The following is a 72,089-nucleotide window of genomic DNA, read 5'->3' on the forward strand; positions in this document are numbered from 1 at the left end:
TTATTGGATGTTATAAACATGATCCATGATGTTTATTTTGTTCAATTTTGTGCTTTATGAGAAATTGGTAAAATTTCTTTAAAAACATACAAGTGTATCAAAGCGGGTAGCTATTTTATTTTAGATCTTTTGATCTAAGAGCTGATCCTTAACCCCTGTTGTCATGGATAATTTGAAGTGTCTTTCTGATCATGTCTCTGCTTATGCTTCTGTTGATTTTATTGATGCCTGTGAAACTCTCAATAAGGAATTATTGAAATCTATGAAAATTGCTAAGAAATTCAAGTAATAGTTAAAATTGGCTAATCTTGAAAAAGAGGAATTGGCTATTAGATTAGATGAGTCTAATAAAAAGAATGCATTTTTGAGAAATCAAATTTCCTCTCAAGATAAGAAGATGAAAAGCTTGGAACAATAGTTAGTTAATTCTAAAGCTAAAATTAAAAATTTGACTAGTACCAAGCCTGCTGTTGATAACAGAAGTGTTTCTGTTTCTCTTAAACCTAAAACTGAGAAAGTTTATATCCCTCCTTTTAAGAATAATAATAAAGAAAAGGCTTATTTTGCTAGGTTAGACAAAAGTAAAAGTTCTAATTTAGATGCAGAAGTTTCTAAATCTAAGTCTAAACCTATTGTTAGAAAGCATAATAAATCTGTTTTTGTGCCTACCTATCACCTTTGTGGTATTGTTGGTCATATTAGACCAAATTGTTTTTTGTTGAGGCAAAAACCTAAATCTTAGACTAGATTTGCTGTTAGGAATACCGATGTTCCTAAATTTGTTCCTGTTTATCACTTTTGTGATGTCTCTAGTCACATTCGTCTTAATTGTCATAAATTGAAATTTAAGCATTCTGTATGTCAATCTAGGATATGTGATGATATTTCTCCTACCATAAGTCAATATAAATTGTTTCATATTCTCTTGAAAAATTTGAGCTTGTTGGCTTGTGAAAGGAATTTACAGGATTTTAGTCTTTCTCAGAAGATTGGTGTAATCCCTCAAATACATTCTACTTCACATGGATTTTCACCTACAAAGCCGAAGACTCGTGCTAAATGGGTGAGAAAAGATTCTCCAAGGAGAGTGTTGTTGGCTTGTCCCTGATTTAATTCTTTCAACTATTTGTGGACATGTTTTGTTTCTGTTTTTTAGGTTGTTTTGTTTTTTAGGTTGTTTTTTATTTAAAAAAAAAATCCAAAAACATTGAAAATTTTTCAAAAAGACAAAAATATTTTATTTTGTGTCTTTTTTTTTTTTTTTTTTTCTTTGAGGATTACATGAATCATAATATCTCTCTCTTGATTTAGAACATACTTGACATTGTGGAAAAACTTGAATAGCATGTGTTATAAAAGACAAAAATATTTTATTTTGTGTCTTTTTTTTTTTTTTTTTTCTTTGAGGATTACATGAATCATAATATCTCTCTCTTGATTTAGAACATACTTGACATTGTGGAAAAACTTGAATAGCATGTGTTATATAAGTGATAAGCTATTTTTGATTTTGCGTGAGTATGTACTAATTTGTACATGTACTCATGAGTTACTTAAGAAATTGATATTTTTTTGTTTGTGTACCCTCTATAACTTAGTTAAGCACTATCATGCATTGCTTTGCATTGTTCATTTAGCATAATGTGTGCTTTTTGTTTTTGGTCATAAAATTTGTTTTAAACCAAAAAGATTTTTGTGTTTTGTATTATAGATCTTGGATTTGAAATCAAGGTTGGCCACCTTATCTTTACATAACATGTATATGTACCTTGTTTAGCTTGGATGAACTTATATATTGCACTTTACTAGTTGAAATTTTATAGTGCATGTTGTGTGAGAAAGATGTTTATGGTTTTTGATCACTTTGTCTTGATCTTGAAGTCACATGTCTTTGACTGTCGGACTTGAACCTTTTGAGAAAGACATAAATAACCATCTCACCACTGTTCACTAGCCAATCATGAACACCTTAGTACATATCGTAAGATTTTATGCTCGAGAAAGTATAGCACAAGCACAAAATGAACATAAGGTGTAGCCTCGGTTAAAATGCTTAAAATTGGTATGTACATTATTGGACTTAAAACTAAATCAAATAATAAAATTGGTGTGTACAATATGAGGCAAATTCAAGAAACTTACATGATTGAAAACTTATGATCTAAGAGATGTGGGAGTTATATAATGTAACTCTTTAGGTAATAGTCTTTTTTAAATTCTATGTTATGAATTTTGTAGACTTCGGGTTTGATTACTATTCACATATCACCTCACATCTATCTCAAAATTTTGCTAGTTGCACACACTACACAAGTTACTCTTTGCTAAACTTGGTACTTTATATTGTGTGATCTTGTTGTGGCCATCCAAGATTTAAAGTTTCTTGATTTTAATGCAAAATGTGTTTAAAGTTTAAGAAATTGGAAATTCTAGAGCTTGAATATACCTGAATTGGGGATTTTGTTCAAATTAGGTTTAATTGATGAAATTGGCTTGTTGATTTGATGTAATTGATCATTACTATCTGTCCACTAACTTGTGTGATAATCAATTGGTCAATTTTTTATAAAAACAAACGAGTGGTTTTTCAAATTTTGGGGGTTTTGTTAGAAACTCTATGCTTAAGCCAATTTTGTGAATTTGAATTTATATTGAACTTAGTTTCACTACATTAAAGCATGCATCATGACATATTTTTTTCATGCATCATGTATGTTTAGGATTTACATGCATTGCATTGTTTTCTGTATCCATCTTGCAGTTTTGCAATATCTCTCATTGTTTTCACACATGCATACACTTTGTTAAATTTGGTACTCAACCTGATTTAAAAATTGATTTATTAATTTTTGAGTTATGTACTTGTTAGTATATGTTATTTTTATGTGTAAACTACAGAAAATATTTTTCTTAAGGGATATGATGGATAATTAATGTGCAAATATTTTCTCTACTCATGCAACTGTTTATGAGTCACATAGTGTCAAGTTTGCATTTATTGAAAGAGAGAATATTTTTCTTCATGTGTATCCTCACCTTAGTTTTTAACTTTGGTTTGTGTGTTTTTTCCCCCCTCCTAATTTTTTCCCCAAAACTGTTTTTCTTAAAACTTGTTTTGTTTTTCCTATTTTTATAGGGGGAGAAGCTTGTTTTTACCATTTGTTGTTCCTAGGAGGAGTTGTCTCTATTTTTTATAGAGTTGATTTGTTTTGTGTTCCCTTCCCTTGATTGTCTATTTTCTCTTGACCTTTGTCACTCTTTGTTTGTTTGAGTTATCTCTATCAATACGTGACAAAAAGGGGGAGTTTTAGATGAAATGTGAGAATATGTGTGGAATATGTTCTGTTTAGGCGGAGTTAACATTGTTTTTGATGCATCTAACTTAGGGGGAGAGTTAGTTTGCATATTTGTTGATTTACTATTTTTTATCACACATGCGTTTATGCGTTTTGTTTAGTGTTTCAGGAAAAATATAGGTTGATTCAATGAGCTGCTGTCTACACTTGCAACTGATGGATAGTAATTAGGATTGGATTTGATGTAATGAGTGTTTTTTTTTGTAAAAGGCTTTTAATTGTAAACTTTGAGCTTTTAGTTTGTGTTTTGTCATGGATTACCAAATGGGGAGTTTGTTAGGTTCTAAAAATTTAGGAATTTATGTATTTAGAACTCTAATGTGTAATGTTGGCAAACCATGATCAAAACAGGTTGTTTAGTCTTGTTTAGGCTTACTCAAAATTGTGTCTTTTATGTAAAATTAGAATCGAGCTGATGCAAAAGTTACTATGCATTTCGGCCTAGCTCGATTGATCGAAGCTTAGGCTCGATCGATCGAATTTCAAGCATAATGTTTTTTTTCTGCAGAACTCTAGTTCAGCCTAAACTCTACTTAAACATCTTGGGGATCAAGTAAAACACTCCTATATATAAGGGAAACCCTAAAACATTTTTAAGAGCTTTTAGAGAGATTAAAGTGTCATGTGTGCCTCCTTTTATTTTTGGTTTTGTACCCAAAGGCTCTTTAAAGGTTGTTGTTGCTGTTTGTGTGTATCTCTTGTGAGATCTGTGAAGAGCTTTTCTTTACACAAACTTAGGATTATCAAGAGGAGATTTCTTTAAGAACTTGATGATCATTCAGTTGCTACCATAAGAGATTAAAGATACACAAGTGGGAGTGCTTGTACTTGCTAGAGAATCCAAGAAAGAAGGAGTCCGTGGTCCCGAAGCTTGCACGTGGTCGTGTCAGCAAGTTTCTACTAGTAGGTAGTAATAAGATGTTAGTGGTCTAAGTCTTATTGCAAAACTTCGATTCTTTCTATAGTGGATTCAAGTTTACCTTAATGATAGCTAGGTTAAATCCTCCCTAGGTTTTTTACCGGTTTGGTTTTCCTGGGTGATCATATCTTTGTGTTATTTATATTTCCGCTACTATACATGATATGATTGTTTAATTGTGATAACCTAGATCTGAAATTTGGACCAAGTAATCACTTGGCTAATTTACTAGATTAATCCGGTTGTGTTTTAAGGGGTCTAAAAACATACACTCATTATTAGTGTTATCATGATAACTCTTATCAAACACTAATAATATGTTGTATTTCCTTTAGCCTCTAAGTAATAATGACATAGCTCCGTAGGAAGGTTAACATTAAACTTAGTCTAGTGCATACCATTGCTTGAAATCTATGTGAGTCATTAAGTAACTCCACAATAGCATGATCCTTTTTAATGTAAAAACATATAGCATCCATCATTAAGAAGTTTAATCTGTAGTACCATAAATTAAACACCCACCGTTGGGAGCAAGGCATATATGCCAAGGCAAGGTGCTTAATCACACTACTATAAACTAACAATGAAGGCCGTGAGATCCAACCCCTGTATCTCTCTCCCACTTGATGTTTTAAAATAAAGGTTTTTAGTTAGAAAACATTCATAATCTCATTACACATAACCTTGCACTTTATGTATGTGAAAACACTTAGAAAAATTCAAAATTCACAATTTTCGATCGATCGAATGTGTATCTCAATCGATCGAAAAAATTAAAAAACTCGTACTTAACAATCTGCCTAGCTCGATTGGTACTCGATCGATCGAAAAGAACATTCGATCGATCAACTAGCAATCGAATATCAATCGAATTAAACAGTTTGGTCACTGTTTCACTCGATCGATCAGAAGCAATTTTCGATCAATCGAAACTCATGAAACTTGAATTCTCCAAAAATTTTCTGAAGCAATTTTCCATGGTTTTTTGTAAACAAACAACCGTCATATGAACATAATAGACAGAGATTGATATCAAAACTGAATTTCATTGATGCTATAGCCTTAAAGTTCAATTTAACATACTTAATATCAAACTTAAACAACATCATAACATCAATATCAGTTTTCATCAAACAATAATTTCAACAACCATGTAGAAAATTAATTGCATAATCTTTTAACATCATGAAACTATTTTCTCTAATTCTAAAACTCACAAAACATGTTATACAAATTCGAAATTAAAGACTGCTCTAATACCAATTGCTGGAAAAACACATGTTTATATCGCATACAAAACATATGCAGCAGAAAATTAGCAGATCTACTTCATTCGCAATTAATAACATGTACTATGTAAATTTCAGAATATAAGAACAAAAAAGTGTACCTTAGTACGATGAAATTCAAAACCAAAGATTAGAAGTACTTGAAAACACTCTTAATCTTCACTACAATTCCATTTGTACCCAAAAAGTGTGGTCTCTTAATCAGTTTATATGAATGTGTTCAAGAGAGAATAAGAGAGTGTCCAACACTCACATTCATACCATTTTATTCCCTTACAAAATTCTGTATGTTTCTCTCCTTATAACTGATTATCTATTTTGTCTAACCTTTTGAACCATTCCAATTGGGCTTTAGTATGTGGCTTGGAGTGGGACCAAGATGGAACAAATAAGACACTAGCTCCAATGCACCTTGGGCTTTCCTATTAACTCTTGACAAGTCCAAAATTACCATTAATTATATTTAATACCACTCTATAAATATAATTGCAATCTAAGTCTTATTAATAAATTATATCCCAAGAGTTTATTGTACATACAACCCCTTCATAAAATATTTGTAGTAATACAAAGTCATGAATGTCGACTGCCACTTTGAAAATTACTACATCTTAATCCTTGAGTACCAAGTTTAATCATTTAAGTTATTCATCATATATTTATGAAATCCAATTTCATAAATATATACTTTAGTAAATCCTTACTAAAGTGATTATGCCTAACACTCTGAGTAACCGAACCCATTAAACTTATCTCAATGGAATATTTTATATCTCCGTTAAGAGATTATGAATTCCATCTTGAGAATATATGTTCAATCAATACTAAATGTGGCTGCCCAACACATCGAGGTTTTGATTGTAACTTTAGATCTCACTTCTGATATATCAAAGCAACCTACACTTCATGATCAAGTCCATTATTCTCTCAGGATTAAGAGTTCATATAAATAGAAGTCATGAGATTTATTATTCATTTGACAATCGTTAGGAGAATAATAAATCTCACAGCGGTCCAATTCAATATGTCTTAACTCTTAAAACATATCAACATATCAACTAGAAGTCTCCACTTCCGTGATCAAGACAAATCATTTTAGTTAATATGTTATAGTTTTTGCAAATGAAATACCCAATTTCATCAATGACTACGAACTAGAATTCTGAGTTTACAAAGAACTTGTGGTTTATATCTTCTGTGACTAAATCACATAAATCACATACTATGCATCTCTTGGATTATATGATAATGTCCAAATATTTGTTACCATTATTTTAGATAATAATAAAACAACTTTATTAAATACAATATTAAGTCATACATAATGTCATACATAGCATCATATAATAAGATTTAAGGGCACTAATCCTAACATGTTCCACCAGATATTCTGTCTTCTTTTGTGTCTAATTTTCCAAATTATTAATTAATAAAGCTAAAAGTACTTCCTTCTCAAAAAAAAAAAAAAATTGTGGTGGGTCTTGATATAATATTTTATTAATTTATTTTAATCTATAAGCAATTGATAGTCTGATAACTCAACAATTGTAAAAATATTGTAACAACAACAAAACCACCAACTACTTTCTTCCTTCATTGTCAAGAAATGCAAAGAAATAATAAAAACTAAATGCACAACAACAATGCTTGTGCATATTTGCATAAGAACCATAGCTAAAATGAGTTTTCCACAATATATAAATAAGCTGATGTAGGTGACTTTTGGAGTTGGTTGGGCAAAATTTGTCCCTTATGCCATTTTGCATGAGCTAATGTGAATGCTTTGAAAAACATACACTGTAGTTGTGAAAATATTATAACAATAACAAAATGTCACATTTTTACAATACGTTTATTTTAAATTGTGGTATGTCTTGATATGGTAATTTATTGTTTTATTTTATTTTATTTTGGTTTACCTGCTCAGTTGTGCTACAAATTGAATTTTGATGATGCTGTTTTTTCTGCACCAAATAGTTCAAGATATGGGGCCGTGATCAAGAATCATAACGGGGAGGTTATGACAGCCTTCTCTCTTAAAGGGGTTGCTGCTAGTGAAAGTTTTGAGGCCAAATTAATGGCTTGCCATCGTGCTCTTGAATTTTTTGTTTAGTTAGGTTTTCTAATTTGGTAATTGAGGGTGATAATGCTTCTGTCATGCATTCTCTCTTGCCCCCTAGTCCTATTTGTTCTCGTCTTCGCCATGTCCTTGCTGATATCCATGCACTCATTGCCAATCTCAATTGATTCTCCATCTCTAATGTTCGACGTAATGCCAACACTGTAGCTCAGGCTCTAGCCCGCTATGTTAAACATATTCCTTTTGATGTATTTTTGATTGAGGACTTTCCTTGCCTTGCTATGGAGGCTTTTTATTTTGATTTGGTTCATTCACGGTTATAAATGAAAGTACGCTTCGTTTAATAAAGAAAAGATTCCAACCTTTTATAACATCAGTGACCCTATCAAATTAAAGAGATCTACTTGTATATTGACCGTGCAATTCAATTTTCATTTCCAAAAATAACTTTAATTAAGATTCAACCAGACATCAAAATGAACAAATCCCAAAAATGAAGAACAACGAAATTCAAGCGAAAGGAAAAAAAAAAAAAAGATGTCAACATTGAAACATAAGACAATCAATGATATTACAATTAAGAAAAATGCTATGTCCATAACAGTTTCACGAAGAAAATGGGCAAATGCCCCTTTCAAATAAAAAAATCCAGCATTTTTCCTTCTTTTCCAAATTAATTAGGAAAATGCATTTCTTTTGAAACTCGATTTTCTCAAAATCGAGTTATAAAAAAATAAAAAATAAATAAAAAAATTCTAGAACCCTATATTGACCTTTTTAAGGAGCCTATAATGACGTTTTAAGAACCTATAGTGACGTTTTTTAACTCGATCTCTATGAAGTCGAGTTACATGCAATTTTTTTTTCTTTTTTTTACCTATAACTCGATTTCATGGAGATCAACTTACAAAACGCTACTATAGATCCTTAAAACGTCACTATAGGCTTCTTAAAAACGCCACTATAGGGCTTAACTCAATTTTGAGAAAATCGATTTTCAAAAGAGCGACATTTCCCTAATTAGTTTGAGAAAGATGGCAAAATGCTAGATTGTTTTTTTTAAAAAGGCAAAGGCCAATTTTTTCCACAGTTTCACAATCCTTTCAAAAAAAATCATAAATAGTAGGTTGTTACTGGATGTTATTGATAAGTAAAAAAGTAATTTCAGTGGTGGATTTAAATGAGAACTAATAACAACTTACCACATTTAATTTGTTGTGCACGTAGCACCTCTCTGTAGTTAATAACATAAATAGATAGAAGAATGTGAAACGAATAACCAGAAAACGAATAGGAGATAATTATGATTTAATTGGACATCGAAGTGAAGTGAGGGATGAAATTGATTGACGTAAAGATACGAACAAAGAATAATTGCCAAAGGACTAAAAAGGTACATAAATGGTGAAAACAAGAGGAAATACAGAAGAAAATGATAAGACCCTTGCTGGCTTAACCCACATAAGGGATGATACCTTGAACGAGAGGGACACAAACCCTGAACAAGAGGGAAGAAACCTCTCAAAAATTCCCGAGAATTGATGGTTCTATTATTGGAACCCATTAGGATTTAACATTTGATTTTGTAACTGGGTTAGTTTCCTTTTTGCGTGTAATATAATTTTTATAATGCCAGGTTACTATTCTATTAGCCACGTAAGCAATATCACTGATGTAAGTTAACAAAATGACTAATACAACTGAATTTTTAAACTTTAAGGACTAATAGTGCTCACTTGCAACTTGAGGGACCAATTGCGCTCACATAGTAAACTTTAGAGACCAATAATTTTGTTTTGCCATTTTTTTAAAACTATTTAAATATTAGCTACATTCACACTGTGCAAAGCTTGTCTCGTTCATCTTGTTCATTAATGGCTAACCCATGGGCTCCCAAGCTTTGCTCAGCCACCTACTTAAGCCAACAAAACCTATCAAACCACACCCCAAGCAAGACCCAATCCCTAATAGCCAAAGTGCTACCTAAAAACCACCATAATTAGGATCCAACCACCAACTCATCTATCAAAGCCTATCATCATAGAAAATCTTAGTTAATGAAAAATAATTTTTGATGTGGACTATAAATAATCTAAAAAGTGGGGAAAACAAAGTCTAAGAGCCCGTTTAGATAGGTTGTTCACAAAGCCTTATCACACATTATAGCCAAAACGTTATTTTGTTAACCGTTGGCTCCACAAAATCAGGATGCTTGCTTTTTTTAAAACTAGATTTTTCTCATTTTAGAAAACACTGCTTCGCTCTAGTTTTTCAGAAACATGCATTTTACAATTTTAAGTTACTGCCAATTTTCTTTAGAAAATCTAAAATAGCACCAACGATAATCTTAATTACCAAAATATCAGCCTATCCCTTCCATAAACACCTCATTTTGTACCCAGTTAATAAACTTTATTCCCCAGTCCTAATGATAAGTTTGACATGTCTACAAAAGGTAATTAAAGTTATTTTGATAGTTTTGAAGTAATCACAACTTAAAAGTACTCAAATCGCTTTGAAAACAATGCTAAAAAATAACATATGCTCACTATTTTGACCATAAAATTTTACACACAACTAATTTTGGGTGAGGTTTATTTCCTTGCAAAGTAGATATCCTGGGCTTCCATTTGAAGACAAATTTTTCTTACTTTGAATTCATATTGAGTGAGTTATGGCCATTTGAATTTGGACCATCAGAGCTGTCAGTTTTAGGGTTTCTACGAACGCATGCGTACGCATACCCGACCATGCGTACACAGGATCATTTCCAGAAACCTAGAACTTCATTTTTTTTAGGGCCCAAAGCCTCCCTCTTTGATAGGCCTTGGCCCCTAGACCTTGGGATCGTCCAAAACTCTCTAAATGAGTCTGAAAATCTTAGTTTTAACATATAAATACAAGAACACTCTCCTCTCTGAATTTTCTGCACTCTCATCACCCAGTAGGGTTTTTCACTTTGTATAATATTTTTCCCATTAGTCAAAAAATCACCGTATCAAGTTTACTTTTCGCTACACTCTAGAATATATAATGATTTGTTCGTGCCTCCACAATTTTGCATATAATTTGACCTAATTAATCAACTTGAATAATTGAATTAATTAACTGGGGTCAATCTATAACCAAACATTTAGTGATAAAAAGCTTAATGGGTATTCCTTACTATGTGTGTTGTTGGATGGTCATATAGAAATAAGAAAAAGGTGAAATAAGAGGATATTCACCATTGGCCGTATGTGAAACTTCCCAGTAAAGTATGGCTTATTAATTGGTTTTGCAACTGTTGAGAGCAAAATTTTTAATAAACTAACTAAACATGACCTTTCTTTCAATAAGAGGCTTAAGAGCAATAGAGTCCAAGGATTTTTATTGGTACAAATGCCTAAAGATAACCTCTCTGTTCTTTTGTAATTAAGGGATTTCAAAGTTTTAAGAAGTGATAAAGCCTTTCCTTGTGATGAAATTTTGATTGAATAGCAATAATAAAAGTCTACAATATGCACTTAAAATATTCTCATTTCCATGTCCCATATTTACGTCATCTTCAACTGGCAGATTAATATCAGTGTCCTCACCTCTCCTAAGAAAATTTCATCCTATCATTTGTCTGCTAAAGGAAAATTGACTTTTTTTTTTCTTTTCTTTTTTTGCTATAAAAAAGAGGCAATTTGACTTGTAAAAGGGGGGCAGAGGGAAATTATAAATGCACTTCAATATAGTGAGAGTATCAACACAACGTCATTATCATGGTCTAAAGCTTTGGTAATTTCATGTATTTCTGCTTCAACTTGTGGTTATGATAAACATATGCAGTTGAAACTTGAAAGCATGTAGTGGATTCTTTTATACAAATATTATGTTTTGTGTATTTGAAAAAATACATATATCTCTACTGATATACACTAGTTAATGTATAAGCTATAACAATAGCAAAAGGCAAGGTTTAGGTGGGTTTTGTTCAACTTGAGATTGAAAAGTTTGCGTAATTGGAAGTCTGTCTACCAATTATTTTGCGGGCATTTGAATGAGCTTATTTTTATTGATTTATTTTGTTTATTGTATAAAAGTATAGTAATACCTTTTAAAAAGTGATACTTTAAAAAGCTACACATTCTCTTTTCAAGTGAAAATAAGATTATTCAAATAAAACCAATATTCTATATCCAACCTAAAAATAGGGCAAAAAGAATAGCTGTTTTTTTACCCCTTTTTTTTATATATAAGTAATTAGAATAGCTGTTGAGACTATGTATTATATAAATTCTTATGATTGTTACAGAATCAAAACGTTGTAGCAAAGTACTAACTAATTTGAACTTGTTATTGTATTCACAGACTACCAAAAGTTCATTTACTTATCTCTTCTTACAGTAGCTGGAAAAGGTGGTTACCAGGTAAGACCAATATTAATAGAAAATCATTATCCACAACTCTTACATTATATTGATACTACTTGATGTACAGCCCCTTATATTTATATAATTGCTTGCTTGTGTTTCGTTTATTTTTTAGCTTATTTTTCTTCTGTTTCTTGTACAGCTATATTTTGCTTATTTGCAGATGATCATATATATGAGCAGAATAAGTTTGTTTCACATTATTCCATAATGTAATTAATGTAGTTTCTCTCTAAATGCATTGCATGAATACTATCAAGTTTTTATTTTTTCGGTCTTGATGAAGAATAGCTTTTGATATTTTGGAGGTGGTGATTCACTAAATAATTATATAGAATGACACAAACATTTTTTTTTTCACTAGATTGATTAGTAGAGAGGCAACAAGTTTTAGTATATCTATACAAAAAAAAAATTTCTAGCTTATTTTTCCTAATTGTTCATGAATTAGCATGCTACATTATTAACAAACCTATGTTTTGTTTGGATGGGTAAGATAAAGGAGACTTCAAATCCCAACCCTAAACCAACCAAAAATAGCTCAATTGTTAGAGTTATTTGGACATCAAGACAAACAACAATCTTTTGTGAAACTTGTGTGGATGAGGTATTTAAGGATAATCGATCTAATACCCACTTTAGTATAAAGGGTTGGAAGAAAATTATGGCTTCTTTTGAGAAGAATGCTGGAAAGAAATATTCTAGGGAGAAGTATAAGCATAAGTGGGATGGATTAAAGAAAGAATGGATACTTTAGAACAAGTTAATAGGAAGAAGTGAAACTAGATTGGGATGAGATGCAGCCAAAGGAATAATATCTACAACTAATGAGTGATGGGAGAGGAACCACATAGTATGTTTTGTATAACCCACTGTACGTATGTTGTATTAGTAGATAAACAATGCTAATTTGAGTTATTATGAAAATAGTCAAACTTGTAGGAGATACTTGATGCTGCAAAATTTCGAGAGAAGGGTTTGGAGAATGTTGAGTTATTAGACATCATGTTTAAGGACATTGCAGCTATTGGAGAATCAGCATGGGCCTCCACTTCAGGTGTGCTACCTAATGATCTTGAGATACATAAGGAGGATTTAGGTGAAATATAATGATGATGATGATGATGATCTTAAAGAAGTTGAGACTCCTAACCAACACAAGACAAAGGAAAGTAGTGATCATTTCCATTATCTACACAAGGCAAAGAGAAGAAAGGAGGGGCAACATTGAAGATGACACAACAACTTAGTCGTATATGTGATGTTGTGTGGTTAAGGGACTCAGCTTGTTCAGTTGAGCTAAGTAGTACTATTTGTAATGTCATGGAACGTGTGTATACCTTGGATGGCATTGAGAAGAGTTCTGAACTCTACTTCATGGTAGCCCATATTTTTTAAAAACGAGAGAAAAGAGAGATGTTTGTCATGATAAAAGAACCACATTTACAGCTTCAATTTCTAGAAGAGGAAGAAAGATTGTTAGGCGAGCACTACTTTAGCACTTAACTAACAAGTGAAAAGTTTATAAGAAGATAATTATTTTAAAATGTGTTCTTTGTTAGGTTTTTCATTGTTTATTGCTTTTTCCTTTGAATAATGTGTTTGTTAGGGTGGTTTGAACTTGTTCAGATGTTTAAGTAATGTTTTTAATGATTTTTTTTAATCATTTAAGCAATTTTTTTACTACGATTTTTCTAATTGTCATCATTTTTAGGTGTTGATACGCCACAAACTGAATGACCCCTTGTGATTAAACCAATTAATTAATTAGCCAAGTTATTAATTAATTAATTTAACATGCAAATATGTGGAAGCACAAATAAATCACCAAAAACTAAATATGCAGCGGAAATTGAAAGACACGGTGATTTGTTTACGAATGGGGAAAACCCTTACGGCAAAAACCCCACCGGGTGATTTTCAAGTCACCATTCCCGAAACTCCACTATTATCAAATCAACCGGTTACAAGTAAAGGAATCCCAAGTACCTTACCAACCTATAATTGAACCCTTACCCCAATACCCAATTGGACTTGATCTGTAGTGACAGTTCCCCCTTTTGATGCACGGCTCCCAAGTACGTGACTAACCAATGCGCGGATCCTAGTACGCGACTTTAAACACCAACTTAGAAGAAAAGGTTGGCTGCAAAGTTTTTTAGTTCATCCTACACGATGAAGATTAGGAAGATGCTTGGTCACAAAACCCTTTGGTGCAAATACACAGCAACTTCTTCAAAGAAGATGAACTAGGTCAAGAACTTCATCTTTGATCACAAATTACTTGAACAGAGTTTGCTCAATGCTTGTGCAACTTGTGTCCCATTTGACGGCTCTTAAAACAACCATTTTATATGTTTAGGGTTTGGAGAAAAGAGGCCCAAAAGCATATTCACGGATCCCAAGAAACCAGATCAGAAAATTTGATTTTATAAATCTCGACAGATAGCAGGTGTCGAGGAGCTATCGAGCAGGTGTCGAGCTTTAATGAAATTGCACTTGAGCTTGTTTTTCTTGGACAAACTTGATGACTTCAACACTTGATCTTGAAACCTTATTTCTTGAAGTATTAAAACCACCTAGAACTACCCAATTACAAGTAGAGTGTGTTTTGTCAAAGGATTAGCCAATTTACATAAATAAGTGACATATGGTTTTAACAAATGAAAACACATATGTCCTAACAAGTGTCATTCATATGGATTACAATGATTATATTCATAATAGTGATGATGATCATTCTTATGATGTGGAAGATGAAGATGAATGATATGATCTTGTTGTTGCTAGATGTCATGTAGCAATGACATAATATATGAAATACATTGATAAACAACCTTGTAGAGATTCTGATCAAACTTTCTATAAGTGGTTGATGGATTGTTGATTGGTAATGAAGCGAAATGTCATGAAATGTTTAGAATGAAGCTGCATGTTTTCTTCAATTGTGCAATGTTTTACAACATAGATACGGACTTCAACACACAAGGCATATTAGGCTTGAAGAGTCAATAGGTATATGTTTGATGATACTTGGACAAGGAGCATATAACAGATTAGTTCAAGAAAGATTTCAACATTCTGGTGAGACTATTCATAGACATTTTCATAGAGTTCTTAAACACCTTAACATAATTACAATGGATATCCTCAAGCCTTCTAATTGTACATTTAGTAAAGTTACAAGATATATACCAAAATAAAAATTCCATTATACATGCCACATAGGTATTCAATTCATTCATTCTAATTTGCTTATAATTTCTGTTATGATTATTTCATTAGTAACTAAAATTTGAATTCTATTTTAGGATTGTATTAGTGCCATTGAAGGTACACATCCAAGTTGTTATTGGAGGGGAGAAGAAAATTCCATATTATAATAGAAAAGGTGTGACAAGTTTTAATGTGATGGCAACATGTGATTTTGATTTACTTTGCACATTTGTTATGGCTAGATAGGAAGATGCAGGATATGATACACACCTTTTCTTAGATTATATTCCTCGACAATCTATCAATTTTCAAAAACCACCACCAGATATATACTATTTTTATTTATTAAATATGTATGAAGGATGTTATTTATGCACATCTTATATATATATATATATATATATATATATTGGTTAGGAAAATATTATTTGACACCTTATAAGGGAAAATATTATTTGAGGAAAGGATATTTGCCATCTTATAAGGGACGAAAATACCATCTTTCAGACTTTCAACAAGCTGGTCAAGGAAATCACCTAGAAGAGAGGTTTGACTATGTTCACTCGTCACTTAGAAATGTGATTGAGCAAACCTTTGGAGTGTGGAAGAAATAGATGGAGTTTTGTTGAAGCAAATGGCATCTTATGTCATTAAGGACCAAAGAAACATTGTAGTTGCCACTTGTATTTTACATAATTTTATTAGAAAACATGATAGGGAGGATGAGAGATTAAAATGGGATGAGCATAACTTCGACATACCATAAAGTAATAGTAGGGAAGAAAGTAGCAGCAGTTAGGCAAACATTGAGAATATGCATGATATGTAGATGAAATTTATTCGTGACAGGACAACTCTGTCCATTTGTGGGTTGTAGATAGTATTTTCATTATTTCTATTTTGGAAAAATTTTAATGTTTTGGCTAAGAACGTTTTTTATTATTATAATAAATTGTCTAGTATTGATATTGTTGTTCATGAAGATCAATTTTAATATTTTTTATTTTTCTAATTATTTTAATGTCTTTCTCTTGATGATTTTTTTTTTTTTTTGAGAAACTTCTATCTATGAATTTGTTCATCATCATTATCATTGTTGTCATCATCATCAATTGTTAATGTTGATTAGAAATTTTCCTTTATAAAAATCATGATTTCTAGAAAAAAAAATAATAATAATTGACAAGGTAACCTTAACAATATACTTAAGTCATTTTTTGAAATTTACACCAAAATAACAAATTTTAAAACAACATGTCTTTAAAATTATTAAAAAAAAAAAAAAAAAAAAAAAAATATATAGAATGCTGTGGTTTGAGTCCCCCATCTAAGCTTGTGCCCTCCTCAAGAAAAAGAATATCAATTAAAGGAGAGGTCACAATCATTACGACACTGGGAATCTTTTGGCAACAGGAAGTTCATCAACTAAAGTAAGGGTCGTCAATGGGCCAGGTTGGGCCAGCCCGGCCCATTTTTACTTGGCCCATGGGCACAATGGGCTGGGCATAATGGGCTATTAACTAGTTAATGGGCTGGGTCGGGCTGGGCCGAAAGAGGAAACCTTAGCCCATGACCCTGCCCATGGGCAATGCCCATTTTGTCTTTAGCGAGTTGGGCTATCGGGTTGGGCCTAATGGGTCACCCATGGGCTTGTGTTAGCATATTATTTTTATTATTTTTATAAGGAAAGAATCAATTTTTTATAAGGAAATAATCAATCTATTTTTTAAAGGAAAAAATTTAAGAATTTAATACTTAATTACAAATTTTTTACAGTCAAATCTATTTAATTTTTTTGTTTGTTGATGAAAACCTATTTAATTTTTTATTTATTAAGGCTTTAAATAGTTTTTTTTTTAAAATTTTTATCTTTAATAAAAAAATGTCAAATGGTTAATTCAAATTTGATAGACTACTAGAAAAATATATATTTAGTAAACTAAGTTTAGCACAATTACTTTAGATATCTTAGTGGTTGAGGGAGTTCTCTTGAGAAATTCCTCTATGATATCTCAAGATCAATCCTTCATACACTTTCTATATATTTTTGTTATGAATTATGAGTTATTAGGTTGGGCTAATGGGTTAGGCCAACGGGCTGGACTACTGGGCTAGCCCNTTTTTAATACTTAATACTTAAATTTTTTACAGTCAAATCTATTTAATTTTTTGTTTTGTTGATGAAAACCTATTTAATTTTTTATTTATTAAGGCTTTAAATAGTTTTTTTTTTAAAATTTTTATCTTTAATAAAAAAATGTCAAATGGTTAATTCAAATTTGATAGACTACTAGAAAAATATATATTTAGTAAACTAAGTTTAGCACAATTACTTTAGATATCTTAGTGGTTGAGGGAGTTCTCTTGAGAAATTCCTCTATGATATCTCAAGATCAATCCTTCATACACTTTCTATATATTTTTGTTATGAATTATGAGTTATTAGGTTGGGCTAATGGGTTAGGCCAACGGGCTGGACTACTGGGCTAGCCCACCGAGTACCCATGGGCATAAAAACTAGCCCATGGCCTGACCCACTGGGCTAGTGGGCTACCCATGGGCCTCAATAACAACGGGATGGGCCGCCCATTAGCCCGGTGGGCCATCGGGTTTCTGGCTCGGGCTGTGGGCCATGGGCTATTTGATGATCCTTAAACTAAACTGATGATAAACATAGTATTCTCACAAGATATGCTTGCTATGTTTGGTTCCTAAGAAAACTGATCTCAAAAAAGATAACATTTAAACTTTTACAATTTCTGCCCCAGTTATATGTCACTTATAACCAAAAAAATTAAAAAAAGAAATTCTTCTGTTATGCCATACTCCCCTATACAATGCAGACATCACCAAAAGGACTGCAACAAGAAAGAGAATATGGTATATGCAATTTGAGCGTTCAGTCATTCAATAAAGGAGATATGAGGACTAGCATAGGTGGTCATACTGCTACCCCTGCAGTAACATTTCTTGCACCACCACCAACACAAGCAGCAGCATCACCAGCATCACTTGTGCCAACTATGTAAATTGATTCGTGGCTTCCTGCACTACAGCACTCACCTATAAAACTGTCATCCACTTTCTTTCACTGTTATTAATGCCCATTTTTCCGGAGGCCCACACAAAGCAAAGCCCAATTATTTATGGACCCCTTTTTTTCCTTTTGTTTTCTTAATTTTCGCATGCCCAAGCCCATGTAATCTTTAATGGGGAATTTTGAAGAAGTGTGGCATGAAGGGCAAAAAATTAGGGTCTATTTGACCTTACCCTTGGGCCCAAGAGATGGATTTTGTCAAGTGGGCTTGAAACATTTGCAAAATCCATGAGCCCATAAGCAAGCCCGTGTGCAGGCCACAAACGTAGAAAGGAAAACTTGAATAATCTGCTGTATGTGCACAAAATTTCAGACTAATTACCCCAAGCCATGAAAAACATGTTGACCTCATTTTATGTTAACTGACTAGGTTTCTCAAATTTAGCATGCTCTTAAGGGGTTGTTTCCACCAAAAAGGGACAAAAAAGTTGGTTTAGTTAACCAGATTGTCTGCACTGGTAGCAAACCAGATTGTGATAATATCCAAAAAGCCCACAGCTCAAGGATAACATTCTTCCAAAAACCCAGCAACCAAAAGCTTTGATCACCATCCAAAGATGGATATTAGACATGCCCCTGATATATTATAAAGCCTTGATAGTGGACTCACGATGCATTGCTAGTGGAATCATGATGCATTGCCAGCCTCTATTGTTTAAATATTGGAGTGAGTAGCGGGTTCAACTCCCTCTTTTGAACCCAGTATGATAGGTGCGAAAGTCCATTAGCTTGCCATCTCAAATCATCCCCAATAACTGTAAATCATTTATTGGTTTCTTAAGTGCAATAATAAAGGATAGAGAAAAGTTGTGATCTCAAGGCTTCAGATAAGGGCCATAGAGTGGTGTGGGGGTAGGTTCAATTGAGGCTTAACTTAATTGGTTTTGTTCTATAAGTTACCAACCAAGAAGCACCGGTACGGATATGGTATGATATGGGGATACAGCGATACGGCATTTCCTGAAAAACTAGGATACAATCTGGTGGGGATATATTTTTAATTGTTAAATATATTTTTAATTGTATTTTTATATATTGTTAAGCATATATCAATTTATGAGCAATAATGGATAATAAAGTGAATCCATGGCCTTTATCAAAGGTATTTGATACAAATATGCATTGGATACAGATACATGAGGAAAAAGTGGAATATCCGTGCTTCCTATGTTACCAATGAATAATAAAAAATGGGTAGGACCTCCAACTTATCCTTTTCTTGACAAAACAAGTGTAGGGTAAGAGAAAACATAAATTTGGGACACAAAACAAATAACAAAGGAGGAAAACTACCTGGATTCTTTCTGCCAGTATGTTAAGCCCATAAATTTCTGCAGCTCGAGCACTTGCAACAACACCAGCATCCCTCAAGCCATTTGAGGATACATACTAAACCAAAATTGAGTTAAATTAAAATCATTCTATGGAATGATTCAAAAGAGATCATTATAGGTACAAAAGAGACGTCTATCAATCACCTGAGCAGCCCCAGCTGCATCATCAACATTTTCCCTGGAAACACCTAACTTACTCAGGAGAATATCACTCAAGGAAAGTGCCTGTAAACAAGAACTACTCAAATTTTAAACGAGGAAAGGACAAACATTTGGACCATGCAGATTGGTTAACATCAATATAACCAGTTTCAATATGGAGAGAGGAAATAAAATCTTGACCTGTGGATGGCTTAGAACATGTTTCAAGTGCTCTGCTCTGACACCTGGCAGAGCTAGAAGGCAGAGATTACAATCCAACTGCACCTCACCTACTATCTGAAGCCTATGACGAAGGAGTAAATCGTAATTACGATGGATACTTCCACCTGAAGAATTCTCAATTGGAAGAACTGCTTTATCAGCTAGCCATAGTTCAACAGCCTGCAAATAAAATATAAAAATGAATGAAGCAATGATTAAGAGGCCGGGCCATGGTACGATGGCAAGTGCCTTTCACCAAAAGCGACATGTTGCGGCTTCAGTACAACTTAATGAAGCAAGAATTAGTATCAGCTCATTTTAGAAGGTGTTTGGCTATCCATGTTCACCAAAATTTCGCTAATGATTCCATCTCTTGGGATTGAGTCATAACAAAGGTGTCGAATCCAAATGTTCAAAAGTTGTATAAGAAAATATAGAGAATTAAGTTTCTGCTTGATGTCCTAATTTCAGCCTAGAAATTATTACAATATATCACACTAAACCTTAAATGCATCTTCAAAATCATTACAAGGAACTGTTTCACATTTAGGGTAGGCTTTCAGCGCAGCATCCTCGCTGTACGACCCTGGTAAACCCTGCACCATAAATTCAACCAGATAAGGAACAAGAGGACACTAAGTCTTTAGCACCTAGCAATTCATTTTGATCTTATTCTTGGGATTTACAGACTAGCTTCTGCTAAATATATCCCTTACCTTGAATGATATTCGCACCTTTGAACCACCATCAGGAATAGCAGAAAGATCAGATACGGATAATGGTCCTGCGATTGTGACCAAAAATGAAGTTGAGTCAAACTAAACTTGTCAAAGATGGGAGGCAAATGTCTGAGATTGAACATGAATTCAATAAATTCTAGTCCTACCATTTACATCCACCAAAAAAAAAAAAAAAAAAAAAATTGAACTAATCCTCCTATGGTATATATTTCTAAAAGTTAATCACCATCTTTCATTTCCTGGATGGTTCACCATCTTAAATTTGCTCACGTTAAATATAATTTTGACAATTAACCAGCATGAATTCCCTCAATGCTCAATTGCATCAACTATCAAGTCTAGAAACTATTTTGCCAACATGAATTGCAAGTTAAAATTCCAGTTTTACATAACCACATAAGAAGTACATTGAAAGGATAGTGAATCCGATTGTCCCACAAGTTGCCAATAAAATTAATCCTCACTTCATCACTATATGGTATATTCAAAGATTCTTAATTGCTGTCTTTAAAAATAAAATAAAACTACAATGAAATAATCATCTTGAAACAAGCTCTAATCTGTATCCAATCCTAATACATATATAAATTCAAAACTTTAAAAACTCCATAAATTTGATAAATTGCCATTAAAGAAACAAAACCCCACTTGGAAGAGAGTTCAAATCCTTTTGCAATCTCCTTGAAACATCGTTCCCCGTCTGATCAACTATTTGTTGCAACTTGGTGCCCCGGTTGGACGTGTTCTTGTTTTCCACAGACCGTATTGCCCGGCAAGCTGACAGACCCGGAAACCCACCAAAACGCATCCATTTGCATACTTTCTCCGACTCATTTATCCAATTCAATGGAAACCCAGAGGCTTGGTCCCCAAGTCTTTCCAACCATACTGAGAATTTGTAACCCCCAGCACAACTACAGTCTTCAAAGCCATGAAAAAGCTTCAAAGCCAGTATGTTTCCTCACAATGTTTGCTACATATAAGAACCATCAGAAAATGGATTTGAAAAAACACAAAGGAATACGTTGCGTTTGTTGTTGAAACCAAGAAAACTACAAGACTAAGCCTTGTGTTTTAAGTAAGCGTGGGAAGTGTTGGTTGAAGACTTTCGTCGAGCAGGTGGAGGGCGATCCGCCCTGAAAAATTAGGTGAAAAAACGTGCAACAGCTACACGCTTCCGTGAATGAGACTTGTTCCGAACAATTTGTTCGTGTGCTGATGTGAGCTCTGTGAAGCCAGACGCACGTTGACCACAAATTGAGAGTGAAAAAACGATTCAAACGACCATAAATAAATCAAAATTTTTATATTTATAGATCCTTCTGAACCTGCGACCTCGAACATTTTTTTTTTTTGAGAATAAACGGTAGACTGCGACCTCGAACATTGAACTCGCATTTTGTGGGGGACCATGTCAAGGAATTGTGGTAGGACCACCATACATTACACGTAGTGTATATTTAATTCTTTAAAAAATATGCTATTATTGGACGGAGTATGATATTGATTTTTTTTTTAAAATTTTATTATAAATAATTTATAATTATTTTTTATTACTAGTTGCTAATTCGTGCAATGTATAAAAATAGTTACTGAATGAGTTTTAGGGAAAAAAATGCATTATTTTTGAGTTGGAGTAGCAAGCAAAAATGCATGTAATTAAAAAAAAAAAAATGATATTGAAAGAAATAGCACAAAGTTTTATTAGTTAGGCCGTAGAAAGTAATGTTGTTTTATTTATTAGTTTTTTGTGGGAAGGAAAAAGAGACAGGATGTAGATAGCAATGACATTTCAATAGACTGGATGTTGCATCTTTAATTTAGTTTGTGTTGTATAAACTATAAATAGGTATATATAAAATATGTTGTAATATATATGCCAAAAAGTGTCTATTGGCCGAAAATTGTGTCTATTGAATAAAAATGTGTTTATTGACCGAAAATGTGCATATTGACAAAAAACGTATCTATTGAATAAAAATGTACTTACCAAAAGGTATCTATTAAAATGTCTTAACCCTTTATATTGGATATACCAAAAGATGATTATTGATTGAAAATGTGCCTATTGAATGAAAAATGTGCATATTGATCGAAAATATATTTATTGAATGAAAATGTGCTTACCAAAAGGTGTCTATTTAAAGATCATAACCCTTTATATTAGATATACCTAAAAGTGTTTATTGACTAAAAATATGTCTATTGGCCGAAAATGTATCTATTGAACGAAAAGCTACTTATTGAATAAAAATGTGTCTATTGGCCAAAAATGTGTATGTTGAAAATGAAAAATCACAACTGTTTGGTGTTTTTAAATGTAAACGTGGCATTAATTTATGTAGGCATGTGACATAATAAGGAGTGGTTAACAAAAAGTCAAACGTTTCAATTTTATATTATATATAGATTTGACCAAGGCACCAATTAGTAGGGGTGTTCGCGGTGTGGTTTTTGGCCATTTTTAACACCGCACTTTGTAGTGCGATTTAGCCAAAACCATAATCGTATCGTACCTCATTTTTGCGGTCACATGTGTGGTGCAGTGCAGTACAATGCGGTGCGGTTTAGAGTTTAGCCAAAACTATAATTGCACCATACCTCATTTTTGTGGTCACATGTGCAGTATGATGTATAAGATGTGGTTTGAAGCTAGTATATTTTTCAAAATTTGGGTTTTTTTTACCCAACCCAAAACTGATTTTTTCTTTTATTTTAGGCCAAGTCTTAAACTATTGATCTAGTTTTTCTTTATTTTGAATTGGCTTTCCTAATCAACACTTACTTGGGTTATTAAACTTTTTTTTTGGGTTAAAAACTAGACCTATAAAACTATTAATAAGATATATAATATTAAAAAAATATTAATATATAGAGATGGTGCAGTTTGTGTGGTTTTTTTATTATAAAACCACAAACTGCACTGCATCATGCAATGCGGTGCGGTGCGGTACATTGTTAATTGTATTGCGGCGCGGTTATGTCATTTTGCAAGCGGTTTTGGTGCAGTTTTTGCAATTTGTGCGATTTTTACGATTTGGTGAACACCCCTACTAATTAGTTTTTAGTTTTTTTGTAATATAAAAGAGAACTACTATATCTACAATATTTTCATAATACTTTTACAACAAATTTTAGGTGGTAAGTTGTCATTAATTTTAATTTAAACATACTACTGAAATTACTTTTTTATACACCACTAATAACCAATAACAACCTTGAAAGTATTGTGAAAATATTGAGTATATAGGATTTCTCAATATAAAACATGTAACGCGATTAAACTACAAAAGCTCTTAGGGTCTGTTTGGATAAGATGTTTTAAAAGTTTGTTTTGAAAAACAGCTTTTTGAAAACACAATTTTAAATACCATAAATAAGCATTTGGTAAAAATGTGAAAAAGTGTGTGTTATTTAAGATCCTGCCAATGGCCTTTAGGTCAATTGGCACTTCCTACTAATAAATAAATAATTAAAAATTAAAAAAAAAAAAAAAAAAGGGGTCAACTGGCGCTTCCTAATGTTTCCAATGGAGATGTCCGGGGTTTAAATCCCCCTCCCCCACTTAATATATATATTCAAGGTCCTATAATATTATTCCCAAGCTAAGTTTAGACCATTTTCTTTTGAAGTATTCTTTTTTTTATTTTTAGAATTGTCTCATTGAAGCATTAACCCCATCACTTTAGTCAATGAACTACCCCTTATCAAAATATTCCCTGGTCATTATGATTGAGACATTTCCTTTAATTGATGTCTTTTTCTTCAGGGGGACAAAAACTTAGATGTGGGACTCACACCACCGTAGTCTATGTATGCGATTTAAGGTTCATGTAATGCAAATCTAGATTGCCTAGGCTACCTTAAATATATTAATTTAGCTCAGACCATTTTCTCTTGAAGTATTCATTTTTCATTTTTAGAATCTTCTCATTGAAGAATTAGCCCCATAAAAGTTCTTGATTGATAACCCAACCAATCAATAGATTACTATCTGACCAAGTCAGTTAGATGCCAAATGCTGCCTAGTTATGATGTTATTCTGGTCATAAGAAATGCTACTGATTTTGCTTCAATTCCTTGGTTTATTCAGGATGACTTTGATAATGTTACTCGTTATCTGGTACTTGCAAGGGATCCAATAATTCCAAGAACTAATAAACCCTTTAAGGTAAGAGGTTCATTTACCCATAGAGATTTTATTTTACATGTTTTCTAAAGATTTTCTTATAGTTGAATATCATCATCCTTAATTTCAGACAAGCATCGTATTTACTTTAGATGAAGGCCCTGGAGTATTGTTTAAAGCCTTGGCAGTGTTTGCACTGAGGGACATAAATTTGAAGAAGGTATTTTAGTCAGTTCATTTTTATTAGTTCATATCAAAGATTTGACCATTCTTATTAAAAATAATAATATCAAAGATTTGACCATGAATTATAATCTCTATGCTGTTTCAGATTGAAAGTCGACCGCAGAGGAAACGGCCATTAAGAGTAGTCGATGACTCCAACACAGGAAGTGCCAAGTGAGTCTTCTTTTGACGACTTATTACAAAAAAAAAAATGGATATCAAGTTCTCTATTAGGCAATACATGTCATCTAGTTGGTTTGAATCATAAGTAGTACTTTGGAGTGATTTTGGTCAAAATATGTTGCTTGGAACACATAATTAATATACTTTAGACATGTTGATGCAGTTAGCTTAGAAAAACTAAGAAAGTGCAGTCCCAGCATCTCTAAACTCTAAGCCAATTGTATAATTATGCTGTTGGATTTGAATTTGAATTTTCTTTCATCACTGCAATTGTTCTTAATTGGAGCTTATCTCCAAAGTAGGATATTTGAAGCCTTTAGAACCAAACTTTCTGAATTCGTTTTTCCCATCGTGGTCCATTATCTTAAAAGTAAATAATCATTAGCAATTTAAAAAATCTCATGCTCAATGCCAATGCTTTAATTGAGCTGTAAAATATGAAAGACTAGGGTTAGGAGAGCAGAAAGGAGAAAAGAAGAATGGAGAGAGAGAGAGAGAGAAAAGGTTTAAGGGCTTAATTGTTTAGTCTCTTCATCGTAACATATATATATATTAAAATGATATGACTTGATTACAAGAATAACCTTAATCTAATATAAGAATAATAAGCTAATATAAAAAACTCTCAAGCTAGAGCATATAGATCAAACATGCGCAGCTTGAAAGGCACAAGCTAACAGCTCTGTTGGAATACCACCCAACTAATCATTCGAGCGAACATGGAGAGTAACAATTCGTTTCCTTATCAATAAATCTTGAATAAAATTAGTCAACCTAGATATTTTTGGTATGCATATGGAAAATGAGATTGTTAGCAATAAAGATGGCAGCCTGATTATTACAATACATCCACATAATAGTAGGAACATCAATACCGATGTCATCAAGGAGAAAATGAAAAGGAACTAATAACATTTCTAAAGCAATAGGAGCCATAGATATATACTTAGCTGCAACATTAGAATGAGCAACGAAATTCTACTTTTTTGTAGTGCAAAGTAACATGAATATCTCCAACCAATGTCTAATAGCCAGAAGTCAACACCCACAAAGTGTCTACCAGCCCATGTTATACTAAAACTAGTCACACAAGGAAGCAAAATGTACAACATTCTACGCTAGGAGCACCCTTTTGGTAATGTAAGATACGACAAACTGCTTCAAAATAAGGTTGATGAGAAGCGTCAATGACTAACCACGCCAATGACATAAGTAATATCAGGAAGGAAGACTAATGGTAAGATAAATCAACTTCATAACTAATCCCTAGTATTGACTAACATCAGTAGGAACAAAGTGTCTACCAGCCCATGTTATACTAAAACTAGTCACACACAAGGAAGCAAAACGCATTTACAACATTCCACGCTAGGAGCATCCTTTTGTTAATGTAAGATACAACAGACCGCTTCAAAATAAGGTTGATGAGAAGCATCAGTGACTAAACACCAACGACATAAGTAATATTAGGATGGATGGCTAGTGGTGGGATAAATCAACTTTCAAACAATCCCCAAACTAACATCAGTAGTGAAAATGCAAAACCTAACAACTTACGCAAATAATTAGACCCCAACAGTAATTAGACCCCAATAGTAATAATTAGACCCCAACTTAGGCAAAATAAGGTTAATGAGAAGCGTCAGTGACTAACCACACCAATGACATAAGTAATATCAGGAAGGAAGACTAATGGTAAGATAAATCAACTTCATAACTAATCCCTAGTATTGACTAACATCAGTAGGAACAAAGTGTCTACCAGCCCATGTTATACTAAAACTAGTCACACACAAGGAAGCAAAACGCATGTACAACATTCCATGCTAGGAGCATCCTTTTGTTAATGTAAGATACAACAGACCGCTTCAAAATAAGGTTGATGAGAAGCATCAGTGACTAAACACCAACGACATAAGTAATATTAGGATGGATGGCTAGTGGTGGGATAAATCAACTTTCAAACAATCCCCAGACTGACATCAGTAGTGAAAATGCAAAACCTAACAACTTAGGCAAATAATTAGACCCCAATAGTAAATTTTGCGACCTAATCACAATTAATCCTATCTAGGGGGTTGCGGCAAGGTGATCCTTTGTCCCCTTTATTATTTGTGTTGATTATAGAAGCAGCTGGTAGAATGTTGGATAAGGCTGTCCATGAGAGTCGTTTGTCAGGCTTTAGTGTAGGTGCTTCCTCTAGAAGATCTTTGATGATTTCCCATCTTCTTTTCGTTGATGATACTATGATTTTTTGTGATGCTAATATTGATCAAATTCTGATTCTCCGTATGGTGCTCATTTGGTTTGTGGTTGTGTCTGGTTTGAAGGTAAATTTGGGTAAATCTGAACTAGTGGTTGTGGGGGCAGTTCATAACATGGATCTATTGGTGGTTGTTTAAGGCTGCAAGCAAGGATCTCTCCCAATGAAATACTTGGGTCTTCCTTTGGGGGCAAAATTTAAGGACAAGTCTATTTGGAATCCAATTCTAGAGAAGATGGAAAGAAAATTAGCAGGTTGGAAAAAATTATATCTTTCCAAGGGAGGTAGAGTCACTTTGATTAAAAGCACTCTCTCTAATCTCCCTACTTATTTCCTTTCCTTATTCCATATTCCTGCATCTGTGGCCAACCATATTGCTAGACTTCATAGAGACTTTTTGTGGGGTTGGCCTAGGAGACGAGCCCAAATTTCATTTGGTTAATTGGTTTACAGTATGTACTCCGCTTTCTTCAGGTGGGCTGGGAATTAGAAACCTGAGAACCTTCAATGTAGCTTTATTAGGGAAGTGGTTATGGAGATTTGGGCAAGAAAGGGATGCTCTTTGGCGTCAAGTGATAGAGGTGAAGTATGGTTGTGATTGGGGCGGTTGGTGTTCTAGCTCCTTCTCTGGTCCTTATGGAGTTAGTTTGTGGAAAAATATTAGAAGAGGGTGGCACTCCTTATCTCGGTTTATTCTGTATGAAATTGGAGATGGATCAAAAGTGCAATTTTGGCTTGATCGTTGGTGTAGATCTTCCCCTCTCACAGATCGTTATCCTGATTTATATAGGATTTGCCGCAACAAAAAGGCAAGTGTAGTGGACCTTATGAGGTTCACCAATGGAGTTCTCCACTGGGATTTTCAGTTTTGTAGGGAGGTGCATAACCGTGAATTGGAAGCTTTCAGGAGTTTCATTAATTCCATTGATTGCACTACTGTAAGAGGGATCGGGGAGGATAAGAGACGTTGGCTGCCTTGTAAGAGTAAGGAGTTCACGGTTAGTGCTTACTACCATCTTCTAGTTGGCCATAGTGAGCAGTTTTTCCCTTGGAAAAGCATTTGGAAGCAGAAGATCCCCTCTAGAGTGGCTTTCTTTGTATGGACAGCAGCCTTGGGGAAATGTCTGACTATTGACAACTTAAGGAAAAGAAAGGTTTGCATTTTGGACTGGTGTTTCATGTGCAAGTGTAATAGTGAAACTATTGACCATCTTTTCCTTCATTGCCCGGTTGCTTTGGAGTTGTGGGATATGGTTTTTGGGTTATTCGGAGTTTGTTGGGTTATGCCTTTCTCTGTTGTTGGGCTTTTGGCATGCTGGCAAGGTCGTTTTGGTCGCCATCGTAATGGAAATCTATGGATGGTTGTTCCTCATTGTTTGATGTGGTGTATTTGGAAGGAGAGAAATAGTAGATGTTTTGAAGACAAGGAGCGTTCCATGCCTGATCTCAAGCTTCTTTTTTTTAGAACCTTACTTGATTGGTTCTCTGTGTGGAGAAACCATCCTTTTTCCTCTATTTTGGATTTTCTTGATTTTTGTAATGTTCGTTTTTGATTTGTTCACCCATGTATACTCCCTGTGTACTTGAGTGTTCCTCTCTTTTTGATTTCAATGAATCTTATTACTTATCAAAAAAAAAAACAATTAAAGAGCAATATACATGATTGACCGATTTCATAATCCATGGTTTGCAATAAACAATATAAAGCAATAATGCAATATAAAGTGCAAAAAATAAATGCGCAAACCATGCAAAGATACCAAGACGTGTTTTCAAAGAGGAAACCGGAGCCCCCAGTGAAAAACCTTTCCGCCAACCCTGTATGTTGGAATTGCACTATAGAATAGATGTAGTACAAGATTGACTATAGACCCTTCAAGCCTAGATCTCCCCAAGTACTCGAGCCATCCAAGCTACTGCTAGCATTTGAATTCACCGAGTCCTTTCTTCTACAGAGTCTTGCCGGTTAAGCAATCAACCGCTAGTCACCCAATGAAACTTGGATTTGAACTGTAGCTCCTAATGGTTTACAACACCAGTCAACTCTCTAACACTCAGATAAGGTGTAGGTAGTGATGGTTAAAATCTCCTCTCTTGGATATAGAAATGATGAGAGGGAAGGAGAAGAAAGATAAGATGTGTTTGGCTCAAACAACAAAAATGGCTTCCTCTCTCTCTAAGAGGCAATCTGAAAGTTGCTCTCTATCTCTCTAGTGTATTTGTGTAGGAAAAAGATATATATATATATATATATTGGGAGTGAATTGGCGAAGGGATATAACTGAAATAATTGTTCTGTCCTCGGCTAACTCACAAGTGCGACTTGGTCCCGAGTTGTTTACGAGTTGCAAATAACAAAGGTAGCTCCTTGTTTTGCCATGTGTCCTTTCAGCAAAAGTGACTAGGTTCAAGTACATCTACCCAATTAAAAAAATAACCCCACAAATTACATGAAAATTGAGCAAAAGTTCCACGCAAATTTGGCATAGAATTAAGCCAACAAACAAAGACTTAACAAGTAGGAATTCTCCTTTCTCTCTATCAAGTTTAGCAGTAGAATTTTATAGAAGTATCAACATGATGAGATCCTAAGAGCCAATTTCATGTAGAAGATCATTTACATATTTCCTTTAAGATAGAGAAATTCCTTGAGAAGAACAAGCGACTTCAATTCTAGGGAAATAGCGAAGAGCACATAAGCACAATGATACTAAATCTATCCCAGGCACAGGGGGATTGCTTTTAACCATATAGAGCCTTTTGTAGCCAACATAAAGGTGTTCACTACAGGTAACAACATATTCAAGTGGTTGATCCATGTATATTTCCTCCTGAAGATCTCAATGAAAAGAAAGATTCTTGATATCAAGATGGTATAAAGACCAAGAATGACTAAGAGCAATAAAAATCCAAATTCAAATCCAAATAGAATTGAGAGCTATAAGAGAGGTCTCAGGATAAATATGCCTGTGTATCCTTTGTCAACCAACTATACCTTAAGGCACTTTACAAAACCATCAAGGACAACATATACTCCTCGTAACCTCTGAAAATACCCATAAATATCTCTTCGAGAAAATTCGTACACCACATACATCACCATGGAGACCATAAAACAAGGACTGTATCACCATGAAGGAAGTCATGCGAGTGGATATTGGATAAGGAAGATCCAATCAAGTGGTCTGATGTATAATGCTACATGGCGCTCCCTCTTACATTTATGGTGGATCCCACCATGAATTTAATTAGTGAGATCCACCATGAATGTAAGAGAATGGAACACCATAATATCGTGCTCCGGGAGTACCTAATAATTACTCCTTGAATACATACTCTTTAGCATTGTCAAAGATTCAGATTGCAGCACTTGGATTTTCTGGCCAAATTGAGTTGTAATATCTTTGTGAAAAAGCTGAAAAATGGACATTAACTAAAACGATTTTTCATTATGAATAACTCAATCATTCGGGAGTAGTCATCACTCATCATCAAAGGTAACAAAGTATTGAAATTTATTGGACGCAACATGAAAGCTAGAAAGCATGGACACGGCAATTTGTTTGTCGTGCCCATGTCGAACATGTACGCGACACGGCATACGCCTAGGAGACGGCTGCACGTGTGTCCCAAACTTTTTTTTATTTAATGGCAAGGACATGGCTTGAACACACTCGGGACACAGTCAGGACACACCCAAATTGCTTTCTTTTTATTATGTTGTCCACTCATACACCCTCCCCATGTCTTGAGATAATAAATTACACATGACCTCACATCTATCTTTCATTTGGTATTTAAATAATTTTTTAATTAATAGGTATATTAAAAATAAATGTTGATGACTTATTTAGTTTTATATATATATATATATATATATATATTTTTTTTTTTTTGATAAGTAAGAATGATTTTTTCAAAATACTTGTAGGTTAAACTTAATTTTTAATGGAGGCTACTAGCTCATTATCTTCGGATGAAGGTCCTCTTTGGAAATATGTTACTATTTCTCTTAAATTGATATATGTTTAACATTATATTAATAAAATAAAATAAAAGCTCAAAAAAATATAGAAAATATAAATAAAAATATATTTAATAATTAATTAATATATGTATTCCTTCTATACCAATGTCCTACTTTTCCAAAAATTTCCGTGTCATCGTACCGTACCCGTACCTGTGCTTGTATCCATAATTGTGCTTCCTTGTATGAAAGGGACCACATACATTAGAGTGTACTAATTCAACTAGGTTAGAGACCCGAACCAACCAACCTAGACAGAAAAAGAAACGATGTTGTATACTAAACTAACATGATTCCTTGACAAGGAAGATACATAACCAAGACTCCAACTTGACACTTCAAAGTGGACAGAGATGGGCGACCAAGTTGACAATGCCACTTGAAAGGAGATAAGGAACACTGATTTGCCTGTGGAGCGGTGGAGGAAATATAAGAGCAAAATTTGAGTAGCAGAGACCTCCAATTTCATGCCCCACACCAATCATACACTTATTTAGAGATCCTAAAAAATACAAATAGTAGGATAAAAACTAAAACAATAGACACCCTTATCCTGATCAAGCATATCCTTATTTAGAACGAGGAATACGCAGTACAAGTAACCAAATAAGCACATTGAGATAACCAAACAGCCCGAAACAAAAGTATCCTATTCTTGATTAACCTATCCTAATTTGAGATATTGAATAACCGACACTATGAACCAAATTGGGGTCTTCCCTGTCAACTCCCACGATTGTCAATGCTGATTATACTCAATGACTCTCGGTGACCATGTCGGCTCAAAAAGGGGTCATTGATGGTCAAACTACCTCCTCCTCCAAGTACATCGGAAACCTCCGTGCTTTCGTTAAGGCAACCAAAGTTTCCTTGAACATCCTCAAAACCACCAGAAATTCTCTCACATACGACCGACCAAGCATGAACACTACCATGTTTTTAAGAAACATTGCTGTCTCTACTACCAATCGTCAATGACAATAATGGCGATGAATAGGCGTTTCTGACGTCTTCATTCAACTTAGAAGAGTTAGACCATTACTCATAACAACTAATGCATATCCAAACTAAATCAAATAGAGTGAACTGAAAGTGATGCAGGAGCAAAACCAAAATTATTTTAAAATTTATATTTTCAGATTTTTGTATTTATCTCATAGGATATTGGATGTTTATTCAGATGGGAATTAGATTTGAGATTAGATAGGGATTAGTATTTGAGTTCAGTTAGGATTAGTTTTCACTAGTTATTAGTATCTTTTATCTCTTGATTTCCTGGAAGCACTAGCTCTATATAAGCTCCTGGTTTATTTTTATTTTGAGGAAAGACGATTGATTAATGAAATTTCAGAATGAAGATTTTCCAATACATTGGGTGCTGATTCCTAACACTTAAGGTGTTGATGCCTAAGTTTTTTGCTTGGTGTTGATTTCAGGCAAGCCCTAAGTACTGATTTTTAGGGTTTATCTTTTAATTTACTTGTTCTTTTATTTTCCTCTTGATTGTCCTACATCAATTTGATATCAAAGTAAAACAGATACAATTTAAAAAAAAAAAAAACAAAAAACAAAATCCCTCTCTTTTCCTTTTCCACTCATCACGAAACCATCTTTCAAAACCCAAATTACTGTGTTCATCCACAACCGCCTCCGGAAAAACCCCAAACAGCCCAATAAAAAAAAAAAAGTTTCAGAACCTCCTGCATCAGAAAGAAATGGTTAAAAAATAAAAATGAAGAGAGAGAAAAAAGAGAATACAGAATCGGTCAAGACCAGGGTCAATTCAAATCCCCTACTATGATACCATGTTTGTGAAAAGGAAGACGCATGTAAGAAGAAAAATATGAAAGAAAATGACTATTTCTATATTTGATATTTTCCCAATCCAAATAATATATATAGGAGAACATTTAAAAAATATTACAAATAATATTCTGATAGTGACAGCAGGTAGGGACACCTCACCAATAGTTTCTTCTAGAAGAGTCTAGAATTTGGACACCTCACTAGGGACACCTCACCAATGGCATCTTTCTAGAACAACACAATTCTCTTTCTTTCTAATACATTAAATTTTGATTGCAGTTATCCCATAACTGATCATCATCAATTTTCCCCTTGTAAAGAATTTTACACTTTGTTTGGTTGGGTTGGGGGTGGATGGAAAACATAGGAAGGAAAAGTGGAGATGACATATTGGCTTTCCATTGTTTGGTTAACAAGAGAAGGGGAGAGGAAAAGGAAGGGGAGAGGGAGAGGGTGATTTTCATCCGGTCTCAACAAAAACTAATCCTCAAATTGGGGAGAAAATGAGGAGGAAAGGGGGGCATTGAAGTCAAATGACTTAAAGGCCCTTCCACTAACATTTGTCTACCACCCAATGACCTTTTCTACCTTTACATCTGCCGCTCTGACTATACTCAGCAAATTTTATTCGTTGAAAGCATGAAGCATGAACCAATGAGCAGAAGAAAAATGAAAAACATAGAAATAAGACAAGGACAAGAATGGGCTATTCATTGGCGGGAAAGATATTCTTTTGGAGGCTATTAATTTTTATTCTTTTGGAATCCTTTCCCGAATCAATTTAAGTAATCACATTATTATTATTTTTTTTATATATATAAAATGGATGAATAAAGAAAAATTAAATAATATATTAAGTGTGGTGTGTTAACTTTTATGATATGTCATCTTTACCTCTTATAAATATGTAATAGGGACATGATAGTAAATTCATACAAACTATATCTTCCATCCTCTAATTTTGCTTCTCAACCAAACAATGGAAATTTATATTTATTTTCTGTCCTTTTACTTTTCCATTCTCTATACCAAACACACATGGTGGAAAGGGAAAGTAAAGTAAAAGGGATTATGGTATTATATAAGGTCACTCTAACTAAAATCTTTTCTATTACCTTTCTATCCTTCCAACCAAACAGAGCCTTAAGCAGTTAGAAAGAAGATTGTTCTTCTTATTTAAATTTAATCATGAAGTTACTAGACCTCTTGACTGCATTAGGAAACCGTCACTTCTGAAGAGGCTGTTTTCACAACTGTAGCATAGTGGGGAGACCTGAAGGGAAGTCATTGGTACAGGAATTTAAGGGTGATGCACTGCCTTTCTTCCGTTTAATCTGTCACCTCAGGAGTTGTATTGCACCTATCAAATTAGTATTCTTCATTCTTATTTCTAGTCCAATTTGTTCACTTAGTTAAAGTGTATCCTTGACCTTATTGAATATTTTGTGGTGTGCTCTTGTCGACTTAAGAAATTGTGAGGTTTTTCCATTAGTTGAGAATGAGATAGCGTTTGATTTTTATTAACTCATTTTGTGATTGTGGTTGCAGATATTTTGACTACCTTTTCTATATTGATTTTGAGGCTTCAATGGCAGAGCCTCGTGCACAAAATGCTTTAGGACATTTGCAGGTTTGTTCCTTATCATTCTCCGCAATGCAAAATTATGCCTCCTGATAGTACATTTGTCTTGTCATCAATCAAATTCCCCTTTAGGACATTTTCAGGTTTGTTCCTTATCATTCTCCACAATGCAAATTATGCCTCCTGATGGTACATTTGTCTTGTCATCAATCAAATTCCTTGTTACAATTACTCAAAATTTTAGAATGGCTTAATTGAAATTTTGGAATATTCTCCAATCTCATACTTAATACACAAGGCTCTTGCTTCTACAAGGTCTGGTTGATAGGCAACCTTACCCTCTCTCTCTCTCTCTCTCTCTCCACAAATATATATATATATATATATATGTTCACACCCACTCACCCACATAAGCCTAAGCTTGTACACTTTTTTGATAAGTAATAAGTTTTATTGATATCAAAAAAGGATCACCCTATTACACAGGGATGTACAAGGGGTCAACAACTCAAAGACAAAAATTACAAGAATCAAGGAAATCAAAATAAGAAGGAATGATTGGTTTTGCATAGCAACCAACCAATCCAATAAAGTGCTAAAGAAAAATGACTTGAGGTCTAGTATGGATCTCTCAATATCCTCAAAACACCTACTATTTCTCTCCCTCCAAAGACACTACATTAAGCAATGGGTACAATTAACAAACAAAACTATTTCGATGACGACAAACCTGCCTTGCCAACATTCTAAGAGCCCCAAAACAGATTGCGGCATAACCCAGCTTACTCCAAATAAACCCAAAACCATAGCCCATAGATCCATAGCAATCGAACAATGAAGGAAGAGATAGTCAACTGATTCACCATTACACTTGCACATGTAACACCAATCCAATATCCAAAACTTCCTTTTTCGTAAATTGTCAATTGTCAAGCATTTCCCTAAAGCAATAGTCCAAACAAAGAAAGCTACTCGAGAAGGAATCTTCTGTTTCCAAATGTTTTTCCAAGGAAAACAGAAGTCAGTAGAGCCCACTAAAATTCTATAATAATCATTAACCTTAAACCCCTTATCTCTACTAGGTTTCTAACACATCTTATCCTCACCAAACCCCCTTATTGAAGAACCATATATGGTATCTAAGAAGCCTGACATAGCCTCTAATTCCCAAGCATGCACACTCCTAAAGAAACTGATATCCCAAACAAAGACACCATTGGTGTACTTCATAAGTGCAGCCACACTAGCCTCCTTATCTCTGCAAAATCTAAATAACTTAAGATAACTAACTGCAAGAGATGTCTCCCCACACCAACAGTCTTGCCAAAACTTCACGCTAGACCCGTCACTAATATCATACAGAATATGGCGTGAAAAAGAAGGCCATTCCCGACTGATATTTTTCCATAAACCAACACCATATGGACCATTAACAGATTTGGTACACCAACCCCCCCCCCCCCTCCAAAATACACATCCATATTTCATCTCTATCACTTGCCTCCAAAGGGCATCCTTCTCAATCCTAGATCTCCATAGCAACTACTTTGAATTTAAGCTTAGGGATAAGGAATGTAAGCTTAAGCTTGTACACTACTTTGAATTTTAACTTTTTTCCTTTTGTGTTAGCTTTTGTACAACAACAACCAAGTCTTTGTTCATATATTTTAGGGTCAACTATGGATCCTAAACAAATTAGTCAGTGTTGGCCACATATATTCTTTTTTGCCATTCTATTTTATCCGAAGTCCTACTTTTTGTTACCTCTTTAACTGACATTTCCTTTTTTACTACTTATATTGATGTTATTTTAGGTCTTCCTTTATCTTTCTTTTTTTTTTTTTTTTTTTTTTTTTTTTTGTTTCCTTAATTTGAATCAACTAACTCTTCTCACTAGTGCATTAATCGTTCTCCTCTGAACATGAACAAACCATATTATTCGACCCTTCCTCAATTTTTCATCAATAGGGACCCTATCTTTAAGCCAATTCCCTCATTTCAAATCTTATCTTTCCTTCTATCCACTTATCCATCTAAAATTCTCTGCAACATTCAATTATAAGCATCTTGCTTATTAACCATATATCATAGCTTGTCTTTTGGTAGTCTTGTTCAATTTTACCTTTACCTAAATAGGTATTCTACGATCACAAAATAATCCTTATGTGCTTCTCCATTTCATCTATTGCGCTATTATCCTATTATTCACATTTGCTTCAATATTTCCATCTTTAAGAATTATTGAAATACCGAAATCTTACATTCTCCGGTATCTCTTGATCAAGTATTCTATTTCATGTACTTTGTTTTAGTCCTACTTAGCTGGAAGCCTTTAGATTCTAAAGCATCTCTCTAAATTGCTAACTTGACAGTAATTCCACATCTAATTCATCCACTAAAACTATATTATTTGCAAAAAGCATTCATCGAAAGAATTATTTTGAATCAATTTAGTGAGCTCATCCATCACTACTGCAAAGAGACATGGACTTAATGTTGATCCTTAATACTAACCTATAGTCATAGGAAACTCGTTTGTAATGCCTCCATTTTTTCACACACTAGTTATAGCTCCACAACTCATATCCTTAATCAACTTGATATACTTTAGAGGAACTCCTTTGTTTTCAAAAATCCACCTCATTAGGGATCCTATCGTATGTTTCTATATGTCAATAAATCAGTTTGTTAGCTTCTGTAATGCACAATATTTCTTGGACGTGGCCAAAATGTCAAACTTTTGACTTTAACTAGGAAAAAATGCCCATCCTAAGTTCTCTATGTTGTTTTTAGAGGTCAAGGGTACTGCAATAGAGGCTGCATTGCATAACATAGGAAATTTTATAATTAGATTTTATTGGGATTTAATAGAATGGACACATGATATTATGGCCTTGTCCGAGGAGTTCTTGTTCTAATCAATTCATTATGTTTCTAGCCTCCCTGAATATGTAGTCTTTTTTCAAACATTTGATTTAAAGATCCTTTTCACTCTGCTGTAATTTGTCGCATGGCTTAAGAAGTTAAGCATCTCAAGGTCAAAGCTAGAATTCTACAGTGTCTCACATAACATCACCGACTCCTCTATACTGCTTACTTCCCAGGAGTTGTCATAAACATAACACCATTCCTTAATGCTAGTAGTGATAATCATGTTATGTTGATATTTCACACTGATGGGATGCCATTAAAACTCTCTTTTCTTTAAACATACTGCTGTATAGCCTTATTTTTTCATATATTCATTACAATTTTACATCTTTGCAGGAATTTGCAACGTTCCTTCGCATACTTGGTTGCTATCCCATGGATACAACTCTATAGCTTCCTTTCTTCTCAAACCTTTCAAGCCGGTGGCAGAGGAGAATTTGTCCACTTTTTAATGGTCTGTGCAATTTCTGAGTAGACAAGAAGGTCGCATCATTGCCAGATTATGTTTGATGACATGGGTTGAACGATTGTTCCCAAATCCCACCTTGTCCCTTCTTCTAGCCATTTAGACTTGCTTAGCAAAAAATGAGCCATTCTAATAGCATGATGGTGGGGCTGGGGGTTGATTTATTTAGTTGTTAAAAGACAATATCAAGAAATGATTTCTGGATATCTTGGATTCTACCGAGAGTCTATAATTTAGATCCTTGCTTGCAACTTGCAAGTTATTGGGTAGTTCTCCCATGAGTTATTGACTGTAATCAAGAGACGCCTGGATGTAAGATTTGTTGTATATGTCATTTTTTGTCATTTTTCTGGGGGTTTTGTTGTATACACACCAAATCCGTCGTGCTGTACATTTTTTCATCTTGATGTATGCTAGAAAGTCAACTCTTCAATGGAACAATGGTCAAAGATGTTCTTCAGCATGGTCTCTCCTATCTTTACTGCTGTAAATGATGATAGGAACTCAGGAATTGTTTTGTAAAAATTGATTAAAACAAGGACATTTTGTGAGGAATCATAAAGTAGTTTTTAGACACAGCTATTGACTAAGCTACATGGCATATTTTGTGTGTTGCTAGTGCAAAGCAAGTGGGCAACTTGGTCTGGAATCTGACAGGTAGCACCAACAGTAGTGGTGGTTATGGTGGAGTCCCAATGATTATGGTGGAGCGGTGGTGGTGATGTTGTTGTTGGTGGCCAAGTTGATAGTACTGCTGGTTGTGAAAGTATTGTCTATTTAAGGTGTTACAGCATGCTATGGAACCTACCTTCTCTTTGGCATTTGAGAGCTTTGCCTATTGGGAAAGGTTAGGATTATAGTTGCACCTATCAAAATATAGTGTAGGTGGCCGGAGAAAAACTGGAGGCGGTGCCGGTGCCGGTGGCAGCGGTGACAAAGACCATTGTGTAAGTAAGACTAGTTGCTGTCTCTCGTTAGTGTTGATAAATGTATACTTTCCTTATAAGCTGTATTGAACTTAGTTAAGGCCGTACAAATTATAACTTTACATCATCAATAGTAATAGGGGACCCAATTGAAATGTAAATATCTCTAAACGACAAGTGAAATTGTCTTTTGATTCCCTTCATATGTGAACATCAACATCATTGACAACTGATATAATGTGGCATATTAAACATACGGCAAAAAAGAGCTGTTGACGTCAACCAATAGCAATCCTTCACATCAAAAAAAAAAAAAAAAATAATAATAATAATAATAATAAAGATGCAATCCCAAAAATAGAAGAAAGACAAACCAATAATATTTTGTGTAGCAATTACAAATGAGAAGTTTGATTGGATTAGGTTAACTTATTTATTCGTTTATCAAATATCAAATATCAGTTTCCTCAACAACAAAAAATTATCAAATATTTTTTTGAGAAGAAAAATTATCAAATATTAAAAAGAAGGAAAAATTAAATGATTACCTAAATGGCGTGCATCTTACCTTAAAGCAAAAAAGAAAAATGTTCGGTGGTGTCTTTTCCCATACCCGTTAAACAAAATATAACATTAAAAATATACAAAAAAAAAAAAATTGTTTCGGCTATATAGATCTCTAATAATTAGTGCACGTTTTGGAAGCGCGTTTATAGTGTTTTTCAGCGGTGCATTTTTTCTAAGTGGGTTCTATGCATTATTTACGGAACCTACAAATCTCTTTTTTTAACAAAATTTTTATTAAAAATAAGTCTTACAGTATTATTCACATATTTAAAAATTAATTTGTTTCAGTGTTTTTCGTTTTTAGCAATAAATGGTATCAAAATATACCCTTAGCCTCTTATTTTAATTACACTTCTGCTGCTCGATGAATTTGATACCACTGAGATGTTGTTCAAATTAGGTCACCAAAACCATCAAGCACATTAATAATTACAGCATAAAGCCAATGAATTAGGGTGTAAATTTATGTCTCGTAGCGTTCTCACAGTCACCTAAAGTATTATAAAATTTTAAAAAATCATTTTATTTTATAATGGTGTCCAATAAAGAAAAGTTCTTTAGTGTTAGCTTTTGGTCCCATCACCGGAAATAGAAAAGGTGACGCTGATGCAGCCTTGAGAAAAAGAAAGTAAGCCGTGTCCAACTGAGTTGGCTCACACATGTGTCATAAATTAAAAAGTGGATAACTCGTGTGTTCTGTATTATTGGTGTCTTTTATTGGGTGCTTGAATTAACGTACCACAGTTTTGTGATTGTGATTCCGTATCTCATGAATGAATTTTGGGGTGTTCCACTTTCACTTTGGCCCTGATTCCATTCTGTGTCTTTTCATTTTTTTAACATTATATTGCCTATCCCCACTATGCGTTCCATTGCTCTCATGAACATGGTCATAATTCAGGTTCTATTCGTTTTCTCCTTGGGAGGGGGGAATTTCTTTTTCTTTTTTTTAATTTAAAAAAATTTTGAAAACAGTTTATGACTTTTGACTCGAAAGAAACGTTTTGCAATGGATCGAATAGAGGCATTTTCGTTTCAAGAAACCAATTCATCAATCTATAGGAAAATTTAACTTTTAAATTTGAGAAATAATTATTGGATTGAAATCCACTGCAGTTTCATTTAATCATAGCAGTGACCTCCCATCACCATTTAGGGTGTCTTTGTTGTTATTATTGTTTTAATATAATCGCTAATATCAGACTATTTATCCACCATCCATATTGTCATTACTTTTATCATTACTTTTTAAAATTATGCCTTTTCTATTTGGTTAATTTGTCTTCATACCATTATCGATAAGAACATCGTGCATTGTCGCCATGTCACTAATTATACATAACTATTATCGTCGTCGTCATTAAATCATCACAATAATAATGGTCTTTTATATATCATTACTAGTTTCAACATCATTTATCTCATATTTATTTTGAACCACAAAACAAAAGCAAGCAAATATAGTCACATTTTTTTTATATATAAACAAATCTCCCAAACAAAACGAAATGCAAAATTGCTCATAATTAACATTTTTGATGAATTTTATACATGTATGTATGTATGTATGTATGTATATTAAAATACTCAATAATAGCTAAAGTGAAATTATATATAAAGTACACAATAACTAGATTAATTTCGTCTTTAGATAATGTTTCAAATATTTTGTGAAATATTGTGTCTTTAAACTTATTGGTTAAACAACTTTTAAGTGTATAGGTTCATTTTTCTTTCTTTCTTTATTTTATTGTTTTACTTGGGTGTTAATTAGCTTTTTAGGCAACAAGCAGAAATAATTTTAGAAGTATCATAAAAAAAAAAAAAATTGCACCATTCAAACAATTAAAATTGACTCTCAAAATTAAGTAGTTAACAACCACTGAGGTTTTAGATCGAATAATGATGCCTTACTTTGATCTTAGGCATAATTTTTTAGGGACCTTCATTAATTTTGTAGGAGATGCAAGTGAGTCTTAGAGATCATCTTCATGTCTTATGGTTGTATAGTTTTTGGGATCGAATTTGGACAAAGTTGTTTAGATGGAAAATACTAAAATATCATTACTAATTTTACTTTAAAAATCTTACAAACTAAAAAGCCTACTAATTTAATGGAACTGGATATTAATACAATCAAAGGAAGGGTTATCATGTCCTCGTTAACAATACTAAGAATGCTATATATCTAATAGCTAGTTAAAAGCTCATTTTGCGAAGGAAAACTTGAAATCAATCATGTCCGTATTTTATGATGATTGTTTAAAAATCAAGTCAAGACATCAATGGGAATGGTTTTATTATTTTAAATTTAAAGACACTTCTCTCAATAAGATTTTTTTTTTAAAAAAATATTTAATTCTATGTTTTTTAAATAATGCTATGTTTAGTTTGTTTTTGCTTAAGCGAAGGGTATAGTAGCTAAGTGGCATTACTTGCTCCCATTTATAAGGAAAATTATGGTTCAAATTCCTTTCTCTATGACTATTGTAACTATCAAATTCTCAAAAAGAAAAAAAAAAAATTGTTTATTTCTATTTGGGTGCTCTATATATAAATGGAGGATTTTGATTAATTTGCAGCTCTTGAGCTGCTTGTACTTTATAGTTTTAGTTTTAGTTTTAGTTTTAGTTTTTTTTTTTTTTGTGAAAAAAGAGGTTATTATAGTTTTAGTTGGTTTAAAATAAGATTTTTTTTTTTTTTTAATGATAAGAAGTTATTCATCTGAAGAAATTAAAATAAAATAAAATAAAAGAAGAAGAAGAAAATATTAGACCCTCAATTTCAAAATGCGATTATAAGATTAATTGTGTCCTTTTTTATCACTCTGTGGCCTACGTCAAACATGATGAGCAGCATTTGAGAGTCACTCATAGCCATCCACATTTCTTTTATCAAACTCAATGTACTTGTCTTTTCATTGTTCCAATTTTTCAACTCTGTGCCGATTTGTTCGACCCTTCTGCAGAGTCACATCTTTGATTTTCCACAATAAGATTCAAATCCGGCTTCTGTTTTAGATATACATTGGTAATTCCATATCTGTGGTCTGCCCCCATTGATGAAGCTATGAAGGTGGTTTAAGAATTACCCTCCACACATTAGTGTAGCTCATCTCTGCTCATGTAATCATTGCTTAATGCAAAAATGACACAATATGAATCTCTATGCACCTGGACTTCAATTATAGATATAATATACTGAATTAAGTCCCCGAATTTAACACGCTACGTACCAAATTACCAATAGTCTTTAAAAAAATAAATAAATAAATAACAACAATAAAACAAAAATGTGATTGGCTATTTGAACTTACAACGTGGTTTTTAAATCTATTTATTACTACACATTTTGAATTGCTAGGCAAGTAGATTTGTGACAATGTTTCATTTTATTTATTCTTGAGGGTTGTAGGGCCAATAGATTTAAGGCAGCGAGACGTATTTTAGTGCTTTTGAATAACTTTTGTAAAGGTTAGCACTAAGGCAAAAAGGTTGTGCTCGCTGCTTATTGATGCAGCGGTGCCGTGCTCACTGCTCATAGCACCATGGCCACAAAATCAATTACTCCTTTTGTCCTACAATAAATAATCATTTTTTCTATTTTGGGTTGCTGCTTAAAAAGAATAAATAAATAATTAATTAAAAAAAAGGTAAAAGCTCAATTTCTTATATTTTATTTCCGAAATCTTCGTTACTTCAAAATAATTGACATTATAAAAAAGAGTAATGCTACAATCATAGATTTTTTTACAATATTTTTACAAACCGTTAATATGATAAATTTTTGCTGGGTCTTATTCGGGCTCACAACTAATATCACTTTTTTACTTACTAATAATCATTCACCCCATTATTAGCAATTTGTAAAAGAAATTGTAAAATAGTTTGTACCTTTAGTACTACTCTTTTATAATACACGAGAAAGTTTGAAAAAAAAATGTTTATATATATATATATATATGTGTGTGTGTGTGTGTTTAATCAATTAATTAGTAAATAAAATTTAAATTAGACAATTTGTAAGTAAAAAACACTTACCTAATTCAATTAGAATTTGTTCAAAAAATATATCAAATCTAATTTCATTAGAATTTATCTAGTATTAGGTTGCTTAATTAAAATATATAGTGAGTTTTATTAGTTTAAACTAACATAGTTTATAATTAGTTGTAATTCTAAAAATCAAACTAAAAATATTTATTATGATGATGATGTAGAAAAAGATGAAATTAAAAACTTATATGGCAACATTAAAAGAAAAGTTAACAAAAATTCAAATGTTTCCATATATATATATATATATATATGGAAACCCCTCTGCTCATCATTTATCAAATAAACTTAAGGCCAGTTATTGTCCCACCCGATCTTGTTTGTTTATAAGTATAAAATATGGATTCTTTCATCCCCAGTCCTCTCATCCTAGAAGGAACAAGCAAGAGACAACACTAAACTGGACGAGGAAGGGGAAGGAAAGCAACGGTTAGAAAAGAAGCAGTAAGCAATTGTCAAAACTGGTTAGTAGTACTAGTAGATCAAAATGATTCATTAAGTTGTGCAAAGGACAATTGCATTGCCTCGAAATATTACTTTTTGAACAGGGATGCTGCACACGTAGCACAGGCTTTGGACTGTAGATCGTTCTGTCTCATATGGTCCTCTCTCAGCTGGATGTTGGTCTAGCCATCTACGAGGATCCCATATCCAACAACCCAACCTTAAAAAAGGGCATAAAAATGTCTTGTTTAGGTTGGAGCTATGAACTGCATAAGTTCTTTGGTTTGTAACGATCAAAATGAACCATCCACAAGATAGAGATAGTATTTAATTAATGCCATGCAAATAGAAGGAAAGACTTTAGATTCACTAGTTTGGTAAGAACAATTGGAATACAAGGACGCAAGGACGGAAACCCAATCACAAGGGGGGAAAAGCAACCCGGAGGAAATAGCCCTATATTCAATCAATGACAAGCAAAGGGGCCTTTTCTTGCTCGTTAGTGCCCACTTACCTCTATTTTCTTAGTTTTTTCATAAAGGAACTCAAGTTTAGCCTTTTGACAACCTTACTAATAGAAAGGGGCTAGTGTGTAATGGCTTTCTCTGATATGGGCTCGCTTCTTCAAGCACACCAGCTGAAAAAGCCCCTTCCTTTTTTCAAAATAATAAGNACATGTTTATACGTGTACATACTCCTACGTTCAAAAGGATGTACCATATCTCTTTTTTCTTGAATAAACTAACATGGCTTCACAATTGGGAAGAAGAAATAAATTCTTCGATATCAACTGAAGAAAGCCTCAAGATTGACTACTTGGAGGCATATCAATAAGCATATTCACAAAGAAAAGGACAAAATAAACATACCTTAAAGTTACAGTAGCATTATCTCCGACTTTTTCAAAACGATCATCTTTCACAATCTCTAGGGAGAAGCTCCTTGAAGATCCTTAGCCAGCTTATCAGTATGATCATTTTTGGGACATTCATCAACCTTCTCAACCATCACTACAAAATATCACATAAAAAGAAAACCATAGTGCAATTCAATCAGATCCCACATAAATAATGTTCGTATCGCGCTCTTTAAATTCCATGAAGAATCAAACATACCAGGAGTAGCCAATGTGGTTGCTAGAGGAACTGTTAGCTCGCTCCTCCTAGGCTCTACATGAATGGGTTTCATCCAGTATCTTCCATCGCTAGTGCCTGTCAAAGTTACTCCAAAAAGTAATGAAACTAAATGTATGCGAGAGCCAATTTGTAGAGCTGAATTAGTGGGGACGAAATGGGGTATTATACTAATAACATGTAGGCCAATCATAATATTTATGCATATAATTAAGACCACCATGAAATTAGCAAAATCATTATAATCATCATCACCAACAACAACAACAAACACAAAGAAAAACTACTTAAATGGTTTTGTTCAGATTGAGAAAATAGTTTCTGTAAGAACCTGAATTTTTTTTTTTTTTTTAAATTTTTTATTACTTGAAACCCTTTTATCATGAGTTTTTAAAGAAAGAATAATATCTTTTTGCTGGATTTGGAAACAAACAAAAAAACAAAAACCCCTTCTGCAATGAAGCTTTGTTCCTCTTTAATAAATAAATAAATAAGGCTACCCCTCGTAAAAAATTTTAAGGAAAAAAAAAAAAAACCAAAAACTTAGGCAACTAAATATTACAGTATATGATCAGTAAGAACATAAACAAGTAAAAGGAAAAAGAATGAAAAAGAAGAAAAAAGAAAAATACCATTTAGGTGAGAGATTGCAGAAGAAGAAGAAGATGAACCAAGTGTGAAAGAAGAGGCAGCAACAGACAAAGACAAAAAAGAAGGAATTCTAGCCAGCAAGCACACTTCTCTCTCTGTCACTGTCGTTCTTTCTTTGTGTGTCTCGTGGGTTAAATAACTATTCAGGTGGGAGGGAGAGTAGTGGTATTGTTAGGTTCGTTGAACCTAGACACTTCCCCGGGATGGTACGAACCCTATTAACAGTACTTTGAGACTTGAGAGTCATAGGACACGGGGATATGTCCAAGCATGCACTACTCTCTCCTCGTAAGCCAGCTTCATTTTCCCCCAACCTCTTTTTATAAGGAAGAATAAATAAAGTCTTCAATGTTGGATGGTCTAGATCACTCAACATCTCAACAAGTATTTTATTTTATTTTTCATTTTTTTCAAGGCAATTTTTACCCTAATTCCAATCAGATTAAAACTTGCAAAATGTCTGGTGTAACAATTTTCTAATTGCTTGACAGGAACAGGAAGCATGTGTGCAAATTTTTGTTGTTTAATTGGGATTCCTATTAAATAATGTATCTCCAGGTTGGCACTCTAATTTCTTAACAATTATTTGAAAAATATTCTCTTTATCTCACTAATTTCATTGTTAAGATTTTTGTTTTTGCATTTAATAGTGTGCACACTCATTCATCAATATGCCTTTAAATTGACAAAATTTAATCTAAGCCCTAAATTGAATTTGGAAAGGATGGTAGAGTGTTTAAGTTTTTCAGCTTTAATTTGTTGTAATTACTTGATTATCTTTAATAAGATAATCAAGAGGGGAGCGTGAGCTAAAGAAGTTATTAGGTTAAAGACTCAATCTTATTATTAGGAAGTAGTTGCAAGAAGTAGAGTCAGTCTGAAAGCCTTCTTTTTGGCTCTTGTGTGAGGGTTGTCATAACTTGTGTCTATCTGCTGTCGGTCATGTTGGGACCAAAGAAAAGTAGAAGTTTCAACCGTGTCAATTAGGGCTGTCCATAGGTTGGGTTGGGTCAGTTTTGGACCCAACTCAGAACCGACTCGTTGGCGTCAGATGAAAGGCAGAAGGACCCGAAACCGACCGCTAGCGTCAATCGGTCGAGTTGGTTTTGGGTTCGGGTGATGCTCGGGTCGGTTCGGTCGGTGGAGAGATTTGCCGGATCCTGCAAATGTCGCTGGAATCTTCAAAAGCTTCGCCGGAATCCGCAAAACCTCATTCCATTTGCACCGAAAATCGCCAAAATTAGCTTGGATCTCTTCGAATCTTGTTGGATCTCACCAAATATGTCGAGATCTCGCCAAAATCAGCTTGTGATCTCACCAAATATGGTCGAGATCTCGTCGTAATCAGCTTGGATCTCCTCGAATCTCGCTAGATCTCACCAAATATGGTTAAGATCTCGTTGAAATCAGCTTGAATCTCCTCGAATCTCGTCGGATCTCACCAAATATGGTCGTTATCTCACTGGAGTTGGCTGGCTTTGTATATATCATTGGTCGGGTCGGGTGGCTAGGGTTTTGGAGAATAAAACTGTAACTCGACCTGTCGACGTCAGGTCTTGGGCGCGAAACCCGTCATCGACTGATGGGAGCGTCGGTTTGGTCTGAAATTGGGTTGGGATTGGGCGGGTTCTTCGGGTTGGCGGGTTTGAGTTGGGTCTGGACACCCCTAGTGTCAATGGCATTCTAACAAAGTACTCGACCTCCAAAATCAACATTTACATCCCGTCGAAGAATTTATTTCTTCTTCCCAATTGTGAAGCCATGTTAGTTTATTCAAGAAAAAAGAGATATGGTACATCCTTTTGAACGTAGGAGTATGTACACGTATAAACATGTTTGCCATCTGTCCCGTGCATTTAAGTGCCGGACATGACACTTGTTCAAAATTAGTCACGTGTCAATCTCCTCTCCCAGCAATTGCTGCAGTGCATTGGATGACTCTGGGATTCACATCAGCTGCAACACCTGGTACAATACCTTCATTTTCTTCACAATTATTTTAACTTTTTAACTTTAATATTTTAACTCTTTTTTAATATATTTTATTTATGTCTGAGATTAAAAGTTGTTTTTTTAACTTTCAATCTCAGCCACTGATTAAATATTGCACCAAGTGCAATATCCTAAGTGTTGCACCTGATGCAAATCCGATGACCTTGTCCTAGAGGTCTACTCTATTAGCATGATGCGCTTTAATTCGTCTACAAACTTCCATTCTTATTAGCTACTACATGTTAGTTTATTCAAGAAAAAAGAAATATACATTACTGAATGTTAGTTTATTCAAGAATAAAGAGTTATAATACCTCATCAAAAAAAAAGAAAAAAAAAAAAAGAGATATAATACATCCTTTTAAACATTGGAGTATATATATATATGTAAGTATAAACGTGTTTGGCTTATGTATCATGCATTCAAGTATGGTACATGATACATATTTGAAATTTGCCACATGTCAGTCTCTTATCCCATCAAGTGCTCTAGCGCACTAGATGGAAGCCTTGTCAAGAGGTATCCTCTGTCTGCATATGATGCATTAATTTGTCTATAAACTTCCATTCTTGTTAGTTGCTAGTTGCTACATGTTATTTTATTCAAAAAAAAAAAAAGAGATGAGATACATGGTTTTAAAAATCAGACCGGGTCAAATTGGATTTGCCTCCGGTTCTCATTTTTTACCAGTTTTTTATTAATTTTCCCCGTTATTCATCGAGTTTAGGCATTTTTTTCAGATGGGACTGGTCTCTGATTCTCGGTTCAACCGGTCGGTCTAGTTCGGTTTTTAAAAACTGAGATATAGTACATCTTTTTGAATGTAGGAGTGTGTGTCTTTATATATATATAAATATGTTTGGCTTCCATCCATAGATTTGAGTACTAAACATAACATGTCCAAAATTAGCAGCGTGCCAGTCTCCTGTCCCATCAACTGCTCTAGTGCACTGGATGAAAGGTCTATATTGTTAGCATGATACATTAATTCATCTATAAACTTCCATTCTTATTAGTTACTACTCGTTCATAGTTAATATGTTTGGCGTCTCACCCAAATGCAAATTTGTCAAATAAATAAATAAATAAATAAATATATATATATATATATATAAACGTATTTGGCTTTTGTCCATATATTTGAGTATTGGACATAACACATCCAAAATTAACAACGTGTCAGTTTTCTATCACATCAACTGCTCTAGTGCACTGGATTGATGGAAGGTCTATTCTATTAACATGATACATTAATTAATTTGTAAACTTCCATTCTTATTAGTTAGTACGCATTCATAGTTAGGGCGGCACTACTCTGTATTCAAGAGGTTCAAATGAACCCCCTTACTTCAAAAAAAAAAAATTATATATATATATATATAATTTTTTTTTTTGTTAGTTTAATACTTTAATTTATTTTTAAAAATATTTTTTCACACCCTGACTTAAATTTTGCACATCCTTATTACAAGATTTCCAACTCTAAGAGTAAAGAGTAAGTGTTTGTGAATTGTAAGTGTCACTCTTTTTTACAAATTTATATTGTGTGTGTGAGTGTGTCTAATATTGATTATGTGCATCACTTTTTATTATAATGTTATTTGTGTAAATTATGATGCGTGTGGACGTTTGTGTATATAATATAAATTTGTATAATTTAATAATTAGGAAATAGAGATGGTTTCTTACATATGTGTATATTGTTATCATGTTATAATAACCTTTTGTTATAAACTTAATAAAATTTAAGAAAAAAAATTGTAAAGTTAGTGTTTGTCCAAGCATTTGATTGGTTAAGTAAACATATAGTGTATAATTTTATGTATGAATAAGTGCGGTTGTGTATGTCAATAATTAATACAAAGCTAATGAGTTTAGTTTAGTCATTTAGTTTAAAATATTTTTATAAAAACAACAACAAATAGATAATAACAACTGCATAAAAATAAAAATGTTAGATAAAGTTAACAAAATAAAATAGTCATAAGCTGATAGCTACCCACATTGGCAATAGATACTCGTAATGAACTATTATATAACAATTCAAAATTTGAAAATTTGTAGAAGAAAATCATAAAACTTCATGTATTAATTTTTTGGTAAAAATGCAAAACTGACCCTCTAACTTTCACGTTTTTTCATTTCAGTCATCTAACTTTTTGTTTTGTCAATTCCGTCCTCTAACTTTCAATTTTTGTCAATTTAAGGCTCCATTACAAATCTGTTACTGCTGCCAAAACAACGCCATTTTCATGGTTTTTTTTTTTTTTAATTAGGAATTTAAAAAAAAAAAAATGAGAGAAGAAGAAGAAAACATTAAGGGGAACAACGTCGTCGTTCCCCTTCCCTGAATCAAATCAAAACAAAACAAAAAAAAAAAAAAAAAAAAGGGATTCGTTCCCCTTCACTGAATCAAAACGAAAAAAAGGGATTCAAGTATCAAATCCCTAGCTTTGAGTCCTTGAGAGAGAGAGTGAACCGGTATAAAAGAAGAGCTCATCAATTCCACTTCCACTTCCAATTACTCCCAATCCGACCTTAACCTCGTTGCGCTCAACCAGATTTCATTGAATAAACAAATTCAACAAATTCTCTTATCCCCACACCGCACCGAAAACTTCTCTCAGGGCTTTGAACCCATCAATGTTTCCGATCCTCGTTTCAAGTTCGACACGTGTGCCAAGGTGGGTTAGAAGAACAAGAACGAGCGAAGAACCATTGAATGGAAACCCAAACCGAATAAATACTTGTTTGCGATTTGCTTATCGGGGCAAATGTCCAACCATTTGATTTTCTTGGAGAAGCACATGTTCTTCACTACTTTGCTTAACCGGCTCACTCTCTCTCTCTCAAGGACTCAAAGCTAGGGATTTGATACTTGAATCCCTTTTTTTCATTTTGATTCAGTGAAGGGGAACGAATCCCTTTTTTTTGTTTTGATTCAGGGAAGGGGAACGACGATGCCATTCCCCTTCATGTTTTCTTTTTCTTTTTCTTTTTTCTTTTCAGATTTTTCTTTTAATTCCGAATTTATAAAAAAAAAAATTTAAAAATTAAAAAATAAAAATAAAAGGAAGAGAAAAAAACCATGAAAACGGTGTCGTTTTGACAGCAGTAACGACAACAGTAACAAATTTGTAACGGAGCCTTGAATTGACAAAAATTGAAAGTTAGAGGACTGAATTGACAAAACTGAAAGTTAGAGGACTGAAATAAAAAAACGTGAAAGTTAGAAGGCCAATTTTGCATTTTTGCCTTTTTTTTTTTTTGTCAATAACTCGACATATTCAAGTCATTTTTTTATTAAAATTTTTTAATGACCCCTAAACAAAATTTCTGAAACTGCCACTATTCATAGTTAATATGTTTGACATCTCACCCAAATGTGAATTTTTCAATTTCAAATTTAATCAATAAAATATAATGGATAAGGCAATAGGTAATCAATAAAATTAAGTTATAATTATAACTCAAACATACTAAAAAGTAAGACATTATTGGTGGAGAGAAAATTTTCAGTACGGCATTGAATAGTAAGGAATAAAGGGTTCTTATCAGCACGAATTTAGAAATTATTAAACATTGTTAATAAGCCAGAACTTTGGACACTAGTATCTGGTGCATATAAACAAAAGCAAAAGAATAGGAAATCGAACGAGCTCGGATTTGCTAAAAAGAGAAAGTCATTACACATTAACTGATAGCTAGTTTATAAATTTTGTTTTTCATAATGCGTAAGCTACATATTGTTGACCAGCCTGCATGCATCACTTAACTTCTGCTATTGTTGTCCTAACAAGTTACAACAATGCTGCAGAGTAAAAAAGTAACCAATAGTTTTCAAGAAAATAATGATATTGATGGGATAAAAAGTAAAAAGAAAAATAACACACAATTTTCTTGATATAACGTAATGTTTGTGAATTTTGTCACTATGCCTTTGTCTATTATTCAGTACTTCTAGAATAATTTATGAACTTTTGTCACAATGCCTGTCACTAATTTAACATGGAACCTACATCTGGTTTGTGCAGTGGAGCTGACGATGTCACTTTGATTGAAGCATGGTTATTTGATGCAGGGATCACTGGCCTAAAAGAATATCAGTCCTCGGAAACTACAGAAGGCACTCCGGTTATTCAAGTAGACCCTTCATTTGAAGGAAGGGATGGTGGGATTGGCAGATTGTTGAAGTCGAATGCAGTGGCAGATGTGGAAAACCAAGAATACTGGAGCTTTCTTCTAGCCATAAATGTGCTATTTAACAGTATTCCTTTTCACGGACATAATTCATTTGGGTATGAGAAGGAAGGGATGTGGTGGTGGGAAGAAATGGATCAGGCTAAGGAGTGTGGCCTATATAAGGCTATGGAATTGGATCATTTGAGGGTCTTTTGAGAATGGCTTCCATTGATCTTCTTGTACAGAACTAGAATCACTGAGCAGCAGTGATATGCATCCATATAAGTGCTGCTTTTGCTGCAATGTGCTTGGTAATGATCCTATGTTCTTGTACTTACAATGAGAAGAGTTCCCCTTTACAACTTCAAGTTTATAACCTTTTGTGATCGTGAATTGCAGACTGTAAACATGGTCCAAAAGTCTATCTGCCCCTTTGTTCTTGTGTTTTCACAAAACTAAATAGTGGAAGGCAAACATAGGGAGCATTAATTAATTGTAGTGGTAGTGATGAATTTACTCATCCTATCGTATCTTAAACAAGAATATGCTTGTTAAAATTAGAAGTTTCATGTACTACAATAATGTGAGTCTTCTTTTCTTCAATGGTGAGAAAGACTTCCGAGTTTTAATTTTAATGTTTATGATATATATTATTGTATATTGTATGCCTTTTCTTGGCCACATTTCGTGTGCTTTTTCCAAACTCGAATATAACTTTGCTTTTCCCCTTTTTGATTGAATAAAATTTCCCCTTTTCCCTTTTCAATTATCTACTGTATTAAGGATTCGTTTGAATATAACTGAAAACTGAAAAACACTTTAACAAAATAATTTTTAAATATGTGAAAAGTACTGTAAAATCTATTTTTAATGAAAAAGTTACTAAAAATTGAAGGTTGTAGGCTCCATAAGTGAAAAGTTGCTGAAAAATAGCTGAAAAAATTGCTGAAAAAGTTACTGTATACTGTTCCTACCCAAAGTTAGTATTGTTCACATTCCTAAGTCAACAATCACGGCTTGAAAAAAAAAAGGAAAGAAAACGCAAAACATAGACGTAAGAAGCACGTTTTGCACTTCCAGACGCACACTAATCGTCAATCTCAATCTCAATCTTTGCAAGAGTTAGAAAAATTATATTGAAAATTTTCTGTGCAAATTTTATCCTACAACCCAGCCTCTCATCCATTATTTGATTTGATTGTGAATTAATCTCCAAATTAACGGTGATGAGCCTGGATTTGAAGACACTTAAAGTATGGTTTACAAAATAAAAGCGGCATATCACGGGTTTGAGAATATAAATTAGCCTTTTCAAAAATAAAAAATAAAAATTTGGGAGGCCCAGTGCACATGGTTCTCACACTACTAGTTTACTTCACAAATTAAAGGAATGCAGTTGGAAAAGAATTTCACAAATGGACTAAAAAATGCGGGTAAGCAATAGTTTTGAATGCTATGCACTATGTAAAGCCTACGGAACAGTTTTATATTAAGGAGAAGATTCATATTACAGAATTGCTTGTTTGGATGCCTCGAATTCCCATATGGCAGCTTACATGACTGGGACGATTTACTCCTAGTTCCCTGTAGTCTTGATTACCTATGAGCAGCCAAACCAACCCACGCATGCTGTCCACTGAATCAAGCTAGCTCAAACATTCAAATTGCCCTGTACGCTTTGCACATCTTCTTCAGTTCCAGCATAATCCCATTTCTTTGGAAGCATAACATATATGCTCCTTAGTTGACATATCATATCACTGTTTCTTAAGCTATAAAGCTACTAAAGGTGAAAAGAAGAAAAAAAAAAAAAAGAAAAAAAAAGAGAAGGAATTAAGCTCTTAAGACATTTGACAAGAGCTCATACAAATTGTGTATCTTCAGGCTTTCTTCTGCTTGATTGGTGACAGAAAGAGAAATCGAAAGATCCAAGCAGCCAAAGCTGATCCAGCGAAGGGACAAACCCAATAGACATAAAAATGTTCCCAAGTGTTATGTCGATCGTTCACAAATGCCCAGCCAAAGGCGTTGGCTGGATTCATGGAAGGCCCTGTATAACCAGACCCTGCAACAACCAAACCCATTGTAGCCACAGCAATCAACCACACCTTCAAAAGTGGGTTTTTAGGACCCCGGATCACAATAAAAAGGATAGTAAAGTTAATCAGAAAAGTCAACACCCCCTCTGCTATGGCTCCACTATGCAAGTCCACTTGCAAAAAAGGTCCCTTTAGCCTGGGCTTGTATTGGCTTGGCATCAATTGTAGTATAGCCATGGCACCACCCACTCCACCAGCCGCCTGAGCTGGAAAGCGAGCGGCCAGGGAGATAAGAGAGGATTCAGGTTTAAGACCTGCTGTGTAGAACGAGAGAGTAGTGGATGGATTGAAGCTAGCACCACCCAAGGCTGCGCCAATTATGCTGAAAGACAATACAAGAATGGTGGCGATGATGGTGGTGATGAATAAGCTTACCAATGGATTGGCTTGAACACCAAGGTATGTAGCTATGATAGTAGTGAGAACTCCCATCAATGGTGTGCTGAACACCCACAAGGATGTCAATAAGGCATCTCCTGTTGCCTCCTTCACCACGCCCATCTTTCTTCTCTTTGCTCTCTCTCTCTCTCTCTCTCTCTCGCTTTAACTGCCTTCTATTATCAGCACTTTCTAGGCCTATGTATTGTCTGTTTCCTTCTACAAAATAAGATTAGAAACAAAATAGCCACCTGGGAATTTCAGCTTGGCTCAAAAAGAAACAAAAAAAAAAGAAAATGGAGATGCTTTACAAGCTTGGAACTTTGTTATATTGGTGGCTAGTGGAGTACCGTAAGCTTATCTTTAAGCCATTCGGTTTGAGGCCTCAAAAGAACTTTCACACATCTCACCTACCCTTCTTCCCATGCTTACTCACTATCTACCCAAAAACTGAAAATAAAAATATAATAAAAAAAGTAAAAAACAAAACATGAGTGACAGGCGTGAACATTTTTTTATTTGTAATGGAAGGTACAACAACGTGGTGTAAAGTGTGGTTTATATTAATCCATGAGAAAAGTGACGCATTTTGTCGCAAGTCCAAGATAATATGTATTAAGTCCAATTCTATTCAACATCTATTGCTTGGATCTGTGATGCTTGAGCTAAAGTGACAGGAATTGTCATAAATTCTTGTAAATGACAACTTTTATAAGCTAATTCTAGCCACTTGAAACTGTCATTGAAAAGAGATGATTATCGGTCAACTGGGTGGGTGTATCACATGCCAAAGTCATGATTCCCCCTTCAAATGCAACTACCCTCGATGTTAATTTCGCTGCTCCAAGCCCACGCCTTTTGTGGTCCTAACCTAAGCCGTTAACATATTTAAAACATTTAATATGTGCGTCTGATTCAAGAAGCTGTAACTAACTAGTCGAGGAGGTGATTTAGTTGGAATCCCACATTCGATATGAAGTCGTAGAATATTTTACAATGGGTAATTTGCTATTGCATACAAAGTACGCACTCACTTTTTTCATTAAATAGTGTGTGCAAAATAAACATTAATCTTCAAGAATGTGAGGAAAAAAAAAATCTCAAGTTTAACATTAAAAACGGATATTTAGGAGAAAGAGATGTGGGTTCTTGTGTGGAACTTATGGTACGATCCACACTCCCATTGAGAGGAGGGAAGACTCTTATCGTATAAGTAAATAATATCTCCTTTCATTAGAGACTTAAAATAGATGAAAAAAAGTGTCAATGACCCCTAGAGCACTTGGGTAATTTCCCAACTAGTTGAAGTTACAAGTAGGAATGTGCATGGGTCAAGTTGAGAGGTTTTTTAAACCCAACTCATTATAGTGAGTTAAAAAAAAAAATTCAACCCAAGTCAGCCCATCACAGGAGTCCAACTCAACCCAAATAAATCAGGTTAGACATTTTTTTTAATTAGTATCATTATTAAATTGAGTATTAGACGTTTATAACACCACCACAGATGATAGCAAATTTATATTAAAATAATCCTGAGTATAATACCAAACCAACACAAACTATATGAAGAGGACTTAGGGTTTGGATTTTATTTAAAAAAGAAGCAAAAAAAGTAAATAAAAAATTGTATAATAAATTTTTAAAATTTTAAATATATGTTAAATATAAATGGGTTGGATCAGGTTGAGTTAAGTGAATTTGTGAATCTTATGACCCAAACTCAACCCGACCCACTGTAAAAAAAAAGAATTCACAACCCAACCTACTGGGTTAGGTTAGATCGAATCGATTTTGGGGGGTTGGCGTGTTGGCTGTACACCCCTAATTACAAGTGATTTTCATTGAAATTCAAAGTGCGATAAAATATTTTTGTTTATTAGGTTTTTTTTTTTTTTTTATAATGACAATGAGATCTTTTTGAGGTTTTAACTAAATTCTTGTATTTCATTTCGGTAGTGTTAAAATATATATAACGTCCGCTCTTAATGATAGCTCTTTATCATCAAATTAAGACACCAATCAGTTTTTGGTATAAATAAGAATTGAATCCAAGATTTCTTATTCAACTATACAAGACTATATATATTGATAAAAGAAAAGATGATGCAATTAGATTGGGCTTCCTTCCTTGCAACCAAAACTTTATCCAGTAGTTTAGTAATTCACTAATCCCTGATATAAATTAGGCCTGAACCAAGCAAAAAACACAGTGGTCCAATATTTGGTTGGGCTCTCCAGAACAGATGCGACCCTGTGCGGGCTTAATTACATGTAGGCCAGAAGGTACTAATAGCTAATAAGTAGTGTAACGTTACTAAAGTAAAGCTGAGCGGGGCAGGGTCGAAGGCTCTGCTCCGTCCATATTGGGCCACATTATCTAATCCCCACTACAATTAATTTGAAAACTTTTTTAAATAAAACCGTTTTTTTTTTTTTAAGGAGAATAAAAACGTTAACATTAGAAAATAAAAATAAAAATCATTAAAAACTACATTAAAATTTTAGATTTCTTTTTTTTTTTTGAGAAACAAAATTTTAGATTTCATATATTGAAAAGAACTATATAAGTTGAAAAATGCAATGTCCAACGTCCATAACATTTTTATAATATTTTTAGTAACAAATGTTAAATGAAAAATTGTTACTAACTGTTACTGATTAGCAACAAAATAATTTTAAATGTGAATTTAAATTAAAATCAATAAAAATTTATGATATAAAATTTGTTATAAAAATGTTGTAGACATATCTCTTCTCAAGTTCAAGTTGAGTTTACACAAATGAAAAAAAAAAAAATATATATATATATATATAATATCTCTTTTTTGTTTCCTTTTAGCAAGATATCTTTAATTAAAATTTTAAATAAAAATAATACTAAAATGGTATAAGTGGAATTTCAAAAAAGATATAAAATTCCTAAATTTTTTGTTGAGTTCCATTAATTTTAAGGCAATTACATTTTAAACCTATTACGTTCAAAACGTTTTATCAATCAATTTTTTCTTTCTTTTTTTCTTTTTTTTGTAGATATTTATGACATTTATTAGATCCAGAATTGTGTTACAGCTGGAAGCCTGGAATATAGTGTCTAACTCGTTTATTTTCAAGTTTCAGCATTGATTGGACCCGCTATGAAGGGCACCGGCCACCGGTCCACTTTTAGTTTGTAGTTGGCAATTGTTTAAAAATCGGCTTTTTTTTTTTCTTTTTTCTTTTTTACTTTTTTTTTTTTTTTGCGGCTTATGTTACCGTTTAGGTTATTTTTTATTATTCATGAATCTAATTATACAATTTCAATTATCTTTTAATTTTATTTACCGTATTTTTACTTTCTAAAAAAAATATCTACCCTATTTTTAACAAAAAAAATCAATTTCAAATAAATAAGTTATTTCAAAATGAACTCTTAACGAGTCAGAACTCTCCTCTCTATAGTATTGATAGACCTTGCAATCTGCATATTGGTAAAGGTAATAAATAAATTTTTGAAAAATTATAAATAATTAAAAAAAACATAAATTTTAGTTACAAATTTGATTGTATAGCTTATAGTTACAACTCCTACTAAAAAAAAACATTATTACATATTTTGAAAATCTAATATTTTAATTATATGTTCTTTATGTTTTTAACGTACATGTTAAACTTCGTGTGACTCAAATGTATTTACATTTCAATCCATAAAATTATTTTTTATACATAATTTTAGAGTACAAAAGCTTAAAATTTTAAACATTTTATTGATGATATAATTATTAATCTTTAATTTTCTGAAAAAATTGCAAGAATTGAGAATATAAAAAAAAAAAAAAGTAATTTAATGGTGGATTTGTTATAATTTATATTCAATAAAAAGATATTAAATAGAGTTGTAGTAATTGACTACAAACTAATTCGTAGCCAAACTTTGTTCAGCAAAAAAATTTCGACTTCAGATAAATAAGTTATTCTTAAATGGACTCTTAATGAGTCAGAACTCTACCCTCCATTAATAGACTTTGCAATCTGCATATTGGTACAGGTAATAAATAAATTTTTAGAAAAATTATTGTAGGGTCACAATTTAGGGCCTAAGCCGAAAGAAGAATTGGATGATGGCCTAATGAACTCAATACAATAAATTTGTAAAAAATGAGTTAAAGAGTTAGGCCTTAATGAAGTTAATAACGGCTACTATGGATTTAGAAGATGATCAAGTAAGAACAAGACTCATTGGATTGAATAAATTCACTGTCCGAGGAGATCATTCAGAGTATAAATCAATATGACTATTTATAAATACAACTTTCATTACTACAATGTTTCTTTTCTCTTTTTCTTCAATCCCTCTTTCATGGGAGATCTTTCACATTATATAGTTCTTTTCAGACCATCTTGATCCTACACTTGTTAATCATCTAAGTCTTCACTTGACTGCATGTCCCATCAAACATCCTCCTTGGCTTTCTATGAGTTGTGATAACTGAAACTGCACTGTTCAGGGATCTTCTTCATATAAATGCGGCCAGAAAAGTTGTTGCAGTATATTTAATGCGGTGGTAGCAGTTTTTCCTTTAGATATTTCTGAGTTTCTATCGCTTTTGTATGTGCACGAGGCTCATCCTTATTGTTGAAACTTCCTAGAAGATCACCAAGATTGCCCAAATACAGATTTGATCAGTATTCATCGTATCCGAGAAGGAGGTCCTCCTTGGACTATATTCCTCAATTCCTTCCTTATGAGACTCTCAACTTGGGGTCAATCATTTACTCCTCCTCGGACATATCCATGTTCCCAAATAAGACCCAAGGCCCAATATACAAATTTGGACTCTTACCCCCCACAATTATAAATAAGAAAAACATAAATTTTAGTTACAAATTTGATTGTATAGCTAATAGTTACTACTCCTACTAAAAAAAAACATTATTACATATTTTGAAAATATAATATTTTGATTGCATGTTTTTTATGTTTTTAACATACATGTTAAACTTCGTGTGACTCAAATGTATTTACATTTCGATCCATAAAATTATTTTTTATACATAATTTTAGAGTACAAAAACTTAAACTTTTAAACATTTAATTGATAATATAATTATTAATCTTTGATTTTCTGAAAAGATTGCAAGAATAGAAAATATAAGAAAAAAATATAATTTAATGGTGAATTTGTTATAATTTATATCCAATAAAAAGATATTGAATAGAGCTGTAGTAATTAACTACAAACTAATTCATAGCCAAACTTTGTTTGTATATATATAATGAATGTAATAACAAAAAATAAATGTTCAATCATGAGTTGTACTATATATTTAAAAAAAAAAAAAGCTTGTCTCCACTCATTTGTCTGGTTAGTGGTTAATGATATGACTTATCTTTGACATGATACATAATCAATTCCAATTTTTTGACACCAAGATTGTTGTTCAGTTGTTGTATTTTGTTGTCTAACATTGTTAAGAAGATAATTAGATGACTTCACAGACCTATAAATCTTACTTTTCAGCAATTTTTTTATTAAAAATAGGTCTTACAATATTATTTACACATTTAAAAATTATTTTGCTATAATGTTTTAAGTTTTCAGTTTTCAACTGTATCCAAATGGACCCTTAATACTCAACAAAAGATAAAAGAAGAACAGGTGTTATTAATTAAGCTAAACTCATTACACCGAGATTATCTGTGTCGCTGCGTAATATTTTCTAATCGAAGAAAAACAGGGGAGAGAGAAGAAAAAGTGTCTATCAAGAATAACCTAATAAAAATCAACAATCAACAATAAAGTTTCTCTGTGTAAAGACGTGGGATTTTCCCTTCCACTTTCTTTACATAGTAGAATTAGAGTGTCCCTTCTTAGAAGGTGGTTTAGTTTCCTGGGAGTAATACTGTTATTCCTAGGCTAGTTTGGTTTTTTCTTCTGGGGTTGTTGGGAAACAGATTTGAGTGTGAGTGAGAATGGACGAGTTGGCTCAATCATGGAATAGGCTTACTCTTTCTGAGAGAGAAGGGCCAGGTTGCTGCTTACTGGATGACGAAGAAGTTGAGATGTTCTCCATTGCTGCAAAGTTCCTTACTAAGCGGGCAATCAATATGGAGATTATAGCAAAAACGTTTACCCCATTATGGAGAGCTCGAAATGGTTTCAAGATTCAGCCTTTTGGTGATCATAAAATCCTATTCTCTTTTGACAATAAGGAGGATGTGGATAGAATTTTAGAGGGCGAGCCCTGGAGTTTTGATAAGCATCTCGTGGTGATGAGTCGATATGAGAATGAGGCACCGCTTGAAGAAATTCAATTTGTGAAAACAAAGTTTTGGGTTCAGGTGCATGGTATTCCATTTAAATATATGACTATTGAGGCAGCAAAAAAAATATGCAGCGTGGTGGGAGAAGTTTCAGCACCAAAGGATCCAAAATTATACGATGGAGGTCATTTTATGCGCTTACAGGTATCTATCGATTTATCTTTACCGTTGTGCCGTGGGAGATTGATCTCGGTTGGTGATGGAGGAAAGCAGGTATGGATCTCTTTTAAGTATGAAAGGCTGCCAAATTTATGTTACTGGTGTGGGCAACTTACTCATGATGATAGAGATTGTGGATTGTGGATTGAAAGTGAGGGCACACTTAAAGTAGAGCAAAGAGAGTTTGGACCACAATTGAGGGCACCTCCCTTCGTTGCAACAAGGAAAAATACAATTCTGGTTCCTGGGTTTTATGAAGCAAGGAAGAAGATGAGCTCGAAGCCAAGTTCGTCGGAAGTTCATGATCATGGCAAATCTCCAGATTCAGGCCGAGAAAGGATGTCGGAGCAGACACAAGGTGTAACGGCAGGCAGAGAGGAGTGCATTGATACTGAAATTAATTCCCTATTAATGCGCAATAAGGGGGACAATAATATTAAGGAGGATACGGCTGTACAAGGCAGAATGAATGGAGACTTTATGAAGGCAGTAAAGTTTCCTTACGTAACCGTAGCTGAGGTGGAACCAAATATTGAGGAATTAAGTCTGGCAAAGGAATTTGGGGCGGCTGCTATCAGAGGGCTGGATAAGAAGGGAAGTAAAAACCCTAGCTCACGTGCCACTTTAAGTCAATCCTCACAACTTAAACAAGCACGTGATCATCAAGAGGCTAGGGTTATTCACAAGGGAGCCTCTACCTGGAAACGTAGAGAAAGAAGAATTACGGATGACAGAACAGAAAGCTCCAGGTCCGTTGGGAAGAAAAGAACAATAGAGGCTGAACAATCTAATCCGAATACAAAAAGGTTTCAGGTGACCTTCAGAGATGAAAACACACTTTCAGGAATGGCGGGAGCTGATGTCCAGCCCCGCCAAGAGCAATGAGTTGCTTAGCTTGGAACTGTCGCGGGCTTGGGAACCTGCGTACAGGGAAAGAGCTCGTTGAAATTGTACGGGCAAAAGATCCTGCTGTAGTGTTTTTAGCCGAGACACTTACGGACGATGCAAGGCTAGAGTTTATTCAAAGTAGTATTGGTCTGGATCATAGATGGGTGGTTCCAAGAGTGGGAAGGAGCGGTGGATTGGTTATGTATTGGAAAGATTCAGTAAATTTGAAGGTGGAAGGTTCTGATAGGTATTATATTGATGCCGTGATTGATAAAAATTCAGAGAATGAATGGAGACTAACAGGGTTTTATGGTGAACCCGATACAGCTAGAAGACATGAAGCTTGGAGTAAGCTGAGGAGTTTAAATTCTCAATCGGAGAAACCTTGGCTTTGCGTTGGGGATTTTAACGAAATTGTTAGACAGGATGAGAAATTTGGGGGTGCAAGTAGACCCCATTGGCAAATGCAACAATTTAGGGAGGTGATTGATGAGTGTGGTTTCATGGATTTGGGGTTTGAGGGCTCGAAGTTTACTTGGAGCAAGCACTTTGAGGATGGAAGATCAATTTGGGAGAGGTTAGATAGATGTTTGGTAACTAATAACTGGTTCATGAGGTTTGCAGGTTCAAAAGTGTTCCACTTAACTTGTTCATCATCAGATCATGTTCCAATCCTCATCTCACTCTCGGGTTTGATTCCACCGGTTCGGAAAAAATTATTTCGTTTCGAACAAATGTGGCTTTCAAACTCAAGTTGTGAGGAAGTGGTGTTCTCGGCATGGGGAAGTGGGAGGGGGCACGGTGATGGGGAAAGTATTTTGAGGAAAGTGGAGAGGTGCGGGAGAGATTTGGGGCATTGGGAGAAAAATGTCTTTGGTAATGTAAGAATGGAGTTGAATCGGTTAAAGAAGGTTTTAGCCAGAGAGGAAAGGGTTGCAATGGTTAGTGGGAATAATCTCCGGATTAGACAAATCAAGAGAGATATTGAGGTGTTACAAGAGAGAGAAGCTTCTATGTGGGCTCAACGTTCAAGAATTCTATGGGCTAATCAAGGGGATAAAAACTCGAAGTATTTCCACTGTTGTGCTACAAAGAGATTCCGGAAGAATACTTTGGAAGGAATTAGAGATGAGGAAGGGGTATGGAAAACTTCTAAAGAAGATGTTGGTGAAGTTATGGTAAACTACTTTAAGTCACTTTTTACTTCTACAGAGGGTAATGTTTCTGCCAGCATGCTTGAATGTGTGCCTACATTGATTGATGAAGAGATGAATACAACCCTTTGTAAGGATTTTGAGGAGTGGGAAGTCAATAGTGCCCTTCAACAAATGTCTCCCCTGAAAGCACCTGGACCTGATGGTATGCCGCCACTATTCTACCAACATTTTTGGAGCACAGTGAACGAAGATGTAACTTCTTCCATATTGTCTTGGTTGAATTCAGGTACCATACCATCTCCCTTAAATCATACATATATTACTCTTATACCGAAAATAAACTCTCCTGAATATGCCCACCAATTTCGTCCCATTAGCCTCTGCAATGTACTTTACAAAATATACTCAAAAGTCCTTGCCAATCGCCTGAAAAAAATACTTCCTTCTATTATAACTGAACACCAATCAGCCTTCACAAAAAATCGTTTAATTTCAGATAACATCTTGGTTGCTTTTGAAACCCTACATAGCATGAAAAACTATAAGGGTGGTTCATTTGGGTATATGGCACTTAAACTGGATATGAGCAAGGCTTATGACCGGGTGGAGTGGTATTATTTGGAGGCTATAATGATGAAGATGGGTTTTAGGGAGAGGTGGATAAAACTTGTAATGGGGTGTGTGAAAACAGTTTCATATTCTGTTTTGGTGAATGGTGATCCATGTGGAATGATTAGTCCTACTAGGGGGATTAGGCAAGGAGACCCACTCTCCCCTTTCCTATTCCTTCTTTGTACGGAAGGGCTGAATGGGTTGATAAAGAAGGCTGATTTACAAGGAGAGATTAATGGTTTCTCCCTTTGTAGGAGAGGCCCAAAACTAACTCATTTGCTTTTCGCAGATGATAGTCTTATTTTTTGCAGGTCCACTATGGAGGAGTGTGACAAGGTGCTGGAGTTATTATACAAGTATGAGGAAGCCTCGGGACAAAAAGTAAATAAAAGCAAGACCTCTTTGTTCTTTAGTAATTTTGTACCGGAAGAAGTAAAGCATGGAATAAAGGTGAAATTGGGAGTACCAGAGATTAGGAACTATGAGAAATACCTTGGGTTGCCTTCTCTAGTCGGTAAAAGGAAAAAAGAGAGTTTTAATTTTATAAAGGAGAAGGTGTGGAGGAAACTTCAAGGGTGGGAGGCAAAACTACTCTCCCAAGCTGGAAGGGAAGTGCTCTTAAAGGCTGTCATCCAAGCTATCCCTACCTACACAATGGGATGCTTTAAATTGCCGATAAGTTTATGCAATGAGATTGAGTCCCTTATTAAGAAGTTTTGGTGGGGACAACGGGGTGATCGAAGAAAGATTCATTGGGTGAAGTGGGAGGATTTGACAAAATCAAAAACCATTGGTGGTATGGGTTTTCGTGATCTTGCAATGTTTAATGATTCTCTTTTGGCAAAACAAGCTTGGCGACTTCTGCATGATAAGTCCTCACTCTTCTACAAGGTTTTTAAAGCTCGTTTCTTCCCTAATTCTTCAATAATGGAGGCTGCTGATTCGAGGTTAGGTTCCTATGCTTGGAAGAGTATCCTTAGGGGGAGGGATATAATTAAAAGGGGGGCAATTTGGAGGGTTGGAAGGGGGGAAAAAATCAATATATGGCAGCAACATTGGCTGCCAAGAAAACACCCTCCAAGTTTGCCGATATGTCCATTGGAGAGTTTTGAAAATTGCACGGTGGATTTGCTCATAGACCAGAACACGAGAACATGGAACGAGGGGCTGATTGATGGTTTATTTGTGGAAGAGGATGCTGAGTTGATCAAGAGGATTCCTCTTAGCCGAACAGCAAAGGAGGATTCTTTGTATTGGCCATACTCCTCATCAGGTCAATACACTTGTAAGTCCGGGTATGTGTTCCTTAAACAAGAATCTGAAATGGAAGCAAGCCATCAAGCCCCTCCAACTCATGACAAACAGCTCTGGAAGAAGATTTGGCAGCTGCGTGTTCCTCCAAAAATTAAAAACTTCCTTTGGCGTGCGTGTCGGAATGTTCTACCCACAAAACAGGCTTTGTTGAAGAGGAAAGTGACAGCTGATCCGATCTGTGAGAGGTGCCGTTCTGCTGTAGAAGAATCTGTGCACGCTGTTTGGTCTTGCTCGGAGTTGGGAGAGGTTTGGGATGTGGGTGAGGAGTGGTGTTTCAGGTCTGAAATGGAGTTTACAGATGTTAAAGAACTGCTGTCCTGGTTGTTTGTAGAGGATAAATCAGTTGAGTTATTTGCTTTCACGGCTTGGATGGTATGGAATCAAAGAAATAAAATTCGGACCTCCCAAAATGCTGTTCCGCTCCATCTGGTAGCTGAACAAGCAAAACAGAAATTGAATCAATTCAAAGCTGACTGGCGGAATCCTGGAGTGATGGTCACGGACAGAATTGTTGGAGGCTCTAATTGGTTATGTCCGCAAGATGGTTGGGTTGAAGCAAACTTTGATGGAGCAGTCTTCAGTGAGTTCAATCAGTCAGGAGTTGGAGTGGTAATCAGGGATAAAAATGGTGCTGTGATGGCCTCCTGTTCAGAAAAAATTCTTCATGCATACAAACCGGATGAGGTGGAGGCTCTGGCTGCTCTGAAGGCAGCCTCTCTTGCACGTGATTTGGGCTTTCAAAATGTGATTCTTGAAGGTGACTCTCTTTGCCTCATCAAAGCTTTGAAGTCAGCAGAGGATAACCTTTCTCCAATAGGTTTGCTGGTAGACGATGTGAAGTGGGTTGGTAGAAGTTTCGAACAATTGGTGTACTCTCATGTTAAGAGAAACGGCAATAGTGTAGCTCATAGTCTGGCGAAAAATGCATTACGCATACCAGATTTACAAGTATGGATGGAAGATGTCCCATCGCATATTACTTCGATTTTAGATTTGGATGTAATAGTTTCAAGTTGAAATAAAATAAGTTAGCTTCTTTCTCAAAAAAAAAAAAAAAAAAAAGAATAACCTAATAAATATGCTTTGAACATTGGCATGCATGGTGATGGTGGATTTAACTTGCTTTTTCATAAGGTTTGGAACCAAAGTCTTCCTTGGCCATTAAGATTTGTTACTCATTATTGATGCACATGACGCGGTTTTCTTTGTCCAGCTTTGAATCCAACATTTATTCAAAAGTTGAAAAGAGGATAGGACTACAAATCACTTAAAAAATGTCTGCTGATCTGAGACAAGGTTCATGATAATTTAAGATATTACATTACTCTTAAATATTGGGGCAAAGCTTATACTCCGCTAAAAATCCATGGACCATGATGCTTCTCTTGGTCAACTATGTAGGCCAATAAACTCCATATTTCTTCACTTTTGCCCAAATTTTCAATCCTTAAATAAAAGTGTTGGCATTGAGATTAGTATGGCGTCCATGGATTGGTTGGGTATAGGTTGAGAATGGGTCTATCACTCGACCTGAGTATGTTAGATGAAAGGTTGTCGAAATTCATTGCCGATTGAGAGAGTAAGTGAATTTATTTGTAAATTTCATTCAAGTGAATGGTCAAGTTAAACAAAATATTTATACAAATTCAATTTCAGCCCTAAAAAATAACAAAGACCCAAGAAGAAGAAAATGGGAATCTTCACATAATTACAAATAATTAAAGAAGAAGAAGAAAATTTTCTCCCCATAGAAACCAACCCATTAACTAAAATCAAACAAACTCATTGAATTGCACAAACCCAAAAACTGAAAGAAACTCGTTTCCCTCTCAAAGCTCAACAAATTTTCATAGAAAAGTGACTGTATCTTTTCTTTTTCTTTTTCTTTTTCTTTTTTAATAATAAATAAATAAATAAATAAATAAATAATAATCCACTGCTTTAGATTTTGGCCATTTTGTTTAAGCAAGATATTATCTAGCATGTAAAGTGTTATGATCTTAGTGTCTTACATGGATTAAGAGCTTGACCATGTGTTTATAAACTCTTGAACGTCCTCCCCTTACAAGTTGATTTTCAAGGGTGAGTTCTGCCCATAAGTTTCTAACATTTAATATCAGAGCCAACCACCATGTCGAGTAATCAGACTTAGCTCATTGAGTATGAGATCAAATGAGTTGGGACTTTGTGGTCAGATCCAAGAGAGGGCGATCTAGAGGTTAGATTAAAATAACTAACGAGAGATAATGATGATCATATAAAATAAAGGGAGGGGTAAGATCTTTTATGGAGGGGTAAGTTTCTCCTGACTAGATTGAATCCATTCCATCTAACCCGGCTAGATTGAATCCATTCCCCAAGCTGATAATTACTATAAGCTTAGACCCAGTAGTTCGAGCTTGAATAGAAAAGTTAAGTTCGGGCGACCATGTTGGCAACTCATTAAGGTTAGAAACCCTAACCTTAGGGGTTTACGTATGAGGCATGTAAATGCAAAATGTTTTTTCCCAAAAATATTAATGATGATGCTATAATTGTTGGACTTCCATCCTTAAGCTACCACAATAGAGAAAATACCTAACCTCCTATTCTCTCTCTCTAAAATAAATATTAAAAAAAAAAAAAAAAGGTATGAACTACTACCCTTAGTTTTTAGATATCTAATCTGTTTTAATTATTTCCACAAAAAGAAAACCTATAGTGAAGGTCCTTTTATGTTGGGTGCAAATTTTATTACTAATAGATCTAGTGGCTAATGGGATGTGGCAACTTCATCTATTATATGTTGATCTTCCTTAATCATTAGTTTTGACCATCAAAGCACTCCTCTTAGAAGAGTTGCAAATTGACTTTAATTCAAGAAATGCTTACAGAATAGCTACTGGTTTAGATCATTAAACAATGACTTTGAATGGAAAATGGATGTGGAAATTGGAACCAAATATTCCCTCATAAAAATCAACTTTTCCACTGGAAGTGCATGTATAATAGTCTCGTAGTCAAGCATATCCTCTCTTCTAGAGGGTTACAAGGAGAGAAAAAATTGTGAATTTTGTGCTGCGAAACTAAAAATCATTTTACATGTGTTAAGAGATTGCCATTTAGCAAAATCATTTTTTGGAGTGAGGATAACAACACTCAATTTCATAGAATTTTTGTTTTCTTCAAGTTTGGAAGTATGGCTTAAGACTAATGCTAGTAACTCTTCCTCCTTCCACAACAAATCCTTTCAATAGGACACTATTCACTTTTAGAATCTAGTTGCTTAGGTCACAAAGGAATAAGAAAATTTTTCAACATGAAAATCCTAGACCAAATTTTCACAAAGAGGTGGAGATGTTAGCTATGGAATTCACCCACTCCATCATATTAAAAGGACATTTGCAAGTCTTTAACAATGATCTAAGTCAGATGATGGTTGGTTTAAACTCAATTCTAATGGCTCTTCTTTGGGAAATCTAGGACCAACAAGAAGTGGAGGGCTCTATAGAAATGCTGAAGGAGTGTGGGTCAAGGGGTATTCTAAAGTTGTTCATGCCGAACTATGGGTTCTTAGAGATGGATTCATATTGAGTGTTCAATTGAATATTCAAAACTTAGTAGTAAAGCTTGATGCTAGTTTAATAGTCTCTTTCATGAATATTGTTGATATAGCTAATGGTGAACTTGTTGCACTTATTGATGATTGCAGGGTGCAATTGAGACAAATTCCTTAAGTTTGGGTTAAGCATTGTTGTGTGGAAGTTAAACATTGTTTTGATGTTTTTGTAAGGAAGGGAGCCTTGTCGCAAACTGATTTATAATTTTTAATTATCTTCCATCTTAATTGGTGCTTTTGTTATTTTTAGACAATTCTGTATGTTGTGTGATTGCGTTTGTATTTTGTACCATTGGAACTTCAATTGCTTAGGGCCTGTTTAGTTGGTAATTTCTAGTATTATTGTTTAAAATGATGTGAAAACTATGGTTTAAAAAGTGTTGTGAAAACAGGTGTTTACAGCATTTATAAAGCAAAAAATGTGTTTGATACCACATTTCAAACAATATGTTTCAGTATGTGAAAAAAAATAATTGTGTGTTTGGTATATATGTATTTTTTTTTAAAGCTAACAAGCATAGTATAATTTAATATTTTTTTATTTGTGGAGAGAGAAAGTCGTATGCCCCATGGTTTATGTGTTGTCTAATCAAGTGGGCTTCATGGTTTCAACATATTTACAAAAATTCCATTGAACAACGTTGTTTGAAAATTGAAAACTTGTAAGAGGAGTTTTCTAAATTAAGTGTTTAAATACTCTAAAATGAGTAATATAACTAAAAAATTTTAGTAAAAATCACCCTTACCAAACGCCTTTTTTTTTTTTTTTTGGGATCTACCTTAACGAACTATAGGTAAACAGAAAATTTCATGGTAAATTCAAGAGATCAGATTTATTGTAACTCCAAGGTCCACTACATAAATCTCCACTTTAAGCGTGCCGCTAGTTACAATGATCATGTAAAATAGGTAAACCATTCCATCATAGCATTGAAATTAGTTTGCTTAAAATTTTCTCCCTATTTTTGGATAAAAATATAGTTTTCCTATTTTAGTTAATCATTTTTCATTTTCACCAGATTTTTTACTTTAAACCCTATTTCATTTCAATATTGTTGAGGGGAAAATTGATATTCTTGAATAAAATAGAGGGAGACCAAACTGAAACTCCACGTTGGGCTCTAAGATGATACCAAAAAGCTTTTGGTGTAGTGATAAGCACATCCAAGCAAGAAATAATGGCTGCATCTTAGCAAGATCAACATTAAAGTCCAATAAAACACTTCATAATAGTTAATTAATAGATTAGTGGTCCTGTTACAACAATGCAAGAAAATAAAACTCTTCAACAGTAGGATAAAATTAAACTGATGGCCCAGTAGACAATTATTAAACAAATTTAAGAAGATATTCACTTCAAAAAGTCCTTGTGTCTCTTGGTCAAAATGGTCTATGATACTTTCTGCTACTACTACATCAATATGAGGAAAAAAATTTCATTGTTACAAATATATTATATTCAATGGAACAAAAAAAAAAGAAAAAAAAAAAGAAAAAAAAAGAAGCAAAAACCAAACGTTACATGGTGAGAAGAAGAGGGTTATTTGGCATGATATGAACGGAGAGAGAGATTCCAGCTTAGTGCAGCAGATGTTGAACCAAGATTCTTGTGGAATATATATATAAGGGGCATATGTGGTGTAGTAAGGGCGATTTTGAGAGAGTGAGTGTGTAAGTTTGTAGTAAAATGGGGGAAGTAATGATAAGACTTGAGTCTTTAGTGGAGAAGATGGTTGTTTATAATTGATTAGGGAGTATTTATGGATTTAGAAAATGCAGAAAAGGAAAAGGAATGTTTGAGGCTAGGTGAGCGTGGGTTTTTATGGACTAAGAGAGATCATATATGAGCTGGGGGAAGCTAAACTACAAACTGAAATATGGCAAAGTAACAAGAATAACAAAAATTTCAGGGAGGTTGGTGTGTGTTGGTAGAGTTGATGTGATTACCCTTTTATAGTGGAGCTTAAGGGGGGGGGGGGTGATTAGCTAGAATCCAAAAACGTAAGGTTGATCAATAGGAAGAGGGGCAAACTGTACATCCTAGGATTTGCCTATAAATGGTGGATTTCTTTTGGGCTGCCTTACTTCTTTGGGAAATACCAGACATAGGAGAATATTTGGATAGTCTTACATTAAATGCTGAAATTTTTGGGATTGACTTCAGCCAATGGGATTAAGGCAGGTATTATGATAGAATTTTGATGCTGCTATTGAGATTTGGACCCTAGATAGTAGGATTCAGTACCTCAAGCCAGGTGTCAAATTTTAGGCCTACTTCAGAGGATTCTGCTAGAGATCCCTTTATGCCCTCTAAACTACATTTTTCCAAAATTTTCCCTTTAGGATTCATGGGCTTGGTGCATGAACCAATTCTTGAACATTTTTGGCTTTTATAGAGCCGATTTGCTGAGATTTAAGTAACTTAGTTATGGCTTCCTTCCACTAGAGATGGAGCTTTGAGGAGGATGATGAAATCCCATTACCATTAGACTTTAGCTGTTAGTACAACCTCTGGGTACTGTTCATGTCAGGGAGATAGTGGCAGAAAGTTGATGGGATAACCCTTAGTTCAATCTTAGGGATTTGGTTGTCCCTTGAGGAATTCTCCAGCTATACCCTAATCAAGGATGAACAAGAAAAGAAGCTACCTAGTTGGTTCAATCCTTTGCTCTAGGCTACCTTGGCAAGAACTTTGGATTGGGCTTGTTTAGGAGGGCTAGACCCTTCGACTAGGCTATGTTTGTGCCCCTCTTCACTTGGGCATTTTTCTTCTTTCTCCACATCTTGAGTCCTACAAATTGGGCAGCAATGGCACATATTGCCGTGGGTTTTTATTTCTCATGGACTTTTATTGTTAGTAGATATTTAATGTATTTTAGGTTTTGATAGATATTTGTAATGGGTCTTTGTGCAATGATTTGTAATATTTTAAAATAATAGGATAATCTTAATTATTTCAAAATGCTTTGTAAATAATATTTACTATTTTAAAATGATGAATTACATGGTTTTTATTTTTTATTTTTTATTATAGCACAAGTAATGCTTATGGTTCCAAACAAGACCCAATAATCATGTCCTAATTTTAGCGATGAGCTTGTAGGATTAACGACTATTATAGAATTATGAACAGTGACTATAGAATCAAATAATCATAATTTCCTAAGGATTTGGAATCATGTAAGTAGTTATGAGCACTCAAGCTTTTAGAACAATTGCGGTCTTG

The 72,089-nt window shown here is 34.0% G+C and overlaps 3 protein-coding genes, 1 long non-coding RNA gene and 1 other non-coding gene across 5 annotated transcripts; 2 read left to right on the forward strand and 3 right to left on the reverse strand.

Annotated features, from left to right (window-relative positions):
- Window positions 1–19,414: 19,414 nt before the first annotated feature.
- LOC112031593 (arogenate dehydratase 1) lies at window positions 19,415–22,151 on the reverse strand. Its single transcript, XM_024064284.2, is given in 7 exon segments — window positions 19,415–19,746; window positions 19,836–19,916; window positions 20,034–20,234; window positions 20,558–20,650; window positions 20,771–20,838; window positions 21,443–21,652; window positions 21,655–22,151. Coding segments are annotated over 7 exon segments (945 nt in total). The 5' UTR covers window positions 21,728–22,151; the 3' UTR covers window positions 19,415–19,527.
- Window positions 22,152–24,797: 2,646 nt separating this feature from the next.
- Window positions 24,798–38,984, forward strand: LOC136070081 (arogenate dehydratase/prephenate dehydratase 1, chloroplastic-like). Its single transcript, XM_065779452.1, has 5 exons — window positions 24,798–24,965; window positions 25,054–25,143; window positions 25,255–25,322; window positions 34,976–35,057; window positions 38,277–38,984. Exons 1-5 carry the CDS (start codon window positions 24,813–24,815, stop codon window positions 38,331–38,333), a joined length of 450 nt encoding a protein of 149 aa, XP_065635524.1. The 5' UTR covers window positions 24,798–24,812; the 3' UTR covers window positions 38,334–38,984.
- Window positions 38,985–45,071: 6,087 nt separating this feature from the next.
- LOC112031741 (uncharacterized) lies at window positions 45,072–46,480 on the reverse strand. Its single transcript, XR_010631304.1, has 4 exons — window positions 46,164–46,480; window positions 45,514–45,609; window positions 45,268–45,408; window positions 45,072–45,148 (listed from the first exon to the last, which is right to left on the reverse strand). It is a non-coding gene; the product is annotated as an uncharacterized LOC112031741 (transcript).
- A 1,433-nt stretch (window positions 46,481–47,913) lies between these two features.
- On the forward strand, window positions 47,914–52,992 carry LOC136070082 (uncharacterized). Its single transcript, XR_010631328.1, has 2 exons — window positions 47,914–48,150; window positions 52,210–52,992. It is a non-coding gene; the product is annotated as an uncharacterized LOC136070082 (long non-coding RNA).
- Window positions 52,993–53,818: 826 nt separating this feature from the next.
- LOC112031692 (aquaporin SIP1-1) lies at window positions 53,819–55,277 on the reverse strand. Its single transcript, XM_024064406.2, has one exon. It carries the CDS (start codon window positions 54,955–54,957, stop codon window positions 54,238–54,240), a length of 720 nt encoding a protein of 239 aa, XP_023920174.1. The 5' UTR covers window positions 54,958–55,277; the 3' UTR covers window positions 53,819–54,237.
- Between the last annotated feature and the right edge of the window lie 16,812 nt (window positions 55,278–72,089).

Source organism: Quercus suber, unplaced genomic scaffold (genome assembly GCF_002906115.3).
Source record: "Quercus suber isolate HL8 unplaced genomic scaffold, Cork oak 2.0 scaffold_208, whole genome shotgun sequence".
Lineage (NCBI taxonomy): Eukaryota > Viridiplantae > Streptophyta > Magnoliopsida > Fagales > Fagaceae > Quercus > Quercus suber.

Bases quoted from the DNA above. Each gene is read 5' to 3' on its own strand.
- LOC136070081 (XM_065779452.1), top strand. From the start codon at position 24,813: ATGCTGCCTAGTTATGATGTTATTCTGGTCATAAGAAATGCTACTGAT. The intron at 24,966-25,053 runs GTAAGAGGTTCA...CCTTAATTTCAG, and splicing joins GAACTAATAAACCCTTTAAG to ACAAGCATCGTATTTACTTT. The intron at 35,058-38,276 runs GTTTGTTCCTTA...ACATCTTTGCAG, and splicing joins ATGCTTTAGGACATTTGCAG to GAATTTGCAACGTTCCTTCG.
- LOC112031692 (XM_024064406.2), bottom strand. From the start codon at position 54,957: ATGGGCGTGGTGAAGGAGGCAACAGGAGATGCCTTATTGACATCCTTG.